Here is a 60,948-nt window from a genome sequence, read left to right on the forward strand (position 1 = left end):
CCAGTGTACTTTTAAAATTCCATTCATCTCAGCCTTAGTCCATCCTGAGCACACATAAAATTCCTTGGGATTTCCCTTCATGAACCTTCTACAACTTTGCTTTGCCTTCAAACTTTGTCCCAAAGCCATTTCTCTCCAAATAACCAGTCTCATTTAGGACAAAATTACCTTCTTCTACCCTCAACAAAAATGTATTTCCATTCCTTATATCTTTCTTACATACCTCCTACTTTCCTACATACAGGGTTGCTTTCCTTATTTCCATCAGTCTTAAGTACACTTAGCAGAATTTTAACTCTTAGGAAACCTTAGTTTCCAATTGAGGACTTAGTAACCAACTGAGAGGTGTTTATACCAGAATTTTTTTTTAATGGCTAATTCATCAACCAATTAAGTACAAAGCATGTTTTCCAATAGGTCCAAATAGCCTTAATTTCTCGGCAATAAGAAGTTAAAAACACAAACCTATGTTCAGTAATCAAAGCTTTAGCAATTCATTCTATTTGGAAAAGACCTAGATGCCCAAGAAGGCGCACTTTACTCCTTAACCTTGAGGATGGGAGGAGGAGCCAATGGTGCCTGAGGCACTGAGGAGGGTGTAGGAACCAGTTATGTAGACCACACCCAAGTTGATGCAGAAACAGCAGGGGGAGGGGAGGGCAGAAGAGGCAAGGTGCCAGTAGAAGGCAGAGAAGGAAAACCTAATTCAAAACCTTAACTCAAACAGAGGAGCAGATGCCATGGTTTTTTCTCCACCAAAGTGGAAATACGGAGTCCACATCAGGCCAGAGAAGACTGGGAATTTCCCCTAAACAAATGGAGTTTCAGCAACTGCTTGGGAAATTCCTTAAAGTCCCCATCCTGAGGTAGACTAACCACACTTGGCTCCAATTATAGCTGTTAACCTGGGAAATGAGGTAGAATCCCTCACATCTATTAAGCAGAGGGAGAGTCAGTGTCCCCTTCAGTCTGATTCTATCTCTGCCAAACCAATAAGGTCCCCTTCTCGAGGTTCCTCCTGATATCGGCTGGGTTTCTGGGACTTTCCCTGGTTGGGACATTTATTCTTTTAATGTTCTTTCTCCTTGCAGTAGGCTCATTGACCCCTTGCTAAGGAGGTTCTGGGCCTCCCACCTTTTGGTGGCTAGACCTTCCCTGTCCTTTTGTCGTGGCTCTCTTGTGCCTCTGGAGCAAACAGGGTGTAAGCCTTGCATAGCCTATCATAATAATCCCTGGGGGAATCCTCTTGCTGCTGGGCATATTCATGGGCTTCTCTGCCTCTGCTCTGATCCACCGGAGAAGAGACTCTTGGTACCTGCGGATGTGGACGGGCATCTGGAAAGCATCTGTGCCTGGCTGAGGGAGCAATCTGGCTACTGGTCCTTGTGAGGGAGGGTTTTCTGGGTCCGAGAGGGAAGGAAAGATGGGCAGCACATCCGGGGCTGGAGGAGAAACAGAGGAGTTTCAAGCACAGGGGCAGGGGGGAGGGAGGCTGGTGAGTCATAAGGTGGCAGAAATATGGGATCTTCCTCCGGGTCTCCTGCAAACACTAGGGGAGCTATAGGTTGCTTCTTTGTTTCCCTGGGTGAGTCTCTGGGTAAGGCAGCTAAAACCTTTGCCTATCTCTGCTCGCTATGAATCACACCCAAGGCAGAGGATTTGGGGCAACTTCAAGCCAGGAGTCGATATGTGGAAATTGATCAGGGTGACTTGGGTTCCCAGTGACTATCAGCCAAACCCGCTGCACTACTTGAGCATCTTATGTCCCTTCCAGGGGACATCCTACATTGAATATGGGCCATTCTAGTTTACAAAAGGTCCTTAACTTCCCGGGTGTCATTTTCACCCTGTAATCGCCTGAAAAACCCTTTTTAAAATTTTTGAGCATGACCTCTAAAATCATAGGCTTACTCTGTTTTGACCCCATTATTAATTCCTTTCTCTTGTTTGGTGTCGTGGAGACAGACAAAGGGAGGGTATCCCCTCAGTTCAGAGGACCAATCAGATACTCCACTGGTTGTGTTCCCAAAGGAAACTTTAGGTGAGGCTTGGCCATAGCGGACTCAGCTTTGTGACTTGTGATTGGAGTCTAATCTGATGCTGCCCTGGACTGTGTGCCTTTCACCCTGATGCAGGTGAGCCCACTCAGACTCCATAGACTTTTGGGGACCTTAAGGGTGCCTGTCTGTGGAGCTACAAACTCCAACTTGACTGGCAAGCCTGGCCGAGCCGCGCATTCACACACACACACACACACACACACACACACACACACACAAACACACACCACAGGCTATTACATTCCCTCCCGCAAAATTTTCTACCTGTGAGATCACTAAGGTCTCTGGGGAGTGATCAGGTCCCCCTTCCACCCTTTTTGGTGGGCCTGACTACTTTGGGGCTCCAGCTTTACTGGTTCTGATGTTGGGTCCAGGTCCTCACCTACCAGGTCTCTTTGAATCCGGTGAGAACGGTGAAGCAGGGCCGGCCGTAGGCGACCGAGCAGGAGACTGCTGAAATTCAGGCAGGGGGCACTTTCTCCTTTACGATTCCTTGCTCCGTCCGTCACTGCCTCGCCATTCTTCCAAACCGGTGGCAACAATGGGCCAGAGTAGTTGGGTTTCCCGGTCAGGGAACCAAATATGTTACGGAACCAGGCTGGAATGCTGGCAGAAAAACCAAGCGGCACTCGGAGATCTTCGTGGATTGGAGATTTATTTAACACAGGCGGGCTCAGAGGAGCCCCTTTCTCCAAAGATCTGAGCCCCAAATGAAGGGGGGGGGAAGAATAATTTATAGTTGTCAGCTTCCATATCTGTGACGGGTTTCGCGTGCATGACAAACAGGGCAAGAAGAACCCAGAAGAAGGGTCTCTAAGCTAGAGACCAGAGCTTGTTTTAGTCCCATTGGCCATCTTTGGTGCAGTACTTTATTCATGTCTCCAACACTACCTCTAGGTTGGAACCCACAAACTCCAGTTAATCAGTGCTCTCCCTAATGAGTCCTCTGGACAACCGGGTTCTCTGTGTATCTTCCACCGCCCCAGCCTAAACACATTAACCATTATCTCCAATGACTCAAGGCTCACCCTAACTCCTATCCTCATATCCTAAACCCTCATTCCCTAACCATTACCACCTGATCCCTCTAATCTCTCAACTAATAAGCACTCATCCCCAAAACCTTCTAAACCGACACCCAATACTGTCACCCCCTTACCACCTAAACAATTACCCTCTCAGACCCTCACTCACTCACCCTTAAACCATCACTTCCAAATTCTGAACCCATTAGCTCCCCTGCACACCACCCACTGAACCTCCTAAGCCCTCTCCCCCCACACAAGTATCCACCAGCTTATCCCCTCGTCCACTCACCCACAGGAGATATTTCATCTCAAACCCAGTAACACTGTTCTTCCCACCTCCTCACACGAAAACACCTAAATCATAAGGGTGTGTGACCACAAAGCCATATGCCATAAACCCAAAACCGTACACCATTAAACAATAGAATCCTAAAACCATAATCTATAAACCATACACCATGATGCATACACCATGAACCAGAACCATAATCACAACCAAAGCCAACATAAATATTCACAGAAATACTATTCATAATTGGAAAACGGTACAAAACATGCAAACATGCCACAAAGGATAAATGAATATACAACATGGGGTCAATCCATAAACTGAAATGTTCTTCCAACATATCAAGAAATGAAATAAACTTGTGAAGCTACTGAGGAAAACTGAACGGGAGTCCCTCAATATCTTAAAAATAGAATTAATTAATATACATCAGGGTATATACTCCAAATATTTGAAAGCAGAGACTCACTCTGTATTTCTTACCCCAAATTCATAGCCCCATCATGCACAATAGTCAAAAGGTTAAGCTGACCATTAAAGGGTGAATGGGTGATGTATACACAATGGAATATTACCCAGCCATGCAAAGGACTAAAGTACTGATTCATATCACAATATGGATGAACCGTGAATTCACTATGCAAGGGTAATAATCCAATCACAGAAAAGAATATTATAAGATTCTACTTGTTTGGGGCATCCAAAATAATTTGATTAATTTGATCAAATTCACCAACAAAAAGTAAAATATGGTTGCCAGGCAGAGGGGAAAGGGGAATGGGGAGTTAATGTTTAATACACACAGACTTTCACTTGGTCAAAATTTAAACATTCTCAAGGTGGAAGATGGTGATTTGTGCACAATGGGAATATATTTAGTGGCATACAACTGTAGACTTAAAGTCTTTTAGGGGCACCTGAGTAGCTCAGTCAGTTAAGTGTCCAACTTTGGCTCAGGTCATGATCTCACAGTTCATGGGTCCGAGCCCCGTGTTGGCCTCTGTGCCAACAGCTCAAAGCCTGGAGTCTGCTTCAGATTCTGTCTCTCTCTCTCTCCGCCCTTCCACTACTCATGCTCTCTCTCTCTCTCTCTCTCAAAAATAAATAAACGTTTAAAAAACTTTTTTAAAAATGTTTTAAATGGTTACTATTATGTTTTAAAGTCATGACTGAAGTACTAAAACATGTCACAACATGAATGAAGATTGAAAACATACTAAATTACAGAAGCCACACAGAAAAGCCTGCCTAGATTGGAGCCCTCTGTGATCTTTAAATCCATCACGGTTGTGAAGTGAGTGAAAGTCTCAAGAACAGTAAAGTGGGTCACAACAGGAAGAGTCATTGTCACAGAGTTCGGGCAGGTGATGACAGTTGAAGTTGCCTCTGGATTAGATTATAATGAAGAAACCATAACGGTTTCCCTGTTTAAGAGTTCTATGACAGTTCCTGTGGAAGGTATCTTGTTTTGAGTAAAAAACAAAGAAGTACGTCATAAGAAGTGGCAACTGTGTAAAATGACAGCTGGTGAAGCTGGGTATAGAGATAAAGAGTATTTCTCCTGCTATGGCAGACTTTCTATATGTTGGAAATTCATAGAAACTACATTACTTCTCAAAACAACTATATTAGTAACATACCAGAAAAGTGTAGAACACATCAAACTTCATGATAGAGGCCAAACCCTACCTGGACACAGTTCACAAGATGCAACATATTACTAAAGGACACAGTGGTGGAATTATATTAGTGGCCACTATGCTGTGGATATTGTGAATGACCTAGGATATGGTAGAAACATGCCATTTTGAGTTCCCATCTTCTACCACATCACTCCACCAAACAAAACAAAACAAAAGTTAAAACAAATAAACAAACTCAGTGAAATTGTAGGATAAAAAATCAAGATGCAAAAATCATTACATTGGACAAACTCATAATGAACCGTCAAAAGAAGTTAAGAAAACAATTAGGAAAAAACTTTACCACAGACATGAAAAACCTATACCATGAAAATGATAAGACATAGATGAAGAAATGGAAAGATATTATGTGTTCCTGGATTATAAAAATGAATATTATAGAATTGTCATTTTACCCAAAGTGATGTACAGATGCAATGTAATCCCTCCTGATCAACATTCTAGTACCATTTTGCACAGAACTAGAAAAATCCTAAAAGTTGCATGAAACCACAGAGGACCATGAACAACCAAAGTATCTGTATAAAGGTTAACCAACCAGGAGGCATCACATTCCCTGATCTGAAACTATATTACAAGGCTACAGTAACCAACAGTATGCTATGGGCTAAGAGACAGAAAGAACAGTGGAGCAGAATGGAGAGCCCAGAAGCAAATCCACACATATGTGGTCAATTAATTCACAACAAAAGAACCAATAATATGCAATGGTGAAAAGACAGTCTCTTCAACGAATGGTGCTGGGAAAACTGGACAGCCCCAAGCATAACACCAGACCCCTATCTTACACACCACACAACAACTAACTAAAAACCCACAACAGCTAAGAGGAAGGAGGAGCACCAGTACGGAGGGCAGGGCTGCCCTGAAGTCAATGAACCCTGGTGTCCTGATCGTATTCATTCCAGTGAGGACATTGGCAGGACCTGCAGTGGTTCTGATTTCCTCCTGAGCTCCCCTGATTAAGTAACAGCAAAGACAATGTTGGGCTCAGCTATCTCCTGGTGATGTTTCCAACTCTGAAAAAATGGTTTAACAAAGGAACAAGAGAATGTGCTTCAGAACTTTCCTCAATGAGGGAAGGAAGAGAGAAATTGAAAGGGATGACCCCAAGAAGCTTTTCCTGCAAGAGCCCCTGTGGGGAGAGGCAAAGACCAGACAGCGGGGAAGTGATAGACAACAGCACACCAAGTCCCTCCCTTGCATATGGGAAAGGTCCTGTTCTGAGGGCATGAGGACCAAGCACCCACTTCCATGCCAGGGTCTCCTTTTCTCAGTCCTGATTGAGGATGCTGTCCTGGAGAGGGGTGTTCCAAGTTTGCACATGCATCTCATGGTTTAGGGTCAGAATCCTGATTGGGAACCCTTTGCCAAAGTATGTGATCCAGGTGACACTTTGGTCATCAGACCTATCAGAGGTTACCTACAAGGGGCCCCTCCCATGAAGACTTCTGAGAGGTGGCCATAGAGGGATAAAATGGGCTGGGAGGGAAGGTGCACGCCTTACCCATGAACACCATCTCTGGGCCCCTCCAAGTATCAGAGTCTTGGGGGATTCCAGCCATCGAATCCAATCCCTTCCCCTACTCACTCTGACCCCCCCACACACCCCAACAACTGTCTCCTCACCCTTCACTCTGGGATTAGACTGGTTCCTTAACACATCAGTCATTCAAGGAATTCTTGTTGACCACCGATGGGCACAGCTTCTGACCAGGCACTGGTCCTCCAGATACATCATGCCAAGCAGGCATCAAGGGAGATACCAGAGCTGTGTGGGTAGGCGGGAGCAGCATACTGGGCTGGACTAGTTCTAATATTCTATTTTTAACACCTCCTAAGTGCCTACCTTGGCACAGGCCCCAGCCATTCACTGGGGTTACAGAGACAGAAAAGCCCCACTCTGTGCAGGAAGGGCATTGCAAGGGGCCCACTGACCCCAGGCCCACCACTAACCACACAGCCCTGAGCATTGTCATGACCTCTGAACACACCTACAGCGGGCCCATCCCCAGAGCACCCAGGACTGGGGCCTTAACCATGTGGCATCTTTCCTCAAAAACACAGGCCTAGAATGCCCCCACCACCCACTACAGCCCTCAAGTTTCCAGAAAGCCCACATATTCTGTTGGATATCTGCAGGCTGGAGGGGAATAAGCCAAGAAAGTGACACCTCTGTGGAGTCAATGCTGAGGAGACTGTCTTCCCCAACCCCATGAGTCCTTCCCTCTCAATCCTTGGACCCCTGGAGCTCAGGACTGGTGAGCAGGACTGGGCTGAGAGGCTCTCTTTGCATTGTTGCCGATCTTTCCTTCCTCAGATGTGGCTTGGAACCTTGGAAATAAATGCTGAGATTGACTTTTCCAAGCGTTTTCCTGAAACAGTGGTTGAGGCCAAAGATGTCTTGTTGCTGCCATGGATGGGCCCACAGTGGGGAGCAGTCAGATCTGGGAACAACCTGCTGCCCTCCACATCCCTGGGCTGATGCCCCTCACCTGGTAATAGAATTTCTCAGTATCTGCTGGTGGCAAGAGGAGGTGGGATGACGGCATCCAGGGGTTGTTCCAAAACTATGGACATCTCTCTACACCAGCCCCGTGTACCTGGTGGCTCGGCTCTGCATACTGGATCCCCTTAGAAATCACATCTGGGATCAGATTGTTAGTTCCCAGTCCCAGCCTCCATGCCAGATGTCCATCTGCTTGTGCCCAGGCTGAGTACAATGTCATGGAAAGGAGGCCAACCCTGGGCCTAATCCCCACTTGGCAGCAGCAGGAGACCTGACACAAGCCATGGGAGGGGAGCTTACAGGAGGGTCTCAACTACAAGATGAATCTTTGAGTTGCTGCTCCATGAGTCAGGACTCATTTTCTGGAAATGCCTTCTCGGTCAACTGAGATTTTCAGAAGTATCTCATTGGATTTGATGTCAACTAATGTATTATGTAAGGACCTTATTTGATCTTATGAACATTGATGCAGCTGAATTAACAAACATGGGCCCTATATACAAAATTCACCAGGTTGCCACTGAATAGACATCTTGAGGTCAGAAAGTACTGCATCAGGAATCCAGGTCCCCAGAGTTATCCCTTTGAAAACTGTGATGTTTGAAAACTTGTGAAGACATAGGATGTACTTTGCAAGGACCACTGATACCCTTGATCTTCAGAAGGTGAGACGGATACAAGCTTGAGTTACGGCTGACGAGCACATGGTAGACATGCCTGGGTGATCCCAGGTCCAACTGGGGCTTTGGCACACATGTCTGCAAGACCAGGCCATGGCTCATTGAACCATAAAGCAATTAGGTTCCCAAGGATGCAGCTCTGACACCCCCTGCCCCATATACTGGCTTTTTCAGTTCTTGAATCTGCTGCTCACAGATTCCCCATCTCTTGCTTGTGTCACTGCTGCCAGCATGCCTCTTCTGCAAGAGCAACCACCTCCTACCTTCCATGGTCTATATTCCAGGCATCCTGCAGCTTCACTTTTTAGAACACAGCAGAGAAGAGAGCAAGCAGTGAGGAGGTGGTGCCTGAGGGCTGCACCTGCATGCAAAGTCATGCCATCACAGTGACTGTCTGGATGTCATGTGGCTACTTAGGGTCTCCTGGATGTCTGGGTTATCCACGCACATGTCACATGGTCACATGCACATATGTGAGCAACTGGCTATGCCTAACTCTTGTTACCCAAAATGTTTGATCTTACAGAGGCTACAGCCCTACAAACCAGGTGATATTTAATCTCCTGAGGTTGATGACCCTGAAGAACAGTTGTTTCTGGGCCAGCCCAGATCTTGTGACCTACTCACAAAAGGAGAACACAGGGTTTGTTTGCTAGGGCCAGTTGCCTCCATAATTGCACGGTCCCTCGAAGGCAGGCAGGAAGTCTCCTTCCACCTCTGGAGCACTGGGAGGAGCTGCAGCTGGACAAGGTGGTGAAGACACAGCTTTGTCTCTGCCAGGTGCATTGCTGGACAAGCTACCCCAGAGGTCATGGACCACACAGGCTCATCGACCAAACTAGTATGCTGGAATCACAAGGCTCTTTAAGTAAATTTGAATGGCACGGTGAGAAACAGAGGGGATGAGACAGAGGAGCACATTACCTGAATCCAGGGGTACAAACATTAATGTGCCCAGTCTCACTCTGTCACATTAGCCTTTCCTGCTTGTGGGGACCAGAGTCCCACACCTGGAAGGGCCTGGGGCAAATGGCACACACTGGCTCCATCAGACAGGCATGGGGACAAGTATGCCTTGTCTCAGCATACCTGCACAGCCCTCAGTGTTCAGATGATCACCTGGCCTACACTGTACCTGAAATATATTCCAGTGCAGCAGTTTGACCCCCAACAGAGAGGCTACAAGGAAGATTGTGGCTTTGAAGACATGACTGCAGGTAACAGAGGACAGGTTCATCTGGGACTTCCAAAGGCAGTGTCTATGTAAGGTGGAGACCCCTTTGTGACACAGCTGGCAGTGAGGCTGGAGATGCAATACCTCTATGGTCTGAAAGGCCATGTGCCCCCCAAGCTTGTGTTAGAATCCCAGCACCCAAGATGATGGTGTTAGGAGAGGGGCTTGTGGGAGGTGCTTAGTCAAGGAGGATGGATCCTCCATGGATGGGAGTGGGGCCCTTACAAAAGACCCCACAAAGCTCACTCACCCCTCCCCCAAGTGAGGACATGGCAAAGAGGTACTGTCTGGGAGCCAGGAAACATGCTCTCACAGACACCTTATCTGTGGGCATCTTGATCTTGGGCTCACTACTCACTGAGGGCAGAGGGGATGCACAAATAAATGCCTCCTGTCCCCATGGGGAGAAGATTTAGGGGTTCATGCAGCCCCTTGGGCAACATTCTGCACTGCCTGGACTCATGGTCAGGCCCCAGCCTAAGCCAGACCCTGCTCTCTACTGTCCTGAGATGTGTCACCCTGAGCCAGGATGCCCCCTACACCAACATCCCACAGAACATGCAGATGATGAGGCAGGGGGGTGAGGTGTCTCCAGGGCACAGGCCAAATGGCATGATGGTTCTGTTCCCCTCCCCAACCTGGTCTTAGAAAAATTCTCAAACTTCCTAGATGTGGGCAGCATGCAGGGCTCAAGCGTCAGAGGCAGCACGGCATGCATGGAAGGGCAGGTGGCACTGCCTGAGGACTCTGAGCTTAGTGAGGTGATCCCACAATGCGGTCCTAAGAGATTCTCCGGGGGCCTGGACACCCTTGAGAAACAGAGAATCAAGAGACAGTGTGTGCCCTGTGCAGAAGTAGAAGGGGTTCTCCATGGTGATGTCTCTTCCCAGTGGGCACAATGCTGAGTGAATGTTCATTCTCCCACTGTGAAGACACAGGGAGGAGACTGAGGCTTTCAGAACTAACTTCTCCTGAAGCACCTCTCTCATGCTGCATGCCCTCCCTCGTCCCATGCTCTGCAAGAGCACTGCCCAGTGAGCCTGCGAGCTCTGCCCCCTGCACCACAGCAGAGGGGAGAAAGGCCTGGAGGCTTCTCTGGTCAAGGCCCCCCTGGCTCCTTCTGGACACAGTGCATACTGCCCTGCCTCTAGTCCTGTGAGTCTGCACGAGGCTCTTCGTGGCCTCCTCTGGAGGCCTCTAGCTTCACTGTACACATGGTGTCCAACACAGGCACATGGCTAGGTGGGGCTCCAGAGAAACAGCATTCTGCTTCAGGGAGGACAGATAATTATCCCATGTTGGCAGAACAGTCAATTTTCTGCGTCTGAAGTTTACAAACAAAATCCCTCCCTTTGAGAAGGCAGATTAGCAATGGAATACCTTCTATATTGCTAGCTGGGTAAATAATTTGTCCTGAAACCAATCTCTCTATTCTTTAAACAGGATTGGGGAGGGGGGGTTGCATCATTGTTTCTGGAGTCCAGGCTAGCAGCAGGGAATCTGGCAACAGGGAAGGAACCATGAAGGAACATTCTCAGAGACGAAACGGACAGGTGGTGATGTTTAGGGAGGAGTCTGGGGATAACAGCAATCAGGGGCCTTCGAGGAGACCCCAGTCCCCTCAGTCAGGGAAGATTAGCCTTCACGGGGCTCCTGGGAAACTGCCTGCCAGTGGGGTAGGGGAAGAAGATGGCTTAGGAACCCTGGATTTCCCACTACTAATAAGTTAATGAAATGAACCAAAGATGTTAAACAGGGAAACAAGCTGGCCCACAGAGGCTAAACCAGGAGAAGGAACCTGATGCAGTAAACTTCAAAAACAAGAAGTCCTCCAAAGAAAAGAGGTTGCAGAGAGACACAGCAAAGCTTGGCTCCCAGCTCCTGGGAGGCTCTAGACCTGCACACACGTGAACCGAGAGGGCATTCTAAGCTCTTACTTCCTTTATGAAGAATGGCCTTGGGAGAAACCAGTGCTAGAAAAGCTTCTCATCTAAGGTGAGGCCCCATGGGCTACCCTGGATGGGAAAGCCACCTGCACCAGCCCCTTCAAGGGATACACAACACCCAGGCTCAGCCCTAAGGGGCCCACCTAATAGATGTGAGGAAAGAATGAATTTGGAGCACATGACTAGCACAGAATTATAAAGGTAGGAACCCAGAATAAGACCATAACATTTCTATGGCTGGGATGGAGCTACAGATGGGGATACTGAGTCAAAACTTAACCCTGACCCACTTCTTTAGAAGGCCCCTGAGCCCATGTTCTAAGCCTGACATGCACCCTAACATCCGTACTCCACTCAGCCCTCCAGGCAGATCACTGCACTTCTAGTGATTTGGCCACTGCCACACCCCTCGATGTAACCCTAATCCTAGCCAGTCTCTGGCTTCAAAGGGGCTCATCTTTTAGGTCTGAGGAATGAATGATAGAGGGGTCCATGATCAGCACAGAATTATTCAGTGATGAACCCAGAATTACACCATGACATTTCCACGGCTGCTATGGATGTGTAGATAGGGATCCTGAACCAAAACCTGACGCTGGCCCAAACAATAGGTTGCCCCCTGAGCCTAAAGTCTAGGCCTGACCCATAGCCTAACACCTGTCATCAATTCAGTCCTCTGGAGAGGTCACTGAATGGTTGGTGGTTCGGCCCCTGACACCTCCTGAGACCTAACCCTAACCCTATCCATGGCCTGGCCCCAACGGGATTCCACATCCTAGGTTTGAGGAAAATAACAAAGTTGGGGCCCATGACTGGTGGAGCATTATTCAGCAAGGAACCCAGGAATTCATCATGATATTTCCAGAGTTGGAATAGAGCTGCAGAAGGAGATCCTATGCCAAAACCTTACCACCATCAACCATCTCCAGATCCTAAACCCTAAGACTGTCCTGCACTCTAACATGCGCCCTCAACTCAGCCCCCTGTGGAGATCACTGAACTGGTGTCAATTTTTCCCCTGCCACCTCCTGGGACCTAATCCTACCCCTAGCCAAGGCTCTTTCCCTAAGGGGACCCACTTCCTTGGCCTGAGTAAAGAATGGATTGGTGGCCCATCACCAGACCAGGACTATTTAGCAAGGGATCCAGAAAATCACCATGACATTTTCACCAGCAGGGATGGAGCTGCACAAAGGTATCCTGAGCCAAAACCTAAGCCTGGTCACACCATTGGCTGGCCCTTGGACCCAAAGCCTAAGCCTGACCCACACCCTAATACACACCATCAACTTAACCCTCTGGGGAGATCACAGCACAGCTGGCCATTTAGCCTGTTGTCTCCTGGGACCTTACCCTAACCCTAGCCATAGCTTGGCCTGAAGGGGGTTCCACCTCCTAGGTCTGAGGAAATAAAAGATTTGGGAACCATGATCTGTGAAGAATTAGTGAGGAACTCAAAAGTTCATCATGACTTTTACATGACCAGGATGGTGCTGCAGAAGTGGATCAAGCCAAAACCTAACCCTGGCATACACAATCATCAGGCTCTGAACTCAAACCCTAAGCCTGACCTGTACTGTAACACATGCTCTCAACACAACCATCCAGGGAGATCACTGTAGTGCTGGTGGTTGAACCCCTGACACCTCCTGGGACCTAACACTAACAGGGCTCTGGCCCTAAGGGGGTCCATCTCCTACGTCTGAGAAAAGAATGGATTTAGGGTTGGCGACTGGCCCAGCATTATTCAGCAAGAAACCCAGGAGTTTGCCATGACATTTGCAGGGTCAGAATGGAGCTGCAGAATGGGATCCTGCACCAAAACCTAAGCCTGGAACATACCATCAGCCATCCCCTGATCCCAAACCCTAAGTTTATCCCACACCCTAACTCACGCCCTTAACTCAAGCCTCTGGGGAGATCATTGAACTGGTGGTGGTTCTGCTCTTGCTGCCTCCCAGGACCTAACTCTAACACTACCCATTGCCTGGCCCCAAGGGGGTTCCACCTCCTAGATCTGAGGAAACAATGGATTTGGGGCCCATGACCTGCACAGAATTATTCAGCGAAGAACTCAGAAGTTCACTATGACATTTTCAGGGCCAGGATTGTGCTGTAGAAGTTCCATGTTGACCTGTGAACAGTCAGTGTGGCCATCAGGATGAGATAGAACGCTGACCAATCCATCTCCCAAGAAGCAAGATCTACTTCTAGAGGAGGATGGACTCATCTCTCCCATAATCACTGGTGGAAGTAGGGGGTGGTTAATGAATGCTAAGGAAGCAAGTAGGTGTTCACAAGCAAGGTGTTCTTGCTTTACAGGTGAGGTCTCAGAACCACCAGCGCATCCCCCTTACCTAGGAACTTGTTGGACCATGGAGTCTGGATGCCCACCCCCTGCCTGAAAACTCAGAACTTGGATTTGACAAGATGCCCAGAGTGTGGGGTGGCAGCCAGCCCCCAGTGAGGCAGACAGGAATATGTAGAGGTAGACTGGGTGGTCCATATGGGAGCAGAAAGTCAATCTTCACAGCACAAATTTGCCACTGGGAGTTAAAGGCAAGGTCATCAGCCAAGAGAAGTGTAAAGAAACAGGGTGCGCTCCTCAAGGAGAGTGGTTTAGACAACAAGGGAGAGAGTGTGCCATGTCCACAGGTGTGGATGACTCTCCCTTGATGACAACACACGGTGGAGAAAACCATGAATGTGTCCCCAATCCATAAGGTGGCAATTTCATCCATCTGTGCATACATTTTAACCTAGACATGAAAGCGGGATGTCTGATGCAAGCTTGGGAGGGTTGCAGAGCCTGTGTAGTTGACAGGGAAGGCAAAACAGTGTTTGAAATTATGCATGAGCTCTGCAGGGGAGGAGCTTGCTAGGGGCAGGGGGACAGGAGGGAAGGACCACAAGACTCAGGGCTCAACAACACTGTGGTAGATCCAGGGGTGTGGGAGGGAGCACTAGAGCCATGGGGGTGACACAGGACATGGTGCACTGGAAGTCAAACTCAGAGACAGTGCATCTGCAGGTGGAAGGTTGCATCTCTGTTCTCTGATGGCTCCTGGAACTCAGCCTTTGTGGTTTGATTTATTTTCATTAGGGACATTTTGGTGATTGCTAATGTTTATCCATGTGGTTTTATGATTTAAAAAGTAATATTGATCTACTATAAAATTAGAAACTTGTAGAGAAATAAGCCCAGTCACCCCTGAAATGCATGCGAGCATCAGGGGCCAGATGCCTGGATATCCCACCAGCACCCGCAGGTGAGGAGAGCCAAACATCCTGCAGGCTACAGAGCTTCATAGGTGCCTCTGAGGGGTGGTGAGGTTGGAATCCACTGAGAATCAGATGTTCAGGTTAAGGTGGCTTCAGTTAGGACTGGGTGACAGGCAGGGATCCCGGGAACATCAAGCTAAAGGACTCAGAATCCGAGCATCCAAACTGTCTGGATGTTTTCCACTGAAGAGCCAATGGGTCTTTCAGGAAGTTCTCATAATGAATAATAAAGCTGTTTGCCTGGATCAGTCTCCCAGAATAGGATGGTAGAGAAGCAAAGCCCCCTTATGTAAATGCTAATCTCTCCCTATGTGTGTGGTTCCCCCAGGACATACATAACTAAATGTTGCATCATAATTTTGCACACTGTTTGCATAATTTTGTGTGGGTTACAATTTATGACAGGTCATATGGACAACACCAGAAACAATTCTGGAGACTGAAAACATCGTCTTTCTCACAGCACGCTCCTCACATATCTCTAGGGCTCTGTTTCAACCAGATTTCCTATTCCAGTGGGGCCTCAGGCTCTGGAGTCCCCAGCACCCACCCCTGGGTCAGGTCAGTGTCTGTCCTGTTCCCAGCATCCACATGGTGACTCACCCCCCAACCAGGGCCAGCCCCCTCCGCCCCTCCAGGAAGTGGTCACAGGGAGCACATCAGTGATGCTACGGCCCACAGGGACAGTTCCTGAAGATCCTGGGTGCTCCCAACGGGGCATGGGCTGCACAGTATTGCTCACGCTATGGGAGGCATGTGCCTGGGATGAACACAACACGTGCTTAGGGTGCATGCGTGTGTGTGTCTGTGTCTGCATCTGTGTTTGTGTCTATGTGTGTGTCTGTGTCTGTATGTAGAACCCTGGGTGTGTCTGAGTTTTACTGGGATTGGTGCAGAAATAAGCACAGAACCCTCATCAAGAGAATAAAAGTTTCCATTATCTCTTTGGATGAAAAGTTGGAATCTTCACACTATCTGATAAGTACAACTGCCATGGATCTCACAATGGGCACAGAGCTTTGACACATTGTTGATAGTTGTTCCATTGGTAACAGGCACATTTTTGTTTCTGGAGAGCTGTGTTGGTGTCATGGTCAAGCCCATCTCGTGGTCTGGGCAGTCTCAGAGGTATGAGGAGCTCCTGCCTGGGCTGCAGGCCATGAGTCCCCAGGGACACACATGCCCACCTGCCCAGGGAGCTCCAAATGGCCAACAGGTTGTCCCTCAGCACAGCAAGCAGGAGGTTGTGACAGTGGCCACCAGGACATCATCAAGTCCTGACTTCAAAGAACCCAAAAAATACAGGCTTCTGAGGAGGTCTGAGTCTGAGGGAGCGGGGAGAACCTGGGGAGAAGGCCAGCTCAGTGTCATCTCCACGTGGCAGGGACACTGCAGCCCCATTACTTGGGCATTTCTGAGCTCCCATCGGCCTCATGTCTACAGGCTGTGTGTGTTTCCCAGAGGATGTGGACCCTCCATCAAGACTCCCTACATTGCTGAGCTGAGGCTGCCCATGTGGCCACATCCCTTGGCCAAAGGATGTCTCTGCCCTGTGTACTCATTAGCAGTGATGAGTGATTGTTGGTAGTCAGCAAGCACCTGAACCCAAACCCTAAGCATGACTTGTATCCTAACATGCACCCTCAACTCCACCCTCTGGGGAGATCACTGCACTGTTGGCATTTGGCCCCGGCCACCTCCAGGACCTAACCCTAACCCTAGTCATGGCTTTTGTTTTAAGGGTGTCCACCTCCCAGGTCTGAAGAAAGAATGGATTTGGGGCCCATGACCAGCACAGAATTATTCAGCCAGGAATTCAGAAGTTCACCAGGATATTTACTCAACTGGGACAGAGCTGCAGATGTGGGTCATGGGTCCTGCGCCCAAACTTATGCCTGGCCCACAGCATCAGTGGGCTCCTGAACTCAAACACTTCCCTGTTTGTAAGTCTCACAAGTTCTAAGTCCAGTTCTCCCAAGATCTTGGGAGACATATTGCAGGACCTAGGTAGGAGCCAGAACTTCCTAGCCCATCCTCTTTCAAGTATTGTAAACAGGCAAGGATACACATTTCCAGATGCAGGAATCCTGGTATCACATCTGCCCCCCTGAAAAGCAGGCAGGCTTTCCTGTTGGCAAATCTCATGAGATCTGACGCCATATGTCAAGAAATCTAAGTCCAAATCTCACCAGTTCTCATATGAAATATGGTGGGAAATGGGCAAGAGCCAGAACACCCTTGTCCAGCCTACTTGGAGCAAAGGAAACAGTCAAGGATTTCCATTTCCAGATTCAGGAGGGCTGGGACCACACCTTCCACCCTGAAAAGTATCCCAACTCCCCTGTTGGGAACTCTCGCATGACCTACAGCAAATCTCATGAGTCTTATGTCCAAATCTTGCTAGATCTTGAGTGACATATCACAGACACAGGGAAGGAGCTGGAAGTCCCAACCCCAGGTTCTTTCCAGCAAGAGAAACAGGCAAAGACAGCCATGTTCAGATTTGGGACTGCTGGAACAACACCTGCCCCCCCTTCAAAGCAGCCTGGTTTACCTTTTGGAAAATCTCATCTGATTTAAAGACCAATCTTGCAAGATCTAAGGCAAAATCTCACAAGAACCTGGGTGACATCTGATGGGACTAAACATGAGCCGGAACTCCCTAGCCGACTTTCATTTGGGCATGGGAAATAGGCAGGGATGCCCATTTACATATTGGGGCTACTGGGACCACACTGCCCCCCCCCGAAAAGTACCTGGCTTCCTTTTTTGTAAATCTCCTGTGACCCAGTGCAAATCTCATGAGATCTAACTCCAAATACCAGGAATCTCAGGCGACATAGGGCAGAAACAGCAGAAGACAAACTCCCAAGCTCAGCTTTTTGGGGAAAGTGGCAAAGATGACTGTTTCTGGACTCAGGATGACTGGGACAACACCTGCACCCCTAAAATACAACCATGCTTCCCTTTTAACAAATCTCATGTGATCTAGGGCAGATCTGGAGAGATGTAAGACCAAATACTGCAATATCTCAGGCAACATATCATGGGGAATAGGAAGGAGCTGGAACCCCCTAGCCCAGCTTCGTTTGAGCAGGAGAAACAGGCAAAGATGGCCATTTCCAGATTTTGGGTGGCTGTGACAACACCTACCCCCCTGAAATGGAGCCAAGCTTCCCTTTTTTCAAATCTCATGTAATGTATGGCAAATCTTGCCAGATATAAGGCAATATCTATGAGATCTAAATTCAGAACTCAAAAGATCTTGGGTAACATCTCAGGGGAATTTGGCAGGAGCTGGAATTCCCTAGCCTAGCCTTGTTGGGGCAGAGGAAACAGGAAAAGATGCTCCTTTCTGGATTGGGGATGACTGGGAATAAACCATGCCCCCTAAAGTGCAGCCAGGCTTCTTTTTTGCAAGTCTCCCATGACGTTGGGCAAATCTCACCAGATCTAATGCCAAATCTGGAGAGATATAAATCCAAATCTCAAGAGATTACAGACGACATATTGAGGGAACTCTGCAGGAGATGGGATTCCTAGCCCAGACTCATCCCATCTGGGAAAGATGGCCATTTCCCTATTTGGGACATCTGGAACAACACCTGCCCCCTTGAAAAGCAGCCAGGCTTCCGTTTTCACAAATCTAGTATATTGAATGGCAAATCTCGTGAGATATAAGGCACAGTCTCTTAAGATCTAAGTCCAAATCTCGAGATATCTCAGGCGACATCTAGCAGTACTTGGTAGGAGTCAAAACTCCTTAGCCAACCCCTTTCTGGCAGGGGCAACAGGCAAGGATGGCCACTTCTAGATTCAAGATGGTTGGGACAATATCCATCCCTGTGAAAAACAGGCATCCCTTTATACAAATCTTGTATGATATATGGCAAATCTTATGTGATCTAGGGCAAATTTCAATAGATCTAAATCCAAATGTTGTGAGATCTTGGACAGCAAATCTCCCGTTATCTAAGACCAACTTGCAGGAGGTCTAAGCCCAGATATCCTGAGGTCTCAGGAGAAACAACAGGGGAACTCAGCAGGAGCTGAAACTCCCTAGCCTAGGCTCTTTTCAGCAGGGGAAACAGGCAAATATGGCAATTTCTGGATTCAGGATGGCAGGAAAGACATCCAGCCCACTGAAATGCAGTCAGGCTTCCCTTTATAGAAATCTCATGTAATGTACTGCGAATTTTGTGAAATCCAAGGCAAAGTTTCCCAACATCTAAGTCCAAATCTCACAAGAGCTCAGACGATATATCCAGGGAACTCTTCAGGAGCCAGGACTCCCTAGCCCACCTCTTTCAGGCAGGGGAAACAGACAAGGATGACCATTTCCGGATTTGGGACTCATGGGAGAACACCTGCCCTTGTCAAATGCTGCCAGGATTACCTGTTGTCAAATCTCACGTGATCTAGGTCAAATCTTGTGAGATCTGCCAAATCTCACGAGATCTTGGAGAGCAAATCTTGTGAGATCTAAGTGCAGATCTCGAGAGATCAAGGGTGACACCGGGCAGGAGTTCAACAGGAGCTGGAAGTCCCCAGCATAGCCTCACTCGTGCAGGAGAAACCATCAAAAATGGCCACTTCTGGATTCTGGACGACTGGGACCACACCTATCCCCCTGAAAAGCAGCCAGGCTTGCCTGTTGGGAAATCCCAGATGATCTAGGGCAAATCTCATGATATTTAAGGCCAAATCACTCTAGATCTAAGTCCAAATTTCCCAAGATCTGGAACGATGTATCATGGGAACTCAGCAGGAGCTGGAACTCCCTAGCCCAGCCTTGTCTGGGCAGGAGAAATAGGCAAAGATGGCCATTTCCAGATTCGGACTACTGGAACAAAACCCGCTTCCCTGAAACGCAGCCAGGCTTCCCTTTTTGCAAATGTCATGTGGTCTAGGGCAAATCTAGAGAGATGTAAGGCCAAGTCTCACAAGATTTAAGTCCCAATATCATGATATTTTGGACGACATATCAAGGGAACTCCGCAGGAACCAGAACTCCCTAGTCTAGGCTCTTTCAGACAGGGAAAACAAAGATGACATTTCCAGATTTGGGTCAACTGAGAAGACACCCGATCCACTGAAACACAACCAGGTTTCCCTTTTCACTAATATCACACAATGTATGGCAAATCTCCTAAGATCTAAGGCAAAGTCTCCCGACAACTACGTACAAATCTTATGAGAGCTCAGAAGACATACTGAGGGAACTCCTCAGCAGGAGCCAAACTCCCTAGCTCAAACCAGTTTGAGCAGGGAAACAGGCAAGATAGCCATTTCCGGATTCAGGATGGCTTGGACAAATTCTGCCCCTGTGAAACACTGCCAGGCTTCCCTTTTTATAAATTTCCTGTAATGTATGGCAAATCTCGCATGATCTAGGGCAAATCTCGTGAGATCTAAATCCAAACCCTGCAATCTCTCGGATGGCAAATCTCGAGATATATAAGGCAAAATATCGCGACATCTAAGTCTAAATCTGAAAGAGCTCCAAGGACTTAATGGGGGGAATGTGGCAGGAGCCAGAATTCCCTAGCTTAGGCCCTTTCAAACAGAGAAAACAGGCAAATACGGGCATTTGTGGATCCAGGTCAGATGGGAAGACACCTGGCCCACTGAAACACCTCCAGGCTTTCGTTTTTACAAATCTCACTGTGAAGTATGGCAAATCTCATGAGATCTAAATCAAAGTCTAGGAGATCTAAGTCCAAATCTCATGAGATCTCAGGTGACATTTGGAGGGGATTTGGCAGGAGCTGGAATTCCCTTGCCTAGCATCGTTGCACCAGGGAAAACAGGCAAAGATGGCCCTTTCCAAATTTGGGACGGCTGGAACCACACGTGCCCCCCTGAAAAGCAGCCAGGCTTGCCTGTTGGCAAATCTTGAGAGATCTAAATCCAGATCTCTCGAAATCTTGGACGACAGATACCGTGAGATTTAAGGCCAACTCTCAAGATATCTGAGTCCAAATCTTGAAAGGTCTCAGGAGAAATAACAAAGGAACTTGGTGGAAGCTGGAACTCCCAAGGTCTAGACTCTTTCAGATAGGGAAACAGGCAAAAATGAGAATGCCTGGGTTCAGGTCAGCAGGAAAGACACCTGTCCCACTGAAACACAGCCAGGCTTCCCTTTTTACAAATCTCGTGTGATTTATGGCAAATCTCGCATGACCTAGGCCAACTGTCTCCAGATCTAAGTCCAAATCTCCCAAGGTCATTGGTAGAAATAAAATGGGAACTCAGCAGGAGCCAGAACTCCCTAGCCTAAGCTCTTTCAGAGTTTTACAGTTCGGGTCATCAGGGAAAACACCGGGGCCATGAAACACTGCCAGGTTTCCCTTTTTTACAAATCTCCATGATATATGGCAAATCTACTGATATCTAAAGCAAAGTCTCCTGACACCTAAGTCCAAATGTCTCGAGATCTCAGACAACATACCGAGGGAAATCGGCAGGAACCAGAACTCCCTAGCCCAGCCTTGTTCAGGTGGGGAATAGGCAAAGATGGACATTTTCAGATGCGGGAATACTGGAACCACACCAGCCCACTGAAAAGCAGGGAGGCTTTTTTTCCCCCAGGTCTCATATGAAGTTGGGCCAGTGTCCAGATATCTAACACCAATCTCCTGAGATCTTGGACGACATACGAGGAAACCCAGCAAGAGCCAAAACTCCCTAGCCTAGGCTCTTTGTGACAAGAAAATCAGGAAAATATGGGCATTTCTGGATTCAGGTGGGATGGGAAACACCCAACCCACTGAAACACAGTTAGGCTTCCCTTTTTATAAATCTCGAGCGCTATTGGCAAATCTCGCAAGCTCTAAGGCAAAGTCTATGAGATCCAAGTCCAGGGGAAACATACAAGGATAACACTTTCTGGATTCAGGACAACTGGGACTACACCAGCTGAAAAGCAGCCACACTTGCTTATTGGCAAATCTCTCGTGAGCTAAGGTAAATCTCAGGAGAACTAAATCCAAATCTGGTCAGATTTCAGACAGCAAATATCTCCAGATCTAAGGCCAACTTCCTGAGATCTAAGTCAAACCTCTCAAGATCTCCAGAAATATAACACCGGAAGTTCCAGGTCTAGGCTCTTTGGGATAGGGGAAAGAGCAAATATGGGCATTTCTGGATTAGAGTCAGCAGAGAAAACACCAGGCCCCCTGAAATGTAGCCAGGCTTCCCCGTTTTGTTTTGTTTTGTTTTGTTTACAAATCTTTAGTGATGTATGGCAAAATTTAGTGATGTATGGGATCTGAGGCAAATCCCACAAGCTCTAAATCCAAATCTCGAGAAATTTCAAATGAAATCTACTTGGAACATGGCAAGAGCCAGAACTCCTGCTTATTCTGGCAGGGGAAACATGCAAAGATGGACATTTGCAGATGTGAACTCATGGGACAAAACCCAAATCCCTGAATCCCAGCCAGGCTTCACTTTATACAAATCTCTCCAGATGTATGGCACATCTCACAAGATCTAAACCCAATTCTCACAAGATCACAGACAGCAAATCTCGAGACATCTAAAGCTAACTCTCGTGAGATCTAAGTCCAAACTTCACAAGATCTCTAGAGAAATAACACAGAAACTCAGAGGGAGTCAGAGCTCCCTAACCTGGACTCTTTTGGACAGAAGAAACAGACAGAAATGGGCATTTCCAGAATCAGATGGGCAGGGAAGACACCTGGCCCACTGGAATGCAGCCAGGCTCCCATTTTAAAGATCTCGAATGCTGTATGGCAAATCTTGAGAGATCTAAGGCACAGTCTTGCAAGACCTAAGTCCAGATCTCGGGTGACATCTAGCGGGGACTCTGCAGGGGCTGGAATTCCCTAGCCTACTCTCTTTCATGCAGCGGCAACAGCAAGCATGGCCATTTCCAGATTGGCGACTGCTGGGACAAAACCCGCATCCCTGAAACACATCCAGTCTTCCTTTTTTGCAAATCTCCCATGATATTGGGCCAATCTCTAGATCTAAGGCAAAATGTCTCGAGATCTAAGTCCAAATCTCAGACCTCAGATGACATCTGATGTGAAGTCGGTAGGAGCTGGAATTCCCTAGCCTAGCCTGGTTCATGCAGGGAGAGAACAGTCAAGGATGGCCATTTGTGGATTTAGGACAGCTGGGACCACACCTGCCCCCCTGAAAAGCATCCAGGCTTGCCTGTTGGCAAATCTCTTGTGATCTAGGGCAAATCTTGCAAACCTAAATCCAAATCTCTCGAAATCTCAGCAGGGAAATCTCGCGAGATTTACGGCCCATTCTCACGAGATCTAAACCCAAATTTCGGATGCTCTTGGACAAGATCTAGCAGGAACATCGCAGAAGCCTCAACTCCTAGCCCAGCCTCGTTCGCACAGAGGAAACAGGCAAAGATGGCCATTTGTGGATTCGGACTTTGGGGCAAAACTTAAGTCCCTGAAACAGCCAGCCTTCCCTTTTTGCAAATCTCGTGCGATGGAAGGCCAATCTCGTGAGATCTAAGGCAAAATCTGCCAAGATCTAAGTCCAAATCTGGCAAGATCTTGAGTGACACCTCGCAGGAACTCAGCAGGAGCTGGAGTTGCATGGCCTAACTTTGTTCATGCAGGGAAACAGTCAAGGATGGCCATTTCTGGATTCTGGGCAGCTGGGACCACAGACCCACCCCCTGGAAATCAGCCAGACTTGTCTTTTGTCAAATCTCGCAAGATGTAGGGCAAATCTCATGAGATCTATGTCCAAATCTTGGGAGATCTCCTACTGCATATCTTGTGAGATCTGAGTCAAACCTTGTGAGAACTCCAGAGATATAAGACCGTAACTTGGCAGGAGTCAGAACTCCCTAGTCCAGCTCTTTCTGACAAGGGAAACAGCAAATATGGGCATTTCCAGCAGCGAAGACACTGGGCCCACTGAAAAACAGCCAGGCTTTCCTATTTACAAATCTCGCATTATATATGGCAAAGCTCACATGATCTAGTGCAAATGTCACAAGATCCATATACAAATCTCTAGAGATCTAACACCAACTCTCACAAGATCTAACTCCAAATCTCAGGAGATCTTGGGTGATATCTAGCCAGAACTTGGCAGAATCCAGAACTCCCTAGCCCAGCCTCACTGGGGCAGGGGCAACCTGCAAGCATGGCCATTTCTGGATCCAGGACTGCTGGGACAAAAACCCTGGTACCTGAAACACAGCCAGGCTTATCCTTTTGCAAATCTCATGTGATATAGAGCCAGTCTCGCAAGACTAAGACAAAATCTCTCAAGATCGAAGTCCAAATCTCTGGAGATCTTGGGTAACATCTGGCCAGAACTTGGTAGTAGCTGAAGTTTGCCAACAGGCAAGCTTGTATGCTTTTCGGGGGGGGGGGGGGGGTGCTGGTGTGGTCCCAGTAGTCCTGTATCCAGAAATGGGCATCCTTGATTGTTTCCCTTGCCTGAACAAGGCTAGTCAGTTCCAGCTCCTAATGAGTTCCCATGATATGCCATCTGAGATCTCAGGAGATTTGGACTTATCCAATATCCAAATATCCAATTATCCAAATATCGGGAGACTTTACTTTAGAACTCACAAGATTTGCCACACATCACACGAAATTTGTAAAAAGGGAAGCCTGTCTGCGTTTCAGTGGGCCAGGTGTCTTCCCTGCCATCCTGAATCCAGAAATTGCTATATTTGCCTGTTTCCCCTGCTGAAAAGAGCCTAGGCTAAGGAGTTTTGGCTCCTGCTGAATTCCCTTGATACGTCATCTGAGATCTTGCCAGATCTGAACTTAGATCTCATGAGATTTGCCCTTAGATCGTGAGATATTTCCTCTAGGTCATGAGAGATTTGCCAGCAGGAGAGCCTGGCTGCTTTTCAGGGGGGCTGGTGCAGTCCCTATAGTCCCATATCTGGAAATGGCCTCCTTCCCTGTTTCCCTTGCCTGAATGAGGCTAGGCTAGTGAATTCCAGTCCTGGGACGTACCTGTGAAATGTCACCCAAGATCTAGGGAGATTTGGACATAGATCTCATGAGATTTTGCCCTACATCACACAAGATTTGCAACAAGGGAAGCCTGGCTGCACTTTAGGGAATCGGGTTTTGTCCTAGCAGTCCTAAATCTGGAAACAGTCATCTTTTCTTATTTCACCAGCCCAGAATAGCCTGGGCTATGGAATTCTGGCAGCTGCAGATTTCCCACAATATGTCGCCCAAGATCTCCAGAATTATGGCCTCAGATTTCCCACGATTTGGCCTTAGATTTCATGAGATTTTCCTTTAGATCACGCAAAGTATTCCAAAAGGCAAACCTGGCTGCATTTGGGAAGAAGGTGGTGTCCCAGGCATCCCAATCTGAAAATGGCCATCTTTGCCTATTTGCCTGCCTGAAAGAGCCTGGGCTAGGGAGTTTGGGCTCCTGCCGAGTTCCCTCCATATGTCATCTGAGATCTCACAAGATTTGGCTTTAGATCTCGTGTGTTTGTCCTACTTCACAGGAGACTTGCAAAAAAGGAAGGTTGGCTGCTTTTCAGTGGGGCAGGTGTGGTCCCAGTAGTTTCGGATCTGGAAAGGGGTGTCCTTGCCCGTTTCCCCTACCTGAACAAGGCTAGGCTAGGGAATTCCTACTCCTGCTGAGTTCCTGAGAGATGTTACCTGAGATCCCATAAGATTTGGCCTTAGATCTCATGAGATTTGTTCTAGATCACTGGAGATTTGCCAACAGGCAAACCTGACTGCTTTTCAGGGGGCTGGTGTGGTCCCAGCAGTCCCAAGTCCAGAAATGGGCATCCTTGCCTATTTTCCCTGCCCAAATGAGACTAGGCTAGGGAATTCCAACTCCTGCTAAGTTCCCTCAAGATGTCCCCAAGATATGGTAAGATTTGGATTTAGATCTCACAAGATTCTGCCTTAGATCTCGAGATTTGCCATACATCACATGGAATTTGAAAGAAGGGAAGCTGGGCTGCGTTTCAGAGGGCTGGGTGTCTTTCCAACTGACCCCAATCCAGAAATGCCCAACTTTGCCTGTTTCCCCTGCCCAAAAGATCCTAGCCTAGGGGGGAGGAGTTAAGATGGTGGAAAAGTAGGGCAACCCTGGGCTTTCTTCATCCCTCAAACACAGGTGTATTGAGGTCCAATTACTTGGAATACCCAGGAAATTGATCTGCAGAGCAGCAGAAGGATCTCTACAGTTGGAGGGAGACAGCTTGTCAGGAGCAAGGTGTTTGGATGTGAATTGGGAGAGAGAAAATGGCAGCACCACGGAGGGGAGAGACAAACGGGAGAGAGAGAGAGAGAGTGGTTGTGAAAGCGCGGCATCGAGTTAGCACAAGAGGAAAACCTCCCTGGACCACGGACTGGGGAACAAGAAGTTAGGAGTGTGCCAGTTCTTTTTTGCAAACAGCCTTTGCAGATGAAACTCTGAGGTTTTGAAGTACACAACTTTCTCCAGAGCAGAGCTTTGGTGAATACTTCCGGGGAGGAGGGAGCTGGCCCTGGAGTGCATAGCATGGTGTAGCAATCTCCAGGACACACTGGGAAAGAATTGTCCCCTTCCCAGAGTATTTTGGGAAGAAGGTTTATTGCATCCCCAAGGAAAAAGTCCCTGCAGATACCAGCCAAAGGCCTTTCATCAGCAGGGTGGAGAGGCTCTATTCTGAAAGAGGGGAGTGGATCCATGCTACGCCAGTCCTTTAACACTTTGGATTTTGAATCCCAGCTGTCCACCAAGGAGAAGGCAGAGGAGAGTTTTGGAGCAGGGCAAGCTGACTGCCCTTGCTATTCTGTGAAGGCTGCCTGAGCAGCTGAAGTTGGGATCCCGGTCTGTGAAGGAGACTGGGGTGACACCATTTTTTTTGTCCCCACACCAACATGATAGGACTTCAGAGAGCAGCACAGTGACCGCCAGTGGAGACAGGACCCGCTGACAGCACACCCTGCCCCTCCGTGCCTGGCAACTGCTTATTTACTGGGGCAAGAATGAGTCTGATCCAATGCAACTGGCCTCTCCTCCAGACCAGGACAGCCACCACCCCTAGGCACAAACAGACAGCTCTCTTTTTTTTTCTTTCTTTTGTCCTTCCTCTTCTTTTTTTTCTTTCATATTTTCTGATTTGTTTTGTCATTTCTTTTTATCTTTCTTTTGATCACACTTTTTATTCTTTTCTTTTTCCTTCTTTTCTCTTTTCTCTGGCTTTTTTCCTTCTTTCCTTCTTCTTTCTTTGGAATGAGCCTTGTGGTTTTTCAATTTTTTGTTTGGTTTGCTTTTTCCCCTTTCCTTTTTCTCTTTCTAGGGGACCAGACTTCCCCCTCCCTTTTTTTTCCAGGCTTACTTCAACAAACAAATCAAAGCACACTTAGTTAAAGGTCCAAACACTCCACACTGCAAGCCAGGAGGAGCTCTGCTGAGGACTGACCAGTGATATAGAGCAGCCAAAATGCAACAGCAGAGTGAACACAAGATACATCAGAAATACTTCCTGGAGTGCCAGGCCTGGACAGTGTATGACTCCTTTTTAATATAGTAGTACTCTTAGGTGCAGGACACATAACCTGATTTTAAAACATGCAAAAGGAACCTCCACACTGTTTTCCAGAGCAGCTGCACCAGTTTGCATTCCCACCAACAGGGCAAGAGGGTTCCCGTTTCTCCACATCCTTGTCAGCATCTATAGTGTGGGGGGCTGGGCCCCGGTGCCAGGCTGAGACCGGGTTGAGTAATGTTCCCCGTTGACTCAAGCCAACCCGGTGGTCTCCCCTCCCATTCATGTGGGAGGCCGGGCCCCGGCGCCAGGCTGAGACCGGGTCGAGCAACGTTCCCTGTTGACTCAAGTCAACCCGGTGGTTCCCCCTCCCATTCCCCCACTTTTAAGGGCATACGAAAGCCTTGTCAAGGCTGAGAAAGTTAATTCCTGAAGCCTGTGGTCTGCAGGTGTTGGCAGTGATGTTACCTCTCTTTTTCTACCCCGAGTCAGATAGACACAAACATGGGAACTGTGTTTTGCTAGCAATCTATCAACAAGGTCTTGTGACCTGTTCAGAAAGTTCACAAGGTACACAGAACTAAATGTTTTGGCTGACAGTGATCATGTGAAACCTGTTTATTCTTAGAATGACCTGATCCATAAGAGTCTTATATTATAAAAGATTGTGTACAGCAACAATAAAGCCATCACTTGGGCCATCAGCCCAGGGGACCCTCCTGTTCCCAAACTTTCTCTTCTCTCTTCTTTTCTTACATTCCCCTACCCTCAGAACCCTGACCTCGGTGTTTGTCGCGCCGGCCGTGACACTATAGTCTCCTGATTTGTTCATTTTAGCCACTCTGACTAGTGTGAGGTGATATCTGAATGTGGTTTTGATTTATATTTCCCTGATGAGGAGCGTAGTTGAGCATCTTTTCATGTTCCTGTTGGCCATCTGGATGTCTTCTTCAGAGAAGTGTCTATTCATGTTTTCTGACCATTTCTTCACTGGATTATTTGTTTTTTGGGTGTGGAGTTTGGTGAGCTCTTTATAGATTTTGGATACTAGCCCTTTGTCCGATATGTCATTTGCAAATATCTTTTCCCATTCCATTGGTTGTGTTTTAGTTTTGTTGATTGTTTCCTTTGCTGTGCAGAAGCTTTTTATCTTCATGAGGTCCCAATAGTTCATTTTTGCTTTTAATTCCCTTGCCCTTGGGGATGTGTCAAGTAAGAAATTGCTGCGGCTGAGGTCGGAGAGGTTTTTTCCTGCTTTCTCCTCTAGGGTTTTGATGGTTTCCCGTCTCACATTCAGGTCCTTTATCCATTTTGAGTTTGTTTTTGTGAATGGTGTAAGAAAGTGGTCAAGTTTCATCCTTCTGCATGTTGCTGTCCAGTTCTCCCAGCACTATTTGTTAAAGAGACTGTCTTTTTTCCATTGGATATTCTTTCCTGCTTTGTCAAAGATTAGCTGGCCATACTTTTGTGGGTCTAGTTCTGGGGTTTCTATTCTATTCTACCCTATGACCCAGCAATAGCACTGCTAGGAATTTATCCAAGGGATACAGGAGTGCTGATGCATAGGGGCACTTGTACCCCAGTGTTTATAGCAGCACTCTCAACAATAGCCAAATTATGGAAAGAGCCTAAATGTCCATCAACTGACGAATAGATAAAGAAATTGTGGTCTATATACACAATGGAATACTACGTGGCAATGAGAAAGAATTAAATATGGCCCTTTGTAGTAACATGGATGGAACTGGAGAGTGTTATGCTAAGTGAAATAAGTCATATAGAGAAAGAGAGATACCATATGTTTTCACTCTTATGTGGATCCTGAGAAACTTAACAGAAGTCTATGGGGGAGGGGAAAAAAAGAGGTTAGAGAGGGAGAGAGCCAAAGCATAAGAGACTCTTAAAAACTGAGAACAAACTGAGGGTTGATGGGGCGTGGGAGGGAGGGGAGAGTGGGTGATGGGTACTGAGGAGGGCACCTTTGGGGATGAGCACTGGGTGTTGTATGGAAACCAATTTGACAATAAATTTCATATTTAAAAATAAAAAATAAAAAGAGTTTAAAAAAAAATAAAAGAAAATAATAAAAGTAAAAAAAAAACATAAAATAAAACATGCAAAAGACAGAAACTTAGTCAAAATGACAAGTCAGAGGAATTCTCCCCAAAAGAAAGGTCAAGAATAAATCACAGCCAGAGACTTTCTCAAAACAGATATAAACAATATATCTGAACAAGAATTTAGAACAACAGTTATAAGACTAATAGCTGGCTTGAAAAAAAAAAGCATAGAAGACACCAGTTAAACCCATCTTGCAGAGATCAAAGACCTTAAGAACTAGTCAGGATGAATTTTAAGTTTTTTATTTTTTTAACATTTATTCATTTTTGAGAGACAGCATGAGTGGGGGAGGGGCAGAGAGAGTAGGAGACACAGAATCCAAAGCAGGCTCCAGGCTCCAAGTTATCAACACAGAGCCCGATGTAGGGTTCAAACTCACCAACTGTGAGATTATGACCTAAGCTGAAGTTGGACACTTAACCGACTGAGCCACCCAGGTGCCCCAAGTCAGGATGAATTTTAAAATGCTATAGCTGAGATATAAAATGAACTAGATACAGTGACAGCAAGTATTGAGAAAACAGGTGAATTAGAAGATGAAATTATGGAAAAATGAAGCTAGAAAAAAAAGAGGGCTAGGGAAACTACTAGATTACAAAAGGAAAATTAGAGAACTAAGTGATTCCATGAAACAAACAATATCTGTACCATAGGAGTCCCAGAAGAAGAGCAAAAAAAAGGAGAAGATTTATTTGAACAAATTATAGTTGTTGAGAACTTCCCTAATCTGGGGAAGGAAACAGGCATCCAAGTCCAAGAGACACAGAGAACTCCCTTGAAAATCAACAAAACAGGTCAACACCACAACATGTCATAGTGTAATTTGCAAAATACAAAGATAAGGAGAGCATTCTGAAAGCAGCCAGGGACAAAAGGTCCTTAACCTACAAGGGTACACACATAAGGTTAGTAACAGATGTTCACTGAAATTTGGCACACCAGAAGGGAATGGCAGGAACTATTAAATGTGCTGAATTGGAAAAATATGCAGCCAAGAATCCTTTATCCAGAAAGGCTGTCATTCAGAATAGAAGGAGAAATAAAGACTTTCCCAGACAAACAAAAACAAGTTTGTGACCGCTAAACCAGCCCTGCAAGAAATTCTAAGAGGGACTTTCTGAGTGAAAAGCAGCAGAGTACAAAGGACCAGAGATCACCAGAAACACAAAATCTACAGGTAACACATGGCACTAAATTCATATCTTTCAATAATCACTCTGAATGTAAATGGACTGAATGTCCCAATCAAAAGACATAGGGTATCAGAATGAATTTTTTTTTAAAAAATCCATCTATATGCTGCCTACAAAATATTCATTTTAGACCTAAGGACACCTACAGATTGAAAGTGAGGGGATGGAGAACCATCTATCGTGCTAATGGATGTCAAAAGAAAGTCAGAGTAGCGATACTTAAATCAGACAAACTAGATTTCAAAACAAAGACTGTTAGAAAAGATAAAGAAGGGCATTATATCAAAATTAATGTGTCTGTCCATCAAGAAGAGTTAACAATTGTAAATATTTATGCACCCAACTTGAAACACCAAAATATATAAAACAATTAATTACAAACATAAGCAAATTTGTTGATAATAATACCATTATCGTAGGAGACTTTAATACTCCACTTAAAACAATGGACAGATCATCTAAGCACAAAATTAACAAGGAAACAATGGCTCTGAATGACACACTGGACCAGATGGACTTGAGGGATATATTCAGAACATTTCATCCTAAAGCAGCAGAATACACATTCTTCTCAAATGTACATGGAACATTCTCCAGAATAGATCACATATTAGGTCACAAATCAGCCTTCAATAGGTACAAAAAGATGGAGATATACCATTCATATTTTCAGATCACAATGCTATGAAACTTGAAATCAACCACAGGAACAAATTTGGAAAGCCCTCAAATACATGGAGGTTAAAGAACATCCTACTAAAGAATGAATGAATGGGTTAACCATGAAGTTAAAGAAATTTACAAATACATGGAAGCAATGAAAATGAAAACATGACTCCAAACAGTTTAGGATGCAGCAAAGGGAGTCCTAAGAGGAAAGTACATTCCATTTCAGGTCTATCTCAAGAAACAAGAAAGGTCCGAAATACACAACCTAACCTTACACCTAAAGGAGCTAGAAAAGAAGCAGCTAATAAAGCCCAAAGCTACAAGAAGGGAAATAATAAATATTAGAGCAGAAATAAACAATATAGACTACAATAAAACAACAACAGTGGAACAGATCAATAAAATTAAGAGGTGTTTTTTTTTAAAGAATAAACAAAATTGATAAATCCCTAGCCAGACTTCTCAAGAATAAAAGAGAGAGAACCCAAATAGATAAAATCACAAATGAAAGAGGAGAAATCACAACCAACACCACAGAAATAGAAACAATTATAAGAGAATACTATGAAAAATTATATGGCAACAAACTAGGAAATCTGGAAGAAATGGACAAATTCCTAGACACACACTACCAAAACTGAAACAGGAAGAAATAGAAAATTTGAACCGGCCCATAACCAGGAAAGAAATTGAACCAGTTATCAAAAATCTCCCAACAAATAAGAGTCTTTAGGTCATATGGCTTCCAAGAGAATTCTACCAGACATTTAAAGAGGTTAATACCTATTCTCTTCAAACCTCCCCCCCAAAAAAGAAAAAGAAATGGAAAGAAAGCTTACAAACCCATTCTATGAAGCCAGCATTACCTTGATTCTCAAACCAGACAAAGACCTCACTAAAAGGGAGAATTACAGGCCAATACCCCTGATGAACATGGATGCAAAAATTCTCAAAAGGATAGTAGCAAATCAAATTCAACAGTACCTGAAAATAATTATTTACCATGATCATATGAATTTATTCTTGGGCTGCAGGTCTGGTTCAATATTTGCAAGTTAATCGATGTGAACACCACATTAATAAAATACAGGATAAGAACCATATGACCCTTTCAATGGATGAACTAAAGCATTTGACAAAATACAGCATATTTTCTTGATAAAAACCTTCAAGAAAGTAGGGATAGAAGGAACACACCTCAACATCATAAAAGCCATATATGAAAGGCCCACAGCTAATATCCTCAATCAGGAAAAACTAAAAGCTTTCCCCTAAGATCAGGAACATGACAATATGTCCACTCTCACCACTGCTGTTCAGCATAGTACTGGAAGTCCTAGCCTCAGCAATCAGACAACAAAACTAAATAAAAGGCATCCAAATCAGCAAGGAAGAAGTCAAACTCTCACTCTTTGCAGATGACATGATACTCTACATGGAAAACCCAAAAGACTCCGCCAAAAAACTGCCAGAGCTGATACATGAATTCGGCAATGTCACAGGATGTAAAATCAATGTGCAGAAATCAGCTGCAGTTCTATACACCAATAATAAAGCAGCAGAAAGAGATATCAAGGAATCGATCCCTTTTACAATTGCACCAAAACCATAAGATACCTGGGAATAAACCTAACCAAAGAGGTAAGAGCTGTATGCTGAAAACTATAGAAAGCTTATGAAAGAAACCAAAGAAGACACAAATAAATGGAAAAACATTCCATGCTCATGGATTGGAAGAATAAATATTGTTAAAATATCAATACTACCCAAGGCAATCTATATATTCAATGCAATCCCTATCAAAATAACACCAGCATTCTTCACAGAGCTAGAACAAACAATCCTAAAATTTGTATGGAACCCGAAAAGACCCCAAATAGCCAAAGTAATGTTGAAAAAGAAACCCAAAGCTTGAGGCATCACAATTCCAGACTTCAAGCTATATTACAAAGCTGTAATCATCAAGACAGTATGGTATTGGCACAAAAACAGACACATAGATCAATGGAATAGGATAGAGAACCCAGAAATGAACCCACAAATATATGGCCAACTAATCTTCAACAAAGCAAGAAAGAGTTTCCAATGGGAAAAAAGACAAGTGTCTTCATCAAATGGTGCTGGGAAAACTGGACAACAACATGCAGAAGAATGAAACTGGACCACTTTCTTACACCATACACAAAAACAAATTCAAAATGGATGAAAGACCTAAATGTGAGACAAGAAACCATTAAAATGCTACAGGAGAAAACAGGCATCAACCTCTTTGACCTTGTCCATAGCAACTTCTTACTACACATGTCTCCAGAGGCAAGGGAAATAGAAGCAAAAAATGAACTATAGGGACTTCATCAATATAAAAAGCTTCTGCACAGTGAAGGAAACAATCAATAAAACTAAAGGCATCCAGATGGCTAACAGACACATGAAACGATGCTAAAACTCACTCATAACCAGAGAAATACAAATCAAAACCACAATAAGATGTCACCTCACACCTGTGTCAGAATGTCTACAATCAACAACTCAGGAAACAACCGATGTTGGCAAGGATGCAGACAAAGAGGAACACTTTTGCACTGCTGGTGGGAATGCAAACTGGTGCAGCCACCCTGGAAAACAGTATGGAGGTTCCTCAAAAAATTAAAAATAGAACTCACCTTATGACCCAGCAATTGCAGTACTAGGTATTTATCCAAAGGATACAAAAATGCTGATTCAAAGGGGCACATGCACTCCAATGTCTATACCAGCACTATCAACAATAGCCAAATTATGGAAAGAACCCAAATGTCCATCGACTGATGAATGGATAAAGAAGATGTGGTATATGTATACAATGGAATACTACTCAGTGATGCAAAATAATGAAATCTTGCCATTTGCAACAATGCAGATGGATCTAGAGTGTATTATGCTAAGCAAAATAAGTCACTCAGAGAAAGGCAGATACCAAATGATTTCACTCTTATGTGGAATTTAAGAAATTGAACAGATGAGCATAGGGGAAGGGAAGGAAAAATAAAATAAAAACAGAGAAGGGGGTGCCTAGGTCGCTCGGTTGATTGAACATCTGACTTCAGCTCAGGTCATGATCTCTTGGTTCACAAGTTCGAGCCCCGTGTCAGGTTCTGTGCTGACAGCTTGGACCCTGGAGCCTGCTTCAGATTCTGTGTCTCCCTCTCTCTCTGCCCCTTCTCTCTCTCTCTCTCTCTCTCTCTCTCTCTCTCTCTCTCTCTCTCAAATAAACTTTAAAAAAGGGAGAGAGGGGCGCCTGGGTGGCGCAGTCGGTTAAGCGTCCGACTTCAGCCAGGTCACGATCTCGTGGTCCGTGAGTTCGAGCCCCGCGTCAGGCTCTGGGCTGATGGCTCGGAGCCTGGAGCCTGTTTCCGATTCTGTGTCTCCCTCTCTCTCTGCCCCTCCCCCCTTCATGCTCTGTCTCTCTCTGTCCCAAAAAAGTAAATAAAAAAACGTTGAAAAAAAAAAAATTAAAAAAAAAAAAAAAAAAAAAAGGGAGAGAGAGGGAGAGAGAGGGAGGGGGGGAGGCAAACCATAAGAGACTCTTAAATACAGAGAACAAACTGAGGGTTGCTGGATGGGTGGCGGGTGGGGGCATGGGTTAAATGGGTGATGGGCATTAAGGAGGGCACTTTTTGGGGTGAGCATTGGGTGTCATAGGTAAGAGATGAATCACTGGGTTCTACTTCTGAGGCCAATACTACACTGTATGTTAACTAACCTAAATTTAAATTTTAAAATGTGGAGTTGCTGCATCATATGGTAATTGGTATATGTTTAATTTTTTCAGAAACCACCAGACCATTTTCTACAACAGCTGAAACATTTTACATTCCCACCAGCAATATGCAAGTGTTCCAGTTTCTCTCCATCCTTGCCAACATTTATTTTCTGAGAGGTCATATGAACCTCTTCAAGAAACATGATCAGGCAGCCACTTTGGGATATAAAGATGGCCACACAACTGGGGTGTTCTTTGAAAGGAAGGTGGAACCTGATAAAACCTGTTTCCACAATTGCTTTCCCAATCCTTGGATACCTCCCCAAAACTCATAGACACGCAGTTCCTTCCACATTGGTGCCTTGTCCCCTGTTGCCTGGAAAATCCCTTCAAATCTCAGCTCGGCTTCTCTGCTGAGTCTTTCTTGGCTCATCCAGGTCAAGTTGCCATCCTTCCCTTAGTAACAGGCTGACATCATGGTGCAGTGGAACTCCTCAATAGCCACCACCAAGAGGGATCCTCTTAGTGTCCTCAGAGCACAGGATAGATCATGGTGCATCACTCAGTAAACCTTTGTCCACTGAGTGAACAATGGTCTTAATCAGTGTAGGCCAGGTGGAACGCTGCAGTGGGGTTCTCTGAGATCTGCTCTGTGCTCACATGCACTGTGCCACACCCTAGGGATGCTGTGGCTGCAACTGTTGCCACAAGCAAATTATATCACTGACAGGGTAGTCTGCTAGGGCTATGTGTCCAGAGCATGGGAAGGGTCCTCCAACCATCAGCACTCTGCTACAGATTGCCATAGACAGGGTGAGATAGAAGGTAATGACCCACAGGTAAAAGAGCTGAGCTCACCCCCAAGGAAGAAGGTCCTCGAGTTGGGGACTATGGAAGACCAAGCTCTAGAAGTGAGAGTGTCCTGTGAGGGCAGCCCCTGCCTTTGCGGTGCTTCCCAGCAGGATAGGGTCGATTTCTCTTCCTCCCCATCACCATTTCTGCCAACACAGTGGCTGCCAGAAACTGAGCATTCTTACTGTCGTCACAGCCACTCATGGGAGGAGGATGGATTGGTGGGGCCAAGACCCCAGCCCAAGTCAATCTGACTCTGAAACTCATAACTTGCCAACCCCACCCTGAGCCCACTGCCTACTGTGCATGGCAATCCCTGAGCCCTTTAACTTGTGGAATCTGATGATAAATATGAGCAGTTAATGTCACAACAGAATTGAATTGCTGGTCTCCCAGTTGTTGTTGGAGAATTAGAGAATTGGAGAATTGGTTGGTGCCAGAGAAGACATCCCAGACTTTCCAACTCCACTTTCAGGGACATGGACTAGTGTCTTGAAATCACCCATGTGGGAATGTTTACACCACAGTAACCAGCAGAGGCCTGCCACGCCCTCCTCCGGGAGAGCAAGTTATTACACATTTATTAACGCACCACTGCACAGGCAAGTGGGAGACAGGGACCCAAGCAGGTTTCCCATGAGCCCTCCTCTCTGCTCCCTTCAGGGCAGAGCCCGGGCAAACGAGAATACACAACCTGTTACACACAACCATGTCTGTGCTGGCCCAGGACCCCACACGCTCCCATTTATCCCCTTCCTCAGGCCTCCTGACAGGAAAGCTGGGCCACACCTTCTCTAAGGAGGGCATTAGCAGAGATCAGCTCTGGAAGAGTCACACAGGACAGCTACACTTAGGATGGGAAGGAAAGCTGGGGACCAGAAGCCCAGGTGGAGCCCTGCAAAGGGGTTCTCCAAGACCTGCTCTGTGCTTGTGTGCACCATGCCACATACTGTCCTCACAGAGCCTGCCATCTGGGGACACAGGGAGGCAGAGATTAAATGAAAAGCCATTAAGTCACTCCTCCATTAGAGTGTGTGATGAATGCTGTAGACGAGTCTACAGAGGGGGCCACACACAGTGAGGGCCGGAATATGCTGGCATAAGCCAATGTTCCTACTGAGTGGGACTCAACCCACATTAGTTTTACAAATGCAAAAGAAAAGAGACTTTTAACACCTAGAGGTTGAGTACTGCATTAGTTTTCTATTGAAGCTTGAACAAATTTCCACAGTTGGTGGCCTGAAACAATAGAAATTTATTATCTTACAGCTGTGCAGCTCAGACGTCTAGTGTGGGTCAGCAGGGCTGTGTTCCTTCTGGAGGCTCAAGGGGAGATTGCCTTTGCTAGCCTTGTCTACCTTGTGGAGGACTCCTGCCTCCCATGGCTCACAGTCCTTTCCTGCATCTGAAATGCTTCTAGAAAGGAATGCAGCCCTGCTGAAACCTTGATTTTAACTCAGCGAGACCTAGGTTTGACTTCTGACCTGCAAAACAGTGACAAATACACCCATGTCACTTTAAGCCACTATATTGATGGTAATTCATGCCAGCCATGGAAAACCAACGCAAGAGTAGAGGTGAGGGTCAAGTTCAGGGGCAAATTTGTGTGGAGGTGAGGGCTAGGGTCAGATCAGGTTGAGATTAGGTGCAGAGTCCGGGGAGGGGGGGGGGTGAGGGTCAAGGTCACCCTAAATGTCAAGGTTGGTGTGAAAGTAGGCATCACAGGAAGCAGGGTCAGGGTAAGTTTCATGATCTGGGTCAAGGTCATAATCAGTGCTTCAGGGTCAGTTTTAGGTAAATTGCCTGAGTGAATGTCAAATTATGACTCAATTTGAACATTAGAGTCAGGATTACTGTGAGAGTTGGGTATAATTCAGGTTCAGGATGAGAATAGATCAGAGTCAAAGTGAAGGTAAGGGTCAATTCTGAGTAGGTATGGTGAATGCCAGATTCAGAAGCAGGTTAAGGATAACCTACAATGTCAATATCAGGGTGAAGGTCAAAGTCAGGTCATTTTCAAGGTGAAGGTCATGTTTAGGATCAAGGTTAGGGTGAGTGTAGGGTCAGGATCAGGGCCAAATGTGACATCAGCATCATGATGGTAAGAGTCTTCCTTTTTTCCTCTCCCCTTTTATTTACGACTAATTTGACATTCATAACCAAACAGAAGTGCCTCTGCTCATCACACCAGGACACCCAGATTTCTACCCACCTGTGCATCAGAAAGTGAGTGGACAGGACCTTGAAGGAGATTGCAGATCCAAGAAAGTTGAGGAGCCTGCCCCACCCTTACTTGTTAATTGGGGGAAGCACAACTGGAAACTACAAAACAGGGAGACACTCACTGGAGACAATTTCTGGAAGCCCAGCCAGCCTGATGGGAAAACCAGGCACACCACTGAAGCAGGATAGAGATGGGTTTGGAGGCAGAAGAGAAGGAAGAACTCGAGTTGGCCCCTTCCCAGGGCAATACTGGTGACAACCTGCCTCTCAGCCAGCGCAGGTGGAAAGTGAAAGTGGAGAGTGAGTCCATGACTGGACATTGGAGGAAAAGGAAAGAGGCAGCAGACGAGGATAACAAAAGGCATTGGAGGAACATGTTTCCTGCTGTGTGCTTCAGGATTTCAGCAGGATATGTGACAATGGACATCTGGGAGTCCCCCCAATGCAGGATTCCCCTACCAGGATGTGGACACCCCCAAAGCCCCAGGTACCTGTCCCCACTCTGCTGCAGCCCTAAGAGCCAACTCAGGGAGAGAAACCAAAAACTTAAGCAATAGTGCCACCTTCTGTAAAACAAAAGAAAGGTTTCTAATTGCCAGCAGGTTGAACTGTAACAAAGTAAACATAGTCTCTCAATTAAGGAAGGTGTTTACTACCTCCAATGCTAAGCACTGGAGTGTCATCATACACTCATTAGGGCGGCCAACAATTGGCATCATAGTGTCATCAAACAGTGTGAAAAATCACAGTAATGCAGTGTCACAAAAAGAAGATAATTCTCCAGTAACCCAGCTCCCAGGCATGGAATATTGCAGTCTAACTGATAAAGAATCCAAAATATCTGTGACAGAGAGATTCAACGAGCTACAAGAAAGCCCAGAAGGGTAATTCAAGGAACTCAGATATAAAATTAAAGAACAGAAGGAGTTATTTACCAAAGAGATTGAAATATTAAAAAATAACCAAACAGAAATTCTGGAGTTGAAGACTTCAGTGAACAATATGGACTCATTAGAGAGGTTAGGTAATAGGTTAGGTAATGTCAGATGGAAGAAATGACAAGGGACTTGGGGATGGGAAGGAGAATGATTCAGGAGAGAGAATTAACATTTGTAAAAAGTGCTATGGTGTCTGATAAGAAAAGCAAATATAAGAACAACTGGTGTGCCAGAAGAGAAGAGAGGGACAAGGTAGCAGAGAATGTATTTAGAGGATAACGAAGAACTTCCCAAACCTGGAAGGAATTGAACATGTAAGTCCAAGAAACTAATAGAACACCATATTATCTGAATGCAGATAGATCGTCTCCAAGGAAAGTCATTCATTATATTTGACGTTATAATGAAACTGTCAAAAATCAAACATAAAGAAAACATCTTAAAAGCAAACAGGAAACAAAAGACAGTAACCTACAAAGGAGTTCCCATTTGGCTATCAGCAAATTTCTCAGAAGAAACTATAGGCCAGGAGAGAGTGGAATGACCTATTGAGTATTAAATGATAAAAAATGCTAGCCAAGAATACTTTATTAAGCCAAGTTACCCTTCAGACATAAAGGAGAAATAGAGGCCTTGCTAGACACACAAAAGCTGAGAAAGCTCACCACCACGAGACTAGCCTTGAAGGAAATGCTGAACGGGGTTCTTCAGATGAAACGAAAAGACATTGATGACTGACATAAATTCAAATGAAAGTACATAATACACTAGTAAAGGCAAAAAATTAACACAATTAGAAAGTGGGAACTCTTATATTAGAATGATGTGTTAACAACTTAATTATAGTTTGGAGGCTAATGGAAAAAAGCATTAAAAATAACTGAAGCCACTACAACTCCTCAGGGAATTCACAGCATAAAAAGAAGCACATTTTGGGGCACCTGGGTGATTCAGTCGGTTAAGCGGCCGACTCTTGATTTTGGCTCATGTCATGATCTCACAGTTTTGACTCGTGTTGTAAGTTCGAGCCCCACACCAGGCTCTGTGTTCACAGTGTGGAACCAGCTTGGGATTCTCTCTCCTCTCTCTCTGCCCTTCCCACTCACACACTCACCCTCTCTCTCTCTCTCTCTCAAAGTAAATAAATAAACAATATTTAAAAAAAAAAAAAGAGGTACATTGTAACATCAAAAATAAAGGAGGAAGAGTGAAAGGGTGGAAACTTCATAGGGAATGGAAATAAGGTGCTATCAGTGTAAAAAGGATTATTTTATCTAACAGATGTTTTTCGTAATCCACATGGTAACAACAAAACAAAACTCTAGAGTGAGTCACAAAACAAGAAAAGGGGAGACCAAAGTACATACTGTGGAAAGCCAGCCCTTCACAGAGGTAGACAGAAACAAAGGGGGGGGGGGGGGATAACAAAGGAAATACAAGACAAGCAGAAGACAAAATGTGAGGTAGCAGTATTGAGTTCTTACATATAAATAATCACTCTAAATATAAATGAACTGAAGCCCCCAATCAATGGGCAGAATGGCTGCATGGATTAAAACATGAGAACCAGGGATGCCTGGGTGGCTCAGTGGGTTAAGTGTCTGACTTTGGCACAGGTTATGATCTCACAATTTGTGGGTTCAAGCCCCGCATCAGGCTCTGTGCTGACAGCTCAGAGCCTGGAACCTGCCTCGGATTCTGTCTCCTTCTCTCTCTGCCCCTCCCTTGCTCACACTCTGTCTCTAGCTCTCTCAAAAATGAATAAACATTAAAATTTTTTTTTAAAAATGAGACTCAACAGCAGCAGAATGCACACTATCCTCAAGTGCCCATGGAACATTCTCCAGAATGGACCACATGACAGGACACACAACAAATCTTAGCTACTTTGACAAGACTGAAATCGTACCAACTATCTTTTCTTACCACAATGGTGTGAAACTAGGAATCAACAAGAGACAAGCTGGGAAATCCACAAATATGTGGCAGCTAACAGCATGCCCTGAACAATCAATGGGTCAAAGGAGAAATCAGAAGGAAAACAAAAAAGTATCTCAAAAGAAATAAAAAAGGAAACACACCATATCAGAAGGTATGGGATGCAGCAAAAAACAGCATCTCTGAAAATTTAAAGTGACAGGTGCATACATCAGGAAATTGTAAACATCTCAAATAAGCAACCTATCTTTACTTCTCAAGGAACTAGAAAAAAAAAAAAGAACCAATTAAGCCCAAAGTTAGCAGAAGGAAGAAAATAATAACGCTCAGAGCAGAAATAAGTAAAATAGGGATGAGGAAGGGTTGATATAAATGAGAACTGGTTCTTCAATAAGATAAATAAAATCAACAAATCTTTAGCTAGACTAAGAAAAAAACAGAAAAGACTCAAAATTAAGAGTGAAAAAGGAGATATTACAACTGAGACTGCAGAAAAACAGGATTGTGAAACTATTCTGAACAATTATAAGCCAAAAAAAGTTAGATAACTTAGAAGAAATGGATACATTCCTAGAAACAACGTTTCAAAACTGCATCAGGAAGAAATAAAAAATCTGAACAGACCTGTAACAAATAAAGAGATTGAATCAGTGATCAAAAACCTCCCAACACAGAAACCTCCCCCAGGATGAGACGGCTTCACTGGTGATTCTAACACATTCAAAGAAGAATTAATGCCAATTCTTCTCAAACTCTTCCAAAAAACTGGGAAGAAGCACTTCCAAATTCATCCTGCAAAGCCAGCACTGCCCTGATACCAAAGCCAGAGAAAAGAAAACTATATAGATCATCATCTCTGATGAATACAGATGCAAAAACTCAACAACATATTAGCAAACTGAATTCAAGAACACCTATAAAGGGGGCACCTGGGTGGCTCAGTCAGTTGAGCATCTAACTCTTGATTTTGGCTCAGGTCACAATCCCACATTTTCATAGGTTTGAGCCCCACATCAGGCTCTGTGCTGACCCTACAGAGCTTGCTTGGGATTCTCTCTCTGTCTACCCCTCCCCAACTTGCACTCTGTCTCAGAATAAGTAAACTTTAAAAAATTATAAAAGAAGAAAAGAAAAAATCATATGATCATCTTAATAGATGCAGAAAAAGCATGTGACAAAATACATAATTTCATAAAAACCCTCATCAGATTGAATATAGAAGGAAACACCTCAATATATTAAAGGCCATATGTTATGAGCTCACAGCTAACAGTACACTCAGTGGTGAAAATTGAAAGTTTTTCCTCAAGGATCAGGCACAAGACAAGGATGTTCACACACACACCACTCTTATTCAATATAGTATAAGAAGTCCTAATATAGTATCATAGTATTCAATACGGTATTAGAAGTCCGAGCCAAAGCAAATAGGCAAGACAAAGAAATAACAGGCATCCAAATCTCGAAGGAAAAAGTGAACCTGTCACTATCTGCTGATAATATGAGTCTGTATTTAGAACATCTGAAAGGCTCAACCCAAAAACTGTTAGAACTAATCAATGATTTCAGTCAGGTTGTGGGACACAAAATCAACTTAACAGAAATCAGTTGCATTCCTATACACTAACAATGAAACATCTGAAAAAGAAATAAAGATAACTATCCCATTCAGAATAGCATATAAAATAATAACATACTTAGGAATAAATTTAACCTAGGATGTGGAAGTCCTGTACAATGAAAACTACAAGACTTTGCTGAAATAAATCAAAGAAATGGAAAGACAAACAAATGGAAAGACATCCTGTGTTCATGGATCAGAAGAACTTGTATTGTTAAAATGTCCATTCTACCCAAAGCCATCTACAGATTCAATGCAATCCCCATCAAAACACCAAAGGCATTTTTCACAGAAATAGAAAAAACAGTCCTAAAATTTTTTTGAAATCAAAAAGACCCAGAATAACCAAAGCAATCTTGAGCAAAAAAGAACAGAGCCAGAGATACCACACTTCCTGGCTTCAAACTATACTACGAATCTTTACTAATAAAAACAGTATGTAACTGCATACACAGACAAAAATAGACACATAGACCAACGGAATGGAATAGAAAGCAAAGAACTGAACCCCTGCTTATACAGCCACAAAATATTCAACAAGAAAGCCAAGAACACACAATGGGTAAAGAACAATTTTGTCAACAAATAAGGTGGGGTGGGGTGCCTGGGTGAGCGTCCAACTTCAGCTCAGGTCATGATCTCACAGTCTGTGAGTTCAAGCCCCACGTCGGGCTCTGTGCTGACAGCTCAGAGCCTGGAGCCTGCTTCAGATTCTGTGTCTCCCTCTCTCTCTGCCCCTCCCCTGCTCATGCTCTGTCTCTGTCTCAAAACATTTTTTAAAAAATTAAAAAACATTTAATTAAATAAAAACATTTTTTAAAAAATTAAAAAAATAATAAGGTAGGGAAAACTGGATGAGCACATTGAGAGCAATGAAATTGGACCCCTGTCTTACAGTTGAGTAGATTAAAGACTTGAACATAAGGACCTGGTACTATAAAGCTCCTAGAAGTAAATGTAGGGAAGAAGCTCCTTAACATTTGTTTTGGCAATGATTTCTTGACCATGACACCAAAAGCACAAAAGACAAAAGTGAAAATGAACAAATAGGGCTCCATGAAACTTAAAACCTTTTGTACAAAGAATCTACTAACAAAATGAAACAAACAATCCAAATTGGAAAATGGGTAGAACCAGACCCTTTTCCAAAGAACACATCCAAATAGCCAACAGGTGCATGAAAAGATGCTCCACATCACTCATTATCAGGGAAATGCAAATCAAAACCATAATGAGACATCACCACACACCTGTCAGAACACCTATTATCAAGAAGACAGGATATAAAAAATTGCTGACAAGGACATGGAGAAAAGGGACCTCTTTCACACCGCTGGTGTGCATGTTTCAACCACAGTGGAAAACAATATAAGGTTTATAAAAAAAATTTAAAGTAGACCTACCAATGATCCAGTGATTCCATGTCTGGGTATATACACAAAGGAAGTAAAAACAGGATTTTGAAGAGAGATATGCACTCTCATATTTACTGCAATATTTGTTCACAACAGCCAATGTGGAAACAACCACCCTCCCATCAACAAATCAATGGATAAAGATGTGGTACACATGGAATATTATTCAGCAATGAGAAAAGAGGATATCCTGCCATTTGCAACAGCATGGATAGGCCTTGTGGAAATTACACTAAATGAAATAATTCAGATGGACAAAGACAAATACTGTACGATATCACTTATATGTGGAATCTAAAAAAGCCAAACTCACAAAACAGAGTGAAATGGTGGTTACCAGGGGCAGGGGAGGGAAGGGGACTGGGCAGTTTTTGTCTAAGGGTACAAATTTACAATGAAGATTAAATGAGCCCTAGAGATACAATGCACAATACAGTGAATATAGACAATGTTGTATTATAATCAACAAACTTACTAGGAACGTAGAACTTCATTATTCCAACAACTAAAAAGACAGAATAATTCTGTAATATGACAGAGCTGCTAATTGTTGCAATCATGATATGTATCAAGATACATATGTACATTTAAGGTGTACATGTTAACTTGATACATTTAAGATGTACATGTTAAGTTGATACACCTTAAATTTATACAATATGTCAAATATATTTCAATTAAAAACTGGATCAGGGTCAAGATCTGGGTGAGTAATGGTGATTATCAAAGCAAGGCTGCACATCAGGGTCACAGTCTGGACCTGTGTCAGTTACAGATTTGAATAAGGTTCAGGGTCAAGGTCAGGGTTAGGTGAAGTTTCATGGTATGTGGGTTGATCAGGGTCATGAGGGTCAGGGACATGATCAAATCCAGCTGAGGTTCAGTCAGATCACTTTTAGGGTAAGGGTCAAAGTGTTATGGTGAGAATCAGGAGGATGGTGAGGGTCAAATTCACATGAAATCCAGGGTCATGGTCAGTGTCAGAGTGGAGGTCAGAAGGGTCAGAATCAGGTCAAGGTTGAGTTTTGTCAGCAGGGTGTGAAGGTATCTCAGGGCCTGAATGACAATCAGTCTTATCAATCAAAGGTTGTTGACTGTTAGAATCAGGGTTACAATCAGGGTTAAGAATAGGGTCAGATCTGTGCAAGGGAGAGTCTGGGTGATGGTTGAGTTTCAAGGTGAAAGTCAGAGTCCACTTTATCACTGAAGGAAGATCAGGGATAGGGTCAAATTTAAATGACTTTCAGTTTTATGGTCAAGGTCATAAGAATCTGGATCAGGATTATGGTCAGAGTCAAAGCAAGCAACTCCTAACTTGGGAGTTACGATGAGGTCAGTCAGGGTCACGGTAAGGATCAGATAGCATTAGAATGATGTTTTCAGAAACTCAAACTGAGAGGGTTATATGAGGGACATGATCAAAGTCAGTGTCAGAGTCAGACATGATGCCAGGAGGATCCCACTGAGACCCTCAGGCAAGAGTGAAGTTGAGTGATGGTCAAGTGGTAGGTAGGACTAGAGACAGCATTTCTGTTGGAGTGAGAGTAGAGCTTTAGGGTAGAATCAGAGGGTAATAAGTCAAGGTCAGAGTTGGGAGTAGGATATGTGAGGTTGAAGTTCAAGGTTAAGTGTATCAATGTGAGGGTCAAGGTCAGAGTCAGAGCGAAATTGGTCAGCAATTCCTGCCCCACCACCCAGCACCACGTGCAGTTTTTGCAAATGCCACTTTCTGAAATGCTCTCTCCCACTGAGCTATAGGTCTACCTCCCTCACCTGCTTGGAGTCATGCCCACCTCCACAGAGACACAAGTGTCATGGAGGCAGGATCCTGGAACAGAATGGTTTGTTCACTGATGGATTCCGAGCACTCAGAAGAGTCTGTGGCACAGAGTCACTGCTCTGTTGAAAGCTTGTGTAATAAACCAATGGGTACGCATTAGGGTGTTTCTAGGTGGCGGCGGGGGGGGGATCATCTGCAAATAAACTGTGCCCAGTCGTTCTCTCTGTGGGAGAATTACAAGAAACTTTCATGGTCGACACATGTAGATATTGTTTAAAATTTTTTAAACTCAACATTATTTTATAATCACCAAAAACGGATCTTTCCATTTTGAGAGAAAACAAAGAACTTTCAGTAAAGTTCCTGATAAAGTGATTGGCACAAGATAATCATTGCATTGCAGCTGTTACCCAAACCTCAAACAACTGGTGGCCTGGCCTGTCTGGGAGCCTTGGAGCACCCTCAAAAGGACTCTATTCCAGTTCTCTAAAGAGTAAAGACAAACCAAGAGGCAAGACAACATGGAAAGTCTATTTATTCAACAGCAGCTTTGAAAACGAATCCTCAGTTCACTGAAGGGATACACTTTCCCCATTCCCACTTCACCCCTTTCCCACACATTCCTGTCCTTGGCAGGCTCAAGCCTGATGCAAAAAAGGTGACTGTGCTAGATGTACTTGTACACAACCTTGGAGGGCACAGTTTGGAGGTGCAGACGGACAGGACATTTGTAAAAGTGGGAGAGCAGAGTTTCACTGTAACCCACCAGGAAGTAGAACTTGTATGCAGGCAGCTGCCTCAGGACCAGGGCACAGATCTCCACCTGATTAGCCCGGCGCTTCAGGATAACCTGGTCAGCCAGACACCCTGGAAAAGTGCCCAGCATGAACTTTCGAAGGAAAACATCCTCCACTGTTCGATCTGCAGCATGGTCCTCCCCATCCAGGTTACCTGAAGAGAGAAGGGCACCGTGAAGAATCAGCAAAAACCTCCGGAGGTAACATCCAAGAGCACTTGACACTCAATTCCACCCCCCACCCTGGCTTCTTCTCTTTTTTTCCATAAGTGAAATAAAAAGAGTACCACTTTAAAGTCCAAAGTACAGGGGGGCCAACATGGCAGAGAAGGGGACTCAAAGTTCCCTCGTCTCTCAAACAAAGCAGTGTTGAAGCCAAAGGACTTTGAACTCGAAGAGTCCAGAAGGCAAAGTGACAAAGTAGCTTCCAGGGACCCACTGGGACAACCTGACAGGCCATAGGTGCATGATTGTGAACTGGGAGAGAGAAAATGAACCGAGTGGAAGGATCCCCTTCTGCAGAGACAAAGGGAAGAGAAACAGAGGCTGGGGAAGCATAGGACTGTATTTGGACAAGAGAAAATCATAGACCAGGAGGAAGAGATCCACTTTCTAACTGCGGGGCTTTCTCTGGGGGCTGGCTGCCCTGACCGCGCACCTGGGGAGGAGGGGAGCCTGCCCCAGACTGGTGGCTAGGTCAGAGACAAAGTCTGCAGTAGGAGAAAGCGATCCCCTCCCTGGAGTGCTGTGGAAAGAAGGCATACATCCGCTCAAAGCACAAAGACTGCCTGCGCCTGCCAGCCAGAGACCATATATCAGGCGGTGCCAAGTGGCACTCCCCCAGTACTGGGGTGCATGGAGCAGGAGTTTGAATCCCAGCCAAGCACCAGGGAGGCACAGGAGTCAGCGGAGCGGGGCAAACCGCCTCTTTTGCACCCGTGGCACAGTGAGGACGGCTCGAACAGAGTGGTTTGGGACACCCAGTCTGTGGAGGAGAGACTGGGGTGTCGCCATTTTTCTCCCCATCACCACCAAGGTGGGTCCTCAGGGATCGGACAGCGGGGGCCCCCAGTGGAGGCGGGACCCACCTACACGAAACCACGCCCCTCTGTGCCGGGTAACTACGAATCTACTGGATACTGGAGCGGGATTGATGCTGAAGACCAGACAGATAACTGCTCCTCCAGACCTGTGCTGCTGCACTGCCTGGATTAATTCTCAGACAATTCTTATTATATAGATATGTTCTTCCTTTTTTCCTTCTCATATCTTCCCTCCTCCAATCGGGTTATTCTGGTTGTTGGTTTGTTTAAGCAGACACATTTAATCTATTCTGTTGATACATGTTCTACACCTCCTTTTTTTATTTTCCTTTCCCTCTCTCTGGATTAAGCCGTATAGTTTCTCTGTCTGGTCAATTTTTATTTTTTCTTTTTCCCTGTCCCTGTCATTTCTTTGTATGGGATAAGGCCTCTTCAATCAGCACCACCTCCACCCTGCTGTTTACTTGTAGCTGGTGTTTCCAGTTTTTTGTTTTTGGGGTTTTTTTTGTGTGTTTGTTTTTGTTTTCTGTTTGTTTTTTGTTTTCCTATTAAGGGCTACTTCAGCAAACAAATCAAAGCACACCTGATGGAGGGTCCAAAACATCACTATGAGTAGGGAGATAAGGTAACCAAAGTCACAACAACAGAGAGCAAGTAACACACTCCAAAAAACACCTCCTGAAGGGCCAGGCCCTGGACAGTGTATCACCCCTCTTTAATATAGTAGTGCTCACAGGTGCAGGACACATAAAAACGTTTTAAAACACATAAGGGGACAGAAAACTAGCCAAAATGATGAAATGGAAGAATTCTCCTCAAAAGAAATTCCAGGAAGAAATGATAGCTAAAGAATTGATCAAAACATATATAAACAACATAACTGAACAAGATAAAATAATAGTCATAAGATTAATCGCTGGGCTTGAAAAAAGCATACAAGACAGCAGAGAATCTATTGCTGCCAAGATCAAGGAACTAAAAAATAGTTATGATGAATTTAAAAAATGCAATAAATGAGGTGCAAAATAAACTAGAGGCAGTGACAGCAAGGACTGAAGAGGCAGAGGGGAGATTAAATGAAACAGAAGATAAAATTATGGAAAAGGATGAAACAGAAAAAGAAAGATAAAAAAATTCTGGATCACAAGGGGAGAATTACAGTACTAAGTGATTCAGTGAAACGGAACAATATCTGTATCATAGGAGGTCCAGAAGAAGAGAGAGAGAAAGGGGCAGAAGCTGTATTTGATGAAATCATAGCTGAGAACTTCTCCCATCTGGGGAAGGAAACAGAATTGAAATCCAGGAGGCATCCGAATCACCCTTCGGAAGTAACTTGAATAGATCTTCTGCACGACATATCATAGTGAAACTGGCAAAATACAAAGTTAAAGAGAGAATTCTGAAAGCAGTCAGGGATAAACAGGCCTTAACCTACAAGGGTAGACACATAAGGGTAGTAGCAGACCTATCTACTGAAACTTGGCAGGCCAGAATAGAGTATAGGAAATATTCAATGTGATGAACAGGAAAAATATGCAGCCAAGAATCCTTTATCCAGCAAGCCTGTCATTCAGAATAGGAGAGATAAAAGTCTTCCCAAATGAACAAAAACTGAAGGAATTCATCACCGCTAAACCAGCCGTACAAGAGATCCTAAGGGGGACACTGAGTGAAATGCTGCAAAGACCACAAAGGACCAGAGACATCACTACAAGCATGAAATCTACGGATAATACAAAAACTCTAAACCCATATCTTTCAATAATAACACTGAATGTAAATGAACTAAGTGCTCCAACCAAACGACATAGGGTATCAGAGTGGATAAAAAAAAGAAGACCCATCTATTTGCTGTTTACAAGAGACCCATTTTAGACCTGAGGACACCTTCAGATTGAAACTGAGGGGATGGAGAACTATCTATCATGCTACTGGAAGTCAAAAGAAAGCTGGAGTACCCATACTTCTATCAGACAAACTAGATTTTAAACTGAAGGCTGTAACAAGAGAGGAAAAAGAGAAGTATATAATAATTACAGGGTCTATCCATCAGGAAGAGCTAACAATTATAAATGTCTATGCACTGAATTCAGCAGCACCCAAATAGATAAAACAACTAATCACAAACATAAACAACCTTATTGATAAGAATGTGGTAACTGCAGGGGCTTTAACACTCCACTTACAACAATGGACAGGTCACCTAGACAGAAAATCAATAAAGAAACAATGGCCCTGAATGATACACTGGACCAGATGGACTTGACAGATACATTTAGAACTTTTCATCCTGCAGCAACAGAATATACATTCTTCTCGAGTGCACAGGGAACATTCTCCAAGATAGATCACATACTGGGTCACAAAACAGCCTTCAATAAATATGAAAGAATTGAGATCATACCATGCACATTTTCAGATCACAATGCCATGAAACTTGAAATTAATCACAAGACAAAGTTTGAGAAACCTCCAAATGCATGGAGGTTAAAGAATATCCTACTAAAGAACGAATGGGTCAACCAGGCAATTAAAGAAGAAATTTAAAAATACATGGAAACAAATGAAAATGAAAACACAACAATCCAAACCCTTTGGGATGCATCAAAGGCAGCCCTAGGAGGAAAATACATTGCAATCCAGGCCTATCTCAAGAAACAAGAAAGATCCCAAACACAAAAATCTAACAGCACACCTAAAAGAACTAGAAGCAGAACAACAGAGAAACCCAAACCCAGCAGGGGAAGAGAAACAATAAAGATCAGAGCACAAATAAACAATATAGAGTAAAAACAAACAAACAAACAATCAATAGATCAACAGAACCAAGAGTTGTTTTTTTGAAAAAATAAACAAAATTGATAAACCCCTAGCCAGACTTTAAGAGAGAGGATCCAAAGAGATAAAATCATGAATGAAAATGGATTTATCACAACCAATCACTCAGAAATAGAAGCAATTATCAGAGAACACTATGAAAAATTATATGCCAACAAACTGGACAACCTGGAAGAAATGGACAAATTCCTGGATACCCACAACTATCAAAACTCAAACAGAAAGAAACAGAAAATTTGAACAGACCCATAACTAGTGAAGAAATTCAATCAGTTATCAAAAATCTGCCAACAAATAAGGGTCCTAGACCACATGGCTTCCAACAGAATTCTACCAGACATTTAAAGCACAGTTAATACCTATCCTTCTCAAGATGTTCCAAAAAACAGAAACTGAAGGAAAACTTCCAGACTCATTCTATGAAGCCAGCATTACCTTGATTCCCAAACCAAAGACCCCACAAAAAAGGAGAATTACAGGCCAATATCCCTGATGAACATGGATGCAAAAATTCTCAATGAAATACTAGCAAATCAAATTCAACAGCACATAAAACGAATTATTCACCATGATCAAATGGGATTCATTCCTGGGCTGCAGAGCTGGTTCAACATTCGCAAATCAATGTGATACATCACATTAATAAAACAAAGGAGGAGAACCATATGATCCAGTCAATCGATGCAGAAAAAGCATTTGACAAAATACAGCATCCTTTCTAAATAAAAACCCGCAAGAAAGTCGGGATGGAAGGAACATACTTAAAGATCATAAGAGCCATAGATGAAAAGCCCATAGCTAACATCATCCTCAATGGGGAAAAACTGAGAGCTTTCCTCCTGAGGTCAGGAACACGACAGGGATGTCCACTCTCACTGCTGTTGTTTAACATAGTGTTGGAAGTGCTAGCATTAGCAATCAGACAACAAAATGAAACAAAAGGCATCAAAACTGGCAAAGAAGAAGTCAAACTTTCACTTTTCATAGATGATACGATTCCCTATACGGAAAACCCGAAAGACTCCACCAAAAGACTGCTAGAACTGATACATGAATTCAGCAAAGTCAGAGGGTACAAAATCAATGTACAGAAATCGGCTGCATTTTTATATACCAATAATGAAACAACAGAAAGAGAAAAAAACTGATCCCATTTACAACTGCACCAAGAACCATAAAATACCTAGGAATAAACCTAACCAAATATGTAAAAGCTCTATATGCTGAAAACTACAGAAAGCTTATGAAGAAAATTGAAGAAGACACAAAGAAATGGAAAACCATCCCATGCTCATGGATTGGAAGAATAAATATTGTTAAAAGGTCAATACTACCCAAAGCAATCTACACATTCAATGCAATCCCAATCAAAACTGCACCAGCATTCTTCTCAAAGCTAAAACAAACAATCCTAAAATTTGTATGGAACCACAAAAGACCCCAAATAGCCAAAGTATATTAAAGAAGAAAACCAAAGCAGGAGGCATCACAATCCCAGACGTTAGCCTCTACTACAAAGTTGTAATCATGGTATTGGCACAAAAACAGACACATAGACCAATGGAATAGAATAGAGAACCCAGAATTGGACCCACAAACATATGGTCAACTAATCTTTGACAAAGCAGGAAAGAGCATCCAATGGAAAGAAGACAGTCTCTTCAGCAAATCGTGCTGGGAGAACTGGACAGCAACATGCAGAAGAATGAAACTAGACCACTTTCTTACACCATTCACAAAAATAAATTCAAAATGGATGAAAGACCTAAATGTGAGACAGGAAACCATCAAAACCCTAGAGCAGAAAGTAGGCAACAACCTCCTCAGCCACAGCAATTTCTTGCTCAACACATCTCCAAAGGCAAGGGAATTAAAAGCAAAAATGAACTATTGGGACCTCATCAAGATAAAAAGCTTCCTCACTGCAAAGGAAACAATCAACAAAACTCAAAGGCAACCGACGGAATGGGAAAAGATATTTGCAAATGACATATCGGATAAAGAGTATCCAAAATCTATAAAGAACTTACCAAACTCAGCACCCAAAAAAACAAATAACCCCGTGAAGAAATGGGCAGAAGACATGAACATTTCTCCAAAGAAGACATCCAGATGGCCAACAGACACATGAAAAGATGCTCAATGTCACTCATCATCAGGGAAATACAAATCAAAGCCACACTGAGATACCACCTCACGCCAGTCAGAGTGGCTAAAATGAACAAATCAGGAGACTATAGAGGCTGGAGAGGATGTGGAGAAATGGGAACCTTCTTGCACTGTTGGTGGGAATGCGAACTGGTGCAGCCACTCTGGAAAACAGTGTGGAGGTTCCTCAAAAAATTAAAAATAGACCTACCCTACAACCCAGCAACAGCACTACTAGGAATTTACCCAAGGGATACGGGAGTGCTGATGCATAGGGGCACATGTACCCAATGTTTATAGCAGCACTTTCAACAATAGCCAAATTATGGAAAGAGCCTAAATGTCCATCAACTGACGAATGGATAAAGAAGATGTGGTTTATATATATACAATGGAATACTACTTGGCAATGAGAAAAAATGAAATCATGCCATTTGCAGCAAAGTGGATGGAACTGGAGGGTATTATGCTGAGTGAAGTAAGTCAGTGAGAGAAGGACAGATATCACATGTTTTCACTGATATGTGGAACTTGAGAAACTTAACGGAAGACCAGAGGAGAAGGGAAGGGGGGGAAAAGTTACAGACAGGGAGGGAGGCAAACCACAAGAGACTCTTAAATACAGAGAACAAACAGGGTGGATGGGGGGGTGGGGAAAATGGGTGATGGGCATTGAGGTGGGCACTTGTTGGGATGAGCACTGGGTGTTGTATGTAAGCCAATTTGACAGTAAATTATATTTTAAAAAAAATTTTTTTGGTTCAAAGTACATTATTTCATTAAATTCCTGAACAAATCCTGTGAAGTAGATATTATTGGTTATCCTTGTTTTACAAAATGGAAGAGCAAGGCCTTAACAGGGCACAAAACCCAGATGATCCTTTTTGTCTAGCCCTTTCACACTCTTTCTGGGCTCCTTATGGAAGCACTGGCCACCCTTTGGTCCCGAGAGATGAGGCCACCAGCTTCAGAGATAGGGGCCATGAGCTCTCTCACCAGCCAGGTATGCAGCCTCAACCAGTGGATTCTCAGTATAGCTCCAGCAACTCCTGCACATCTTAGAGCATCCACACCCACCCCCAGACCTTAGGACCAGAACCTGAACAGGGTGGAGGGCAGTCATGTGTATTTTAAGTAAGTTTTCTAGACAGATGGATCTCAACACATCCAAAAGCTGAGAACCCTCATAATGAAGAAAATACAGCTGATCCTAATCAGCTAATGGTTATATTCTATAAAATCACCATGAACAACGAAGTAGGGAACATTGAACCATCGCTCCTGGGGGAAATACAGGGTTACGTTTCTGTATGCCCTTGATTAAGATATTTTGGTCAACACATCAATACGTAACTTTGTTTCACATGTTTCTGTTTAAAGACACCTTGTTTAATACAAACGGCGATTAACACTGAACTCTCTGCCAGCAGCATTGTAACTCATGCCTGAAGAAAGCCCACCCGACGCGCAGATTTTCTCTGCAATGTGCGTCACACCCTTCTTGTGCTTCACGGTTCAGCATCTGGGCTATTTTAAGGCGGTGCAATCACCGACGAAAAGCACAAAATCGTAAAAACGGAGCACTAGCAGATCTCAAAAAGAACACTTGTTTACAGCACGGACGCTGAAACAAGAAGGCAAAGCCTCGCTCAACCTCAGCGGAGGAGTACGAGAGGTCGCTGCTCTGCCCCGTCTAAGAATGAGGGTGACAGCACACGCCGCACACAACTCACGAATATGAAATCTGGAAATAAAACCTGTGAAAAAGTAGGAGCTGAAAGAAGCCTCTTGCACGTGTTTATCTCACTCTGTGTCACAGGCCGCAGCCGAGAACTTCTCCTTCCCACAGCCCCCAGCACAGCGGCCCCCGCTGCCCCCTCACCTGTATGCAGCGACAGCCAGCCCTTGCGGTGGGCGATGTAGTGCGGAGCGTGCGCCTCCTCGTAAGTCACCGGCTTGTCCCCCTTGCCCACTCTGACTCGGGCCGCCCGGTTCTAGAAGCAGGGAGGGGCCGTGACACTGAGATCACCCACCGACCCAAGCCGCTGCCACACCGCCCACGCGCCCGGCCGTGCTCACCTTAGTGCAGACCGCGGACGTGTGCAGGGCGCACCAGGAGCACGGCAGCTCTCGGCTCCAAGACAGCACCTGTGAGATAAGGAGCACGTGACACGGAGACTAAGGCCCCGACCACGAACCGCAGGACCCCGCCAGCGTCGCTCACTCACCCGCAGCCTGAGCCCGCGGAAGCACATGGGCGCCGCCATCTTGGGCCAAGCGCAACGCGCCGGATGTACCACGGCGCCGGGAGGGGAAGACGGGGCGGGGCGAGTTCAGGGCAAAGGTCAACCCTCGGGAGGCTACGATGGCAGACGAGACCAAATCGGATCCCGTGCTTGGCCGGGTTCGACCCCGCGGAATTGCGGGGTCTCCCGATCGGGGCAAGAAGCTGTCTGCGGGGGTGGGGCCTTGCCTCCCGGCTGGGGCGGGGCTTGTCTTCGTGGGCAGGCCCGCTAGTGGGCAGGGTCTCTATGTCGGGGTGGGACCTCCCCTGCGCTGAGGGACAGCCGAGCAGCAGCAAGACGGGTGGGGCTTCTCAGTCGGAGCGGGTCAGCTCGCATGCTTGCTGCTCGTCCCGGGCGAGGCTGCTGAAGGTCTGGGTCTCTCGGCCAGGGCGGCCCCGCAGGCAGGTAGGCGGGGTCTCTCCGGCCCGGGCGCTGCCTGACTTCGGTGGCAGGTCGGCGGGCTCCTCCTCTGGGAGCGATGCTGGGAGCTGGACTTTCCCGCAACAAGCAGCCCAGGAACGCCTAGCCATGCACCTCTCCTCGGCCTGCCACGGTCGGCGTGTGCGCGGTGGTTCAGGTTCGGAACGTGGGTGGTGCGGAGGTGAGGTCTCGCCCTCCTGGAGCTCGCTCCGGCAGGGAAAGGGCCTCCGGGACAGCTTGGCGTTCGCCGGACCTGGACGTACCGCGCTCTCACTGGAGCCCTTGGGACTCGGATGTGAGCGGAGCTCGTCCCCAGATTCTAGAAATCAGGCTGCTGAGTTCTGCCTCCAAATAATATTATTTAAAAAGAAAAGGAAAGGGGCGCCTGGGTGGCTCAGTCATTTAAGCGTCTGACTTGAGCTCAGGTCATGATCTTGTGTTTCGTGGGTTCGAGCCCTGGGATCTGACAGCTCAGAGCCTGGAGCAGCTTCGGATTCTGTGTCTCCCTCTCTCTCTCTCTGCCCCTCCCCCGCTCACACTCGGTCTCTCTCAAAAACAAACAAACAGTTTAAAAAGTTTTTTAATAAAAAATAAATAAAAAAAATAAAAACCCTTTCTGGCTTGTATCCACAAAAAGAAGAAATACGTTTTGGTTAAAACTTAACCCAGTTCTTTGGGGGAATAGGTAGGGTTTCACATGGGCCCAAACCCTAGTGTCTGGTTCTTGGGAGAAGGAAATGTGTAAGAAAAGGCTGGATAGTAAGGAAATTCATACTCAAACCAGAGCATTGTCGCTGTAATCGGGTATCCAGTAATTGTTATCAGAGGGGGAAAATAGCAACACTGGGTATCTTATTTCAGAACTCCTCACAGAAATGGAAAAGCCTGGACTGGAGTCCAGCCCAGGTGTGGCAGTCTTTGTGGAACTGAGCCTCAGCTCCACAATCTAGAAGATGTGTTTTATTAGCACAACTACCTCATAGAGCTGTTAGGATAAATGATTGTTATTGATAGGCTGAATGATATGGAATTCCAACGTTTGGCCATTTTTGACCTACATCATTGACCCTAATGCTGCTTGTATACTCCTGTGGTTTCTCATGGTAGGGAGGACTGGATTGTCATCTACGTGGAGGGGAAATAGAGGCAAAAGTGGATGATGAGTTACCCAAGATGACACAGGGGAGGGACAGAGGGACCAAGATATGTCTCTTGGCTTGCAGCCACTGTATTTTCCATAATAAAGATTTCTGTGACAACTAGAAGCTCAAAAACAATCTTCGTCAAGGGACAGCATCTCTCATGTCCAACTCACTAGAAATGTTTTATTTCTAAATTTTTAAACTGTGGCCTCCCAACTGCTCTGCATACTGGATAAGGAGATAGAAGAATGATCTGTTCTCCAAACACAATACTTTCCAGATAAGAGAACGTTCAACTTTTCCCAAAGGACCTTTTTTTTAAGTAGGCTCCACGCCCAGCGTTGAGCCCAATGTGGGGCCTGAACTCACACCCCTGAGAACAAGACCTGAGCTGAGATCAAGAGTTGGATGCTTAGGGGCACCTGGGTGGCACAGTTGGGCATCTGACTTCAGCTTAGGTCAAGATCTCTCAGTTCAAGGGTCTGAGCCCCACATCAGGCTCTGTGCTGACAGCTCAGATCCTGGGGCCTGCTTCAGATTCTGTGTCTCCCTCTCTCTCTGCCCCTCCCCTGCTCATGCTCTATCTCTCAAAAATAAATAAACATTTTAAAAAAAAATTTTTAAGAGTCAGATGCTTAATGGACTGAGCCATCCAGGCGCCCCCTCAAAGGACCCTTTTAAACTGACTTTTTTTTTCTTTTAAAGTTTCCATAAAGTTTGATAATTTCATAATTTGAAAAGTTTTAAATCTGCCCAACATGCTGAGGAATATGGGATCTGGTATGTGAATTATAGGCTCCTGGCTGTGCAACTTAGGCAAGTGACTTGACCTTTCCTGAGCTTCAGTTTCTCTCATCTATAAAATGGGCACAATGACAGTTGTGAAAATTACATTGTAAAATGCAACTAATAAATGTTTTTTAAAAAACAATAAAGCCAGGGTGCCTGGCTGGCTCAGCCTGTGGAGCATGCCACTCTTGATCTTGGGGTTGTGAGTTTGAGCCCATGTTGCGGGTAGAGTCCCTGACGTGTACATCTGCTTAGGGAGATGAACTTGATATGAAGGATTCATGAGGGCTCACAGGAACACCACGCTCCCCAGAGAAAGGAAGGCTGGTGTTCCAGAGAAGGTGATTTCTGAATTCTACTGGAGCAGCAGGCGGCAGTGCAGGGCTGCTGGGCAGAGGTGGCTCTGGTTCATTTCATCCTCAAGGCGTCAGGCAGTCACACCCTCAAATTTATGTTTGTCTTCATTCATGTCACTGTCCCTTAGGCCTTGTTTGAGGGTGGGTCTTGTGTGTTTGCATGATTAAAATAACTGAAAAAATTTACTTAAGCATTAGTATCAATTTTCACATTGTTTTAAATCGCCAGTGGAAAAAGCTTAATGGGTGTTTTAATTTTCCGTAATTGCCATTGGTTAGTGTTTTCATGTACTTTGCTTCTCCCAGAAACCCTGTAAAGGAGGCAATATTGTCCAGGTTTTGCAGAAAAGAAGATAGAGGTCAGAGAGTCACCTGAGGTCACAGAACCAGCCAATGGTAGTAAGCCTTCTTGTTCCAAAGTGTGTGATTATTCCTTATCTGGGGTTCTCCCCTCCCTGGGTGGGCATGAACATTCAGAACCATGTAGGATGGGGAAATGGCCTGGATTTCTGGAGGTGGGTGCAGAAGGCTCAGTGCTGGCCCTGGGGGACTTCCTGGAAATGCAGTAGCCACCTTTAGGAACAAGGGACCCACACAAAGGGCCCTCCTGGGTCCCCAGACCAGAATCCTGGGAAGATGAGGGTATACACCTGTTTTTTCTCAGATGTGAGCCTCTTTGCTCTCCTATTGATAGTACCAGGAAGAGCTAGGGTCACCTGTATGCTTTCAAAGTGGTAGTGTCTACTTGTTTGAGTCTACTGGGCCCCACAGCACAGGTACAGAACTGGGGTGGAGGGGGCCATCCCCAAGCTTTCCTGCTGCTTAGATGATTCTGATGTGCAGCCAGGGTCAAGTCCTAAGCTCCAAGTTTATGTGGGAGTCTCCCAGAACCTGATATGTAGAGATCCTTCTCGAGGACAGGGCTGTTTGGTGCTTTTCACACCCCTTTTCTACCACTGGATACAAGACCATGGCAGCACTCACTCTGAGGGGCCTGGCCTTAGCCCAGTCCTACCACTCTTAGGCCACAAGGCAGAGGTGGGGGGGGGGGGCTGCAAGTCTCTGAGACAGCCCAGTGGGCTCCAGCACAACTCACAGGTGCACCTGTATTCGAGGATAAAGTGCCGGCCAGGCTGCGGGACAACATTGGGTGAGACAGAGACTCTGGGCCCAGCTGGACTTATAGAAGGCAGTCCAGCCCGGAACGTGGTTTCATTTCCTGGAAGTCACCAGAATCTAGCCTCAAGGATGGATAATTTCCTGTTGGATGCAGGATTAGCCGAGACGACCCCATTCGTTTGGACTTATCCTAACTCAGAACTGCTGACGTTTTGCATTTTGTAACCCTCTGCTAAATCTGGTTCTTCATACTCCTGGTAATTCATCTCCTAGTGGCCAAACATTCACCAGAGGTTCTCAGCTCTATTGTGGAACTAAGCCGAACCGCCACTGACATCTAGTTACAGCAGAGTCTTGAATTGTCCTGTTTCTTGCACAGATAGCCAGAGGGGCTCTGATCTCAGTTCCCCCACCTCCGCTCTCCCTCTGCTGGGACCCAGGATGAAGGGGCAGGTTTGCTGGGTTAGTGATGTTCTGCTTTGGGGCGCTGAGGGAGGAGGTGTGGTCTCCTGCCAGCCGGGCTGGGTAGATAGGCCTCCTGTGTGCCAGCAGCTGGAGTTTTGCTCCCTGGTTCTCACACACCAGGCTAGATCTGGACACAAAAATGAGCAAGAGGCTCTGCCTCCCACAGGGACCCCAGACAAGAGGGCAGAAAAGCAGACAAGTAAAAGGAGAAAAGACAAGGATGAGGACAAGGCACCTCTCAGAGGGTGGGATGGAGGGGGAGCTGCCACCTGAGGCCATCCTGAGAGAGGTGACAGCCAGAGTCTGCCAGGAAAGGAACAGGTAAGAGCCCCTGGCAGACAACAGCATGAACAAAGCCATGGGGCACAGAGTGTGGGTTGGCGGGCAGGAGGCCGCCAAAGTCAGGATCAAGGTCACCTGGGTCTCTTCTGTGGTCCTGACTCCCCTGGGCCCATAAAGCTGCACTCCGGCGTAATTTGGATGAAGTCTTAGGAACTCAGGACAAGTTTATAGCCAAAATCATTTTTTTATTGACTGATTTAGAAAAAAAAATAAAGGTTTTTTTTTTTTTTAACTGGGCTAATTACATCTGAGGAGCTGGAGAGAGCTGCCGTATCAGGTTTACATTGGTGCAGATTTCTCAACACCAGCCCTCCTGTGTTTCAAGAAGTCTAAGATAATGTTGATTAGAAGACATTGCTTTAGGTACTATTAAGAAAGAGAAAGGGCTGGGGCACCCGGGTGGCTCAGTCGGTTGAGCGTCCGACTTCGGCTCAGGTCATGATCTCACAGCTCGTGAGTTTGAGCCCCATGTCAGGCTCTGTGCTGACACCTTAGAGCCTGGGGCCTGCTTCAGATTCTGTGTCTCCCTCTCTTTCTGCCCCACTCCCCACTCATGCCCTGTCTCTCTGTCTCTGTCTTAAAAATAAATAAAAGAGAAAGGGCTGCAAATTTTAAGATACCACTGATTACAAGATGTCCTGTTATAGGCACTTTCCTCTGCACAAGACTTGTGGGTGTGCAGTGCCATGAGCACAGACTGGTTCCTCAAACACCAGGCTTGTGCACCCTCCCCAGAGCAGGTGCTAGTGGTGGTGGGGTAAGGCCTAGGGAAGTTGAGGTAACTTTGCTCAAGGGCAACATAATTAGCAGGAAGCAATGGCCCAGGTGTCCCACAGTCTGAGAGCTCTTCCCTGGGAGAGGGGCAGGCTCTCTTGTGCCTGGTCACAGACTCCCAGGCACATTTACTCCATCACTGACTAACAGGGTCCCCTGGGAGCTGCCTGTCCACCTTCTCTGAGTGGCTCTCCACCTCACCAAGCTTGGCTCCAAGGATATCAGTGCCCAGTAGCCCTGTGGCAAATCTCAGGGCCCCTCAGACCCTGATGTCTCCAGGAATGGGCAGGGCAAACTTAGACTTAGCATTCCGAGCCCCAGGTCACTAGGCAAGGCCTAAGTATTGTAAAAACTAGAATCACAAGAGCAGCTCTGACTTCAGTGTGTGAAGGAGAACCCCTCGTGGAATTGAACATCACCTAAAAAAGGATTAGGGGAGATTTCTGGGAAAATCACTTGGCTCCAGCACAACCTCTCCTGTCCCTGTACCTGAGAAGTGACAGTCTTCTGACATTGCCCAGGCAGCTGTGGTGGGGGTGGGTGCAGTTACTGAGTACACCCACCAGTGGGGTCCTGTCTGAGGCAACCTCGTGCTCAGATTCTGTTACACCCTGTCTTCAGACTGGTCTGTTTGCAAAAGTTTAAACACTTTTAGCAAGGGGGCACCTGGGTGACTCAGTGGACTGAACATCCAACTCTTGATTTCGGCTCAGGTCATAACCTCACAGTT

General features: G+C 45.3%; 1 protein-coding gene across 1 annotated transcript; it reads right to left on the minus strand.

Moving 5' to 3' along the window:
- Window positions 1–46,215: 46,215 nt before the first annotated feature.
- Window positions 46,216–55,019, minus strand: MRPS24 (mitochondrial ribosomal protein S24). The gene is made up of 4 exons (XM_007073490.3): window positions 54,755–55,019; window positions 54,606–54,674; window positions 54,409–54,520; window positions 46,216–46,649 (listed from the first exon to the last, which is right to left on the minus strand). Exons 1-4 carry the CDS (start codon window positions 54,791–54,793, stop codon window positions 46,366–46,368), a joined length of 504 nt encoding a protein of 167 aa, XP_007073552.2. The 5' UTR covers window positions 54,794–55,019; the 3' UTR covers window positions 46,216–46,365.
- Window positions 55,020–60,948: the final 5,929 nt, after the last annotated feature.

Source organism: Panthera tigris, chromosome A2 (genome assembly GCF_018350195.1).
Source record: "Panthera tigris isolate Pti1 chromosome A2, P.tigris_Pti1_mat1.1, whole genome shotgun sequence".
Lineage (NCBI taxonomy): Eukaryota > Metazoa > Chordata > Mammalia > Carnivora > Felidae > Panthera > Panthera tigris.

Excerpts from the sequence above, each read along its gene's own strand:
- MRPS24 (XM_007073490.3), bottom strand. The coding sequence starts at position 54,793 with ATGGCGGCGCCCATGTGCTTCCGCGGGCTCAGGCTGCGG. Across the intron at positions 54,521-54,605 it reads CGTCCGCGGTCTGCACTAAG|AACCGGGCGGCCCGAGTCAG; the intron begins GTGAGCACGGCC and ends CCCTGCTTCTAG. Across the intron at positions 46,650-54,408 it reads CTGGCTGTCGCTGCATACAG|GTAACCTGGATGGGGAGGAC; the intron begins GTGAGGGGGCAG and ends TTCTCTCTTCAG.